Source organism: Hordeum vulgare, chromosome 7H, assembly GCF_904849725.1.
Source record: "Hordeum vulgare subsp. vulgare chromosome 7H, MorexV3_pseudomolecules_assembly, whole genome shotgun sequence".
NCBI classification, from domain to species: Eukaryota; Viridiplantae; Streptophyta; class Magnoliopsida; order Poales; family Poaceae; genus Hordeum; species Hordeum vulgare.
In genome coordinates, this window is record NC_058524.1 from 69,390,619 (window position 1) to 69,462,707 (window position 72,089).

A 72,089-nucleotide genomic window follows, 5' to 3' on the forward strand; every position below is an offset into this window, starting at 1 on the left:
TCCGAGGCGCCTACGTGGAGCACCTTTGGTCCCGGCTTGGAACTGGGCCGGGACTAAAGGTTAGGCCTTTAGTCCCGCCCCTTTGGTCCCGGTTGGTGAACCGGGACTAAAGCCCCTTACGGGCCGGGACTATAGGCCCCGTCCCCACTAGTTATGTTGATGTGCTCTTCGGCTTGCGTCAGTCTTCTAATCATGATATTGAACATATCGTGGTCTATGTCTTTGTCTTTGCATGTCAGGCGCTTTATATCATACCCTGTCAGCTCTATATATGACGGCGTGTGATGCATGATCCTGGTAGAGGCTAGGGTTCTACCAGGTCTCGGACGTAGGTTGTAGGGGTGGAAGTGCGGGCTGCGAGGTTGGGGATGCCGGCGCCGGCGGTTGGGCGCCGTCGCGGCGTGAGAGAGAGAGAGAGGCGGCTAGGGTTTGGGGCCCTCGTCTCCTGAGGGAGACGACAACAGAATATACTGTTTATTTTCTACGTAATATCGAAGGGGTACATGTGTTTATATAGGAGGACAGCCTCCACTAAACCCTAGATAACTTGGACTCTAACTTGGACACTAATATAACTTAGACTCTAATATAACTTGGACTCTAAGATAGGTAAGATAACTTGGGCTAAGCCCGTAATTAACCCTGCCCATTGGGCCTCCTCCGTTGGTATGTTGTACCGGTCATACATCTCTCCCCGCCTTCTCAAACAGCTCGTCCTCGAGCTGAACATCTGGAAACTGCTGGCGGAAATCGTCGAGCTTCTCCCAAGTCGCTTCCTCCTCTGGCAGGCCGGTCCACTGTACCAAGACATGCCAGACGCCGCGACGTTGTTGTGCCTGCAGCACCTTCGCCACCTGTGCGGAAACTGGAAGGAGGCGGCCATCCGAAGTAGGAGGAAGGGCCGACATCGCTGCAGGAGGGTCCCCGCGGTAGGCCTTCAGTAAGCCGACATGGAAGACGTCGTGGAGGCGAGAACCAACTGACAGCTCCAAGCGGTATGCAAGTGTGCCGACACGCTCCAGCACACGAAAGGGACCGGCGTAGCGAGGTCCCAATTTGCGCTTGGAGCGCGGGTCCAGAGACTGCGTGGTCCTGTGGAGGAGGCGCAGCCACACCCAATCGCCCACCGCGAACTCCGTCTCACGATGATGAGCATCGTAGTACTTCCGAGCCAGCTGCTGTGCTTGGAGAAGACGTTGGCGTGCCTCAGCCGGAATGTCGTCGCGGGTGCGGAGTAAGTCGCCAGCCGTCTCGGACCGAGCTGTCCCAGGCTCGTAAGGGAGCATCGCCGGAGGTGGGCGCCCGTAGACCACCTCGAAAGGCATGGTGCGTAGGGCGGAGTGATAGGAGGTGTTGTAGCAGTACTCCGCCCACGCCAACCAGTCCACCCAAGCTCGTGGACGATCACGAGTAACACAGCGCAGGTACATGACGATCACCTTGTTGACCACCTCGGATTGGCCGTCTGTCTGAGGGTGGAACGTCGTGCTCATGCGGAGCTTCACGCCCGCCAGTCGAAAGAGATCCCGCCAGACATGTCCCGTGAACACGGGATCACGACCGCTGACGATGGACGACGGAAAACCGTGGAGGCGGACGATGTCGACGAAGAAGGCCCGCGCCACGGAGGCGGCTGTATATGGATGACCCAGGGCGATGAAGTGCGCGTACTTGGAGAAGCGGTCAACCACCGTGAGGATGACGGACTTGCCGCCCACCTTGGGAAGGCCCTCGATGAAGTCCATGGAAATATCCGCCCACACCTGGGAGGGTACGTCCAGCGGCTGTAGTAGACCCGCGGGTCGTAGTGTCTCCGTCTTGTTCCGCTGGCACGTCACGCACGACCGCACCCAGTCGCAGACCATCACGCCATCAGCGAGGATGTAAAAATTAGCACGAAGACGATGGAGAGTCTTCTGCACGCCCTCGTGCCCTGCAGAGTGCGCCAAGGACAGGACATGGTGGCGCAGGTCGCCATGGTCGGGCACGAAGATGCGGCGGCCATGTAGGAGCAGCCCCTCGTCCAGGCGCCAGGGCGCGTCCAGCTCGCCGGCGTCAAGGCGCTGGGGCAGGCCCTGGGCGTCCACGGCCGTCGAAGTTGCCTGACGAATGTCGTCGATGAAGGCGAAAGATGGCCCGGAGCGAATGCACATGATAGTGTCAGCCATGGCGACGTCGTCCGCGACATCCTCAGTGTCGCGGCGGGACAAGGCGTTGGCGACCGTGTTGAGACGGCCGGGGCGGTACTCAACGGTGAAGTCGAAGCCAAAGAGCTTGCTGATCCACTGGTGGTGCGGAACTGTGGAGAGGCGCTGGTCCAGCAAGAACTTGAGGCTCTAGTGGTCCGTGCGCACACGGAATGACCGGCCCCAAAGATAAGGCCCCCAGTGGCGCACCGCCTGAACCAGCCCAATAAGCTCGCGCTCGTAGGCCCTGAGTTTGTGATGGCGAGCAGCGAAGGGGCGGCTGAAGAAGGCGAGCGGTCCGTCGCCCTGGTGGAGGACGACGCCGAAGCAGATGCCAAAGGCGTCGTAGTCCACCATGAACGGCATATCAAAGTCCGGCATCTGGAGGGCGGGTCCCATCGTGAACGCCCGCTGGAGAGCCTCGAATGCCGTAGTCGCCTCCTCATCCTAGGAGAAGGTGTCGCGTCGAAGGAGACGCGTCAGTGGCGCGGCGATGAGGCCGAAGTCCCGGATGTACTTCCGGTAGTAGCCGGCGAGGCCCAAGAAGCCGCGGAGCGCCCGCAGTGACCGTGGGATCGGCCACGCGACGACGGCGGCGACCTTGTCCGCGTCCATCGCTACCCCGTCCGCCGAGATGACGTGCCCCAGGTACGTGACGGAGGTCGTGCCGAACGAGCACTTCGAGCGCTTGAGGTGAAGACGATGCGCTCGAAGCTCGTTGAACATGATGGCCACGTGTTGTAGGTACTCCGCCCAAGATGCACTGTAGATGAGAATGTCATCAAAGAAAACAAGCACAAAGTGGCGCAAGTATGGGCTGAGCACGTCGTTCTTCAGGGCCTGGAAGGTCGCCGACGCGTTGGAGAGGCCGAACGGCATCACCAGGAACTCGAAGTGGCCATGGTGAGTGCGGAACGCCGTCTTCTCGATGTCGTCAGGGTGCATGCGCACCTGATGGTAGCCCGAGCGAAGGTCGGGCTTGGTGAAGAAGCGCGCTCCGTGTAGCTCGTCCAAGAGCTCATCCATGACGGGGATGGGGAACTTGTCCGTGGACGTCAGGGCATTGAGGGTGCGGTAGTCGATGCAGAAGCGCCATGTGCTGTCGGGCTTGCACACAAGGAGCACCTGGGCGGAGAACGGTGATGTCGAAATCCGGATGATGCCCTGCGCGAGAATGACCGCCACCTGACGCTCGAGCTCGTCTTTCTGCAGCTGAGGGTACCGGTACGGACGCACGGCTACAGGTGCCATGTCCGGCAGCAGGTGGATGCGGTGGTCATAGGGCCGCGCGGGAGGGAGGCCCTGTGGTTTGTCGAAGATGTCACTGTGCTGCTGCAGGAGGTCGGCCAGGAGGGGATGCGCCTCGTCCAGTGCGGACGCCATCAACTGGAGCTGTGGAGTCACGGCGTCGGAGCCGCCGATGCCTGTCCACTGAACGCGACGGCCGCCCTCGCGCCAGAATATGAGGGACAGCACATCGAGGTCCCAAAGGATGGGGCCGAGAGTGGACAAGAAGTCGATGCCGAGGATGAAGTCGTAGCAGCCCAGGTCGATGCCGGCGCAGTCGATGGAGAACGGCTCATCGCCGATGAGGACGGGAACCTGCCGCGCCACCCCCTGGCAAGCAAGGCGGTCCCCGTTGGCGATGGTGACGCTGAACTTCTCCGAGCCCGCCGGTTGGAGTGCGAGGCGGCGCATGGCGTCCCCGGACAGGAAGTTGTGCGTCGAACCCGTGTCCATGAGCGCGGTGAGACGCTCCCCGTTGATCGTCACCGGAAGCAGCATCGTCTTTGCCGTCTTGATGCCAGCCATGGCATGAAGGGAGACGATGAAGGCGGTCGCGTCGACTGGCCCGTAGGTCCTGACGCCGGCCTCGGAGACTGTGGTGGCGTCGAGCTCCGCGGTGAGGGCCTCCACCTCCGCATCGTCGACGGTCTCCAAGTAGAACAGGCGGGCGCACGTATGACCCGGTGCATACGGCTCATCGCAGTTGAAGCACAGGCCCTTGCGGCGCCGCTCGAGCTGCTCGGCCGACGTCAAGCGCCAGAAGGTGCGTGTCGGCGCGGGGGCAGCCGCAGTAGCGGCCGGTAGGGCGGGGCGTGTCGGGGTGGCGACCGCCGGGGCGGGGCGGGTCGGGGGACGCGTGCCGCAGGCTGGGAACGCCTGCTGCAGGGCGTTGGCGTGATGCTCGTACGCGCGTGCATAATACATGGTCGTCTGCAGGTCCTGGGGGTCGCGCATCTCGACGTCGATGCGGATGTGGCCGGAAGGCCGCCGACGAAGAGCTCGGCGCGTTGGCGAGCCGTGACATCAGGCGCATGGCAGGCCAACGTTTGGAAGCGGACGGCGAAGTCCTGCACCGAGGTGGTGAAGGGAAGGCGACCGAGCTCGGCCAAGCGGCTCCCACGTATGGGGGGCGAACCGGAGGAGACACAGGTCGCGAAAGCGCTCCCACGGAGGCATCCCGCCCTCGTCCTGCTCGAGGGCGTAGTACCAAGTCTGGGCGGCGCCACGGAGGTGGTAGGAGGCGATCCACGTGCGGTCAGACGCCATGGTCCGCTGCCCCCTGAAAAACTGGCCGCACTTATTGAGCCTGTTCAGGGGGTCGACGGTGCCGTCGTAGGTGGCTAACTCCAGCTTGCTGAAGCGGGGTCGCTGTTGCACGTGTGGCGAGGCCGCATAGGTGCCCTCGTGACGACCCAGCGTGGCGGAAGGAGATTGCTGCGGCACCACGGAGCTCCCGGCGTACGAATTACTGTACCCGCCAAACCCCCCGAAGGTGGGGGCGTGTGGCTGCAACACCGTCAGCTGTAGTGGCGCCGTCGTGTAGGTCGGCGTGTCAATCCACGTCGGTAGCGGGGACGGCGACGGCGGCCACCGGACCTGGGTGATCGGCAGGCCCTGGGGCGCGAAAGTGGCCGGGGACGGTGGCGCGAAGGGCGCCGCCGGCGGAGGCGGTGGTGGCGTGGTTGCGTGCGGAGCCTGGAGGAAAGTCCGGAGGTTCGAGACCGCCAGGTTGAGGTCGCGGATCGCTGAGGACATCTCCGCCGTGAGAGGACGGGGCGGGTTCGGCCGCCAGGGCCGCGGGACCGGAGGCGGCCGGACCTGAGGTGGCCGGTGGCGGCGAGTGGTGCGGCGGCGGCTGCTGCTGCGAGGTGGCGGGGAAGGCGGTGGTGACGGCGGTGGTGGTGGTGGGAAGGTCCAACAAACTCATCAAACCCAAGCTACCTGATACCAAATTGGTAGAGGCTAGGGTTTTACCAGGTCTCGGACGTAGGTTGTAGGGGTGGAAGTGCGGGCTGCGAGGTTGGGGACGCTGGCGCCGGCGGTTGGGCGCCGTCGCGGGGTGAGAGAGACAGAGAGAGAGAAGCGGCTAGGGTTTGGGGTTCTCGTCTCCTGAGGGAGACGACAACAGAATATACTGTTTATTGTCTGCTTAATATCGAAGGGTACATGTGTTTATATAGGAGGACAGCCTCCACTAAACCCTAGATAACTTGAAGTCTAACTTGAACACTAATATAACTTGGACTCTAATATAACTTGGACTCTAAGATAGGTAAGATAACTTGGGCTAAGCCCGTAATTAACCCTGCCCATTGGGCCTCCTCCGTTGGTATGTTGTACCGGTCATAACAGATCCACACTCTGCATATAAAAAAATTGAAACTTAAGATGTTAGCACAAAAAAATGCCACCAGTTACGGAAAAAGAGCACAATCTTTTCGTAGTGCATGCTTGTTCTAACCTGTAAGTGTTTCCTTCTCATTACTGTCGGACAACCACTTGTGGAAGTCGACGCATACATCACGCTGGTATTGTTAGCAATATACCACGCATTGTATGGGTCATGCACGTAGTTAGCTGTAGTGGATGTCCGAGCGTCCGATGCTGGCCAAGTCTTGCCGTGTATGGTCATGGCTGAAGAAGCGGCAGCAAAAGAGATCAGATCATCATGCATGCATGGACAGCTGCAGTTTCGTTCGTGCGGAGAGGCAGGTCCGGGTCATGTGGATCATGGGTGATCAAGTCAGCTATTAGTGCGTGAGTGCATGTAGTGGAGCAGGTCGTGTGCATAAGAGCCGGGCAGGTTGTTGCCTGGCTGTGTGCGTGCGTGTGTGAGGCTATATATAGCCATGTACGTGTGTGGTGTGTCCACCGAGGTGTGTGTAATCAGTTGAGTGGAATAGAAGCCAACATACAGGCCGTTCGGCGGCCGGGGCGTTCGTCGCCATAACCAAGTGTTTCTGTTCATCTTCTTCTACCTCCGTCGGGCGTTTTGTCGTCAGAGGGCTGCCTCGGCGTGTGTCGCCAGAGGGCAGCCCCAACATTTGGTATCATGAGCCAGTTCGTCTTGGCGTGGTTTGCCGTGCCGGAGGCGTGCCGGCGATGACAGTGTTCGCCGGCGGCTGCGCGGGGCTTCGGGCCGTATGTCGGTCTGTTGAGGTGCGCGGCGTGGTGGTTGTCATGGCGGACGCGGAGGCGGCATACCGTGGGTCCGCGTGGAGCATGGCGGACGAGAAGTCCTCGGTGGTGCAGCTTCGGAGCGCTGCCGGAGGATGTGCTGCTGTAGGTGGCGACGAAGCTCACCGCCAGGGAGGTATGGGACTCCCTGAAGGTGACGTTCGTCGGCGCCGATCGGGTGCGCGCGGCGAGGCCGTGGAGCATGGCCATGCTGTACGTGCGGGGAGCGCGGAGGCCGCGGCGGACCTGCGTGGTGGCGCAGAGGCTGCGGTGGCGCGGCGTGAGCCGAGGGCGTGCAGATCACCGGAGGAGAACACATCCAGCGGAGCGCAGGACGGCCGCGTCGATCATGTCAGTGCGTGATCGTGTGCGCGAGCCGGGGCGTGCAGGGCGTGGCGTCATCGAGGAGCTCGACGTGTGTCGCCGAGGAAGAAGGTGGTGGCTGCGACGGCGTGTGGCGCTGTCCCAAGTCAGCGGTGTCTCGGTGGCGCGTGAGTCCGTGCTCGCGTTCGTGTTCACCGAGTCGTCCCAGGTCTCACGGATGAGCAGGTGGCTCCCGTACGAGAAGATCGGATCGCCATGCGTACGTGTGCGGACGATCGTGAAGAAGCAGGCACGGTGGCGACCGGCGTCAGCGTGCCAGGTCGAGTCCGCGGCTGTGACGACGACAACGACGGGAGCTGCAACAACTTCGGCGATGGCGAGGTCGTGGTTTAGGGGGAGAGTGTTAGCAATAAACCACGCATTGTATGGGTCATGCACGTAGTTAGCTGTAGTGGATGTCCGAGCGTCCGATGCTGGCCAGGTCTTGCCGTGTATGGTCATAGCTGAAGAAGCGGCAGCAAAAGAGATCAGATCATCATGCATGCATGGACAGCTGCAGTTCCGTTCGTGCGGAGAGGCAGGTCCGGGTCATGTGGATCATGGGTGATCAAGTCAGCTATTAGTGCGTGAGTGCATGTAGTGGAGCAGGTCGTGTGCATAAGAGCCGGACAGGTTGTTGCCTGGCTGTGTGCGTGCGTGCGTGAGGCTATATATAGCCATGTACGTGTATGGTGTGTCCACCGAGGTGTGTGTAATCAGTTGAGTGGAATAGAAGCCAATATACAGGCCGTTCGACGGCCGGGGCGTTCGTCGCCATAACCAAGTGTTTCTGTTCATCTTCTTCTACCTTCGTCGGGCGTTTTGTCGCCGGAGGGCTGCCTCGGCGTGTGTCGCCGAAGGGCAGCCCCAACAGGTATTTCAACGGAGCAACCACCCTTCTCTCCGTATCAGCCCAGGAGATGATCCGGACCTTCTTCTTCACAATGGGCGAGTTACTTATATATCAAACTCAAGAGTCTTGGCGTTTAAGTTTATGCGATCTGTGAATCGAATCTCTCTATCAAACATCTATCTATACTTATACTAATTTATGGCTCTCTAAAAAATCTCACGTTAATTAGATTTTATGAACCGTTAATCTGATGGGACCGAATTATTACGGTGTAGATCGATTCTTGATCTGTTAGATAAAAAATGATTTAAATAATATCTATACTTATACTAATCATGCACTCTCAAAAAATTCCTACGTTAATCAGTAAATATGAGCCGTACATCTGATGGGACCGATTTATTACGATGTAGATTGACCCATATAATTTAAGGCTGCAATTCTGTTTAGTTCCGCAAGAAAAAAAGCCCACGGACTTTCATTGTTAGAAGATGAAATAATAGGAGCGCCTGATTTGGTGGGCCACATGAGCCTCTCAGTTTAATGATGGAAAGCTAACATCATACGGCGTCTATCAGATCTACCTTTATGTTCTTTAAACATCCTGGGTCTTTCCAACCTAACCATACTTAGATCGCCTAGGTCAACCCCATGCACTCCCGTTTCCTAGCAGCAAACGCCCTCTTCTTCCGGTATCATATGTGTTGTGCTGCTCCGTCCAATCTCCTCACTGCGAAGGTTTGACCATGATGGCTCAGTTCTCCTACCAAGCGTTGGCAATGCTCCTGACCAAGGTACTCACCACCGAGCCCCTCCATCTATCCACAGCATGCCCAGCTAATTGGTCTATGTAGACCTTCTTGTGCATTACTACCCTAGATCTGATTAACTTCTGTGCGTGTCTCCTCTGCATGCGAGGCTCCAGTCTTAGGGAAGGCTCATCTCTCACGTAGCTTTTGTTGCAAACCTAGGTAGTTAATTATAATTATTATATCTCTAAATTGGAACAGAAATTTTGTTCTTTTAGTATAACTATATTTTAATAGTTAATAAATCACAAATGTTTGCTGCAGTCTACATATGATCGAGTCTTTTAGCTTTGATCCTCACTACCATCTGTGGAATTTTTATGTGCTGGTGGTAGTCCATTTTAAGTTGTTTCTACCAACTCTGCTGCTGCTTTGCAATCACTAAACATAAATTAATGGCCCTCTTTGATCAATCTGACAGTGATTTGATTTTGTTTATCCCTAACATTTTGTTGGTACTATGGACATTCACTACTCAATGACCTTGAATTAAGAAACTCTGTTGATTAATCACGATGCTTGGATGTCAATCTGTTTATGACGCACATATTTGAATGAAATGAGAACTGATTTAAGATGTGACCATGGGGTTCAAAGTCAACGGGTCAAGCATGGTAGTCAGAATTACGCGAAGATGTCTTTCATGGAGTTACATGTGCACGTAATTAGCTCGAGTACCGTTATAAGTAATTTAAAATTTATACTTATTTTTCCACCATATAATGTGCTACCATCATTTACTCTATTCAAATTGCATGTTTTGGAGTTTACATGTAGGCTTACCTACCATGTAAAACCGTGTGGCGCTACCAACTTAAGAAACGCAATGGGTTGTTCTCTTGACTCCTGGAAGTTAGTCATCTAATCTCTAAGGTTTTTCCGTCATGCTCTGTATTGATTCCTCTTAATTGGTATTTTAACAGAGATTTAACATTTATTAATTTTTCTGCAGAAAACTATTGTTTTACAGATGGAGTACACGACAAAGATAGCGGTACATCTTGTGGGTGAGAACAGTTGTAAGATTCCATGGTCGTCAAAACTCAACAAGAGTGTGATTTATACTGCTACAATTGCTTAACCGTGCATGTAAGATATTTTAAACGTATTATTTGTGTGTTATGTGTTTCTGTAGGCTTCTTTGAATGATTAGAACCGTAAGCTTTCTAGGGCTGACAAGAGTCAGTTTGCATGCGGGCCGTACAAAACTAGGCAGTGCTATCCTTTTTGAAGCAACACGCGTTCCAGAAGTTTTGAGTTCAAATTAATCATTTTAAAGATGGGGAGTATTGGGCAAAGATAAGGGTACATTATGTTGGTCGGATCAATGATAATATGTCCATGGTCATCAACAAGAGTGTGATTTATACTACTACCAGTGCATACCTCTGTATGATAATATTAAAGGTATTATTGTTGCTTTGCCGATTTTTGTAGCCTGCTTTGGGCGATCAGAAAGGTAAGCTATCTTACACAGTTAAGCAATTGGAAGAAGTATAAATCACACTCTTACAAGATATTCTCCAAAGTATTATTTCATTACCAATTTTGTAGGCTTACTCCCAGCATTTTTCTTTACCAGGGAATTTCTCTCATGACTAAATAGGCGAAAGGTAAATTCTCCAAAAGCACGGATAGTATTAATATACAGCTTTGTAGTCCAGGTTGAGGTCTTTTTTCAGCTCGAGCAAACTTAGAGTTATGGCACAGATATATTTAATCCAAATTACATGGTTTCCATTTCATATGCATGTTTCCATACCTCTTAAAGGAAAGTGGTCAGAGGAAATTCTGGAGCAATACATGGAATTATTTGTTTTGTTAGAATTTCAGTCTCATCTGATCGCCCCTTCATGCATTGAGGGTTGATTAAGTGTTCTCAGATGCTTAGGCATTAGCATGGTTGATTGAGGCCATGCTGCCCTGATTCTTGGCGACGATCCGATTCTTCTTTGCTATCGCAGGGCCTTTCATGTTTCATCTCTTTCCCGTGCAAATAATCATCTTATTGGTCGTCTATGTTCAATTCATTTGTAGGACCGCGTTCGTCGTATGGTTGTGACTCTACTTAGGTCACCAACATGCTGGAATTCCAGTATTTGACAGAAATATGGATACATGTTGTGGTTTAGAAGAATGGTAGGTTCTTAACATGAGCGTGATTTATTCTACCATGTGTTGAACTGTGTAATATATTCTTACAAATAGAAGTATTGCGTGTTTCATGTTTTTTTGTAGCCGTACTGTTATCTTTTATTAGTTTTTTTACCATGGAGTTTTGCTCATGACTAAGCTGACAAAGGGTAAATCCTTTAAAACCACGAATAGGTTAGTTCAGTTCAAGGTTGCTAAATTACATCTTTGCTCTACCAGTCAAAACGACATTAGTAAGTCTCGAGCTATTCAAAGGATGGCTTTTCCATGCACATTCTTATTTTTGTTAAGGTTTATTTCACAACTTCATTTCCAGATACCATACTAAATGAAAACAATTATTTGATTAGATTTTTAGATGTGACCGCTATGTATAGTTGCCACTATATATGCCTATTGGTAGAGTTGCCCACTACGTAGCAATGTATGTGTACCTTCATCATCTGCATGTGGATAATGCTACAATATAGTATCTTTGATTCTTCTTCTCAAATTAATATGAATCACTAAAAAAATCTAAGTAATTCATTTTAAAAAATCTAGCCCGTGCAAATGCACGGGTTGACGACTAGTATATATCTAAAGAGAGTCGGGCGTGAGCATAGCGGTGCAGCTGTTCTAGAGGAATGAAGAAAGAGTCGGGCGTGAGCATAGCGGTACAGCTGTTCTAGAGGAAGGAAGAGATGAATAATGAAGGGACAGCGGGACGTGGAGTATCTGCTCCCGAGCTCATTTGAGCTCGGGTGAACAGTAAAATCGAAAAAATTCAAAAAATGTTCAAACAATTCTGAAATTTTTTTGAGACCAACTTTGACAAAAGTTCTAAGTGCATGCAAAAATTTGGCATGAACTAACATTTCTACAAGGCGTGAAAAAATAAACAAATAGACACTCTGAAAATGCGCATTTTCAGAGCATCCATTTTGTTTATTTTGCCACGCCTTGTAAAAATGTTAGTTCATGCCTAATTTTTGCATGCATTTAGAAATTTTGTCAAAGTTGGTCTCAAAAAAAAATTCAGAATTTTTTGAACATTTTTAGATTTTTTTTCGATTTTACTGTTCACCCGAGCTCAAATGAGCTCGGGAGCAGAAATGCACTTTCGGGGACAGCGGCGTTTGTTTATTTTATGGCAGAAGTTGGCAGCTTGGGTGAATCGATATGCATGCATTGGGTGCATCTCGGTGTCTAATTTATGCCAGATGTTGGCGGTAGCTAGTGGCATGCACCGATATGGGTGCAGCTATGTTTATTTTATGGCAAGTGTTGGCAGTAGCGAGTAACAAACGCATCTCGAGGCATTAGAAAAACTCATGCCTGGCTTTGGAGCCTTCCCCATTCTCCACTCACCAGATCCATCCGACTAAGCTTCACCAACCCGGCGCCGGTTTTGAGCCCCTATTTATAGCGCTCACTTCTGCTCTCTAGGAAACCAAGCAACGCTGCGCCAATACAACAGTCACAACAACTCACATCCCTTACACCGGTTGTGCTAGCTTGATCATCACAGCAAGCAATGGCCTCCACCAACAGCTGGACCCATGAGATTGAGTCGTCGGTCTCTGCATCGCGCCTCTTCCGTTCCGGTGTCATGGACTGGCACACCCTGGCTCCCAAGCTCGCATCACAGATCATCACCAGCGCCCATCCTGTTGAGGGAGAAGGCGGCATCGCCAGTGTCACACAGTTTAAGTTCACCTCAAGTATGCATCATATATACAACTCATATCACCTGCAGTCTGGTACACATGGTCAAAGCATAATATATAGTTGATCTGGCAGCCATGACCTTCAACCTCATGAAGGAGAGGCTAGAGTCCATGGACGTGGACAAGTGCGAGTGTAAGACGACCCTCATCACCGAGGGTGGTGGCATCGGCACGGCGATCGAGACGGCCACGTCGCAGATCAAGGTGGAGCCGGCAGCCAACGGCGGCAGCATAGTAAAGGTGGAATGGACATACAAGCTGCTCCCAGGCGTGGAGGTGAAAGATGAGATAACCAAGGCCAAGGACCCTGTCACTGCTATATTCAAGGCTGTTAAACATAAGATAGAATAGAATCCTTCTGTTATTCGGTTAGTATCTCCTGCTTATTTTGTGATCTCTTGTACCGGATGTATCTTAGCGATCTCCACAACTTGTACGCCACGAAGACAACCGCCAATGCCATCTTGTCATGCTGATTCGATGAGAGTCACACCTCCTACATTTTCACCACGAGCATGCCACGCGACACACTCGTTGTCTCATCTTTGCCACAGGTGCCGCAACTCGCTGGTGACTCATCCCATGTTCGTCACAGGCGCCGCAACTCGCCGGTGACTCGCCTCCATGTTAGCCACCGGTGCCACAACTCACCGGCGACTCACCTTCATGTTAGCCACCGGTGCCGCAACTCGCCGGTGACTCGCCTTCTTGTTAGCCACCGGTGCCGCAACTCGCCGGTGACTCGCCTTCATGTTCGCCACCGGTGCCGCAACTCGTCGGTGACTCACTTCATGTTGTCGATGATGACGCACCTTATCGACGACTCGCACATAGAACTCCTTATGGCAATGGCCTCCGATCCATGGCCACCACCTCCATGCCGCCGGTGACACAACTTACCAGGCGACATACCTTTCTCCATCACTCATGACGCCGCTCGACGATGATGAAGACACACACCAGCCGCTAGCAGCATCATGCCGCCAACGACGTCCACCTTGCGCAACCGACGTCCCCCTCACATGGAGTCCGCCGCGCCGCCACCACCATGTCCGCCATAACAGCCACACCACCGCGCACCTTCATAGGCCGACACACGGCCTGGAGCTTCGCACGGCCGCCGACGAACGCCGCCATTGCCGACACGCCTCCGACACGGCGAACCACACCCAAAACAACCAAGCTCATGATACCAAATGTTGGCGCCGCCGTCGTCGCGGCGCCACTTCTCCTTCTACTTCCCGTTGTCTCTCACAACTCTCTCTTCTCTCAAGAGCACAAGAACACACACGCACGCACACAACCAAAGAAGATGACCAAGGGCTTTGCCCAGAATACTTCCTTGGTGAACAGAAAGACTACATTGTTTCTGCTCAGCCCTCACCGACCTCTTCCATTACTCAAGTGCAAATATATATATACAAGGACGAGGCACTAATGCTATGCACTCACGCACAACAACCCACTACCAGCACTAACTAATCCACTCCATGCACGCCCCAGCGCGTGTGCAGCATGCATCCCGTAACGGCCGGCCACACGACCCTGGACAACATCCAATGCACATGATTCAACTAACATGCTAACTAATTCCTGGATTGACTCAGCTAACTAACTCAACAATTTGGCTACTATCTAAACCACTAACATGCAATGCATGTACTAATTACTCATACTACTCGGTCATACACACATGCATAGACTGGCTAGTACTCCCACAGTGAGCACACATGCATGTGCACAAGTCACGTGTCAAGATTAATTTCAATAGCGGCCACCTACGGATGGAGATACGCTTCCTCATACGGTCATCAGAGCCTCTTCCTCCTAGATCGCACATAGAGTACCCTCTCCTCCGGTACCATGAGTACCCTTGCCACCCAACCTGCATCATCATCCACTTCCGCCCCATCCACAAGCACCACTCAGGTCGTTACGCTCGGCCCTCCTCCCCAAGAGAAGCTTACCAGGAGCAATTTTCTCCCGTGGAAAGTCATGCCCTTCAACCTCATGAAAGAGAGGCTCGACTTCATTGACGTGGACAAGTGCGAGTGCAAGTCAACCCTCATCGAGGGTGGTGGCATCGGCACGACAATCGACACGGCCACGTCGCACATCAAGGTGGAGCTGGCAGCTAACGGTGGGAGCGTAATGAAGGTGGAATCGACATACAAGTTGCTGCCAGGCGTGGAGGTGAACGATGAGATCACCATGGCCAAGGACTCTGTGACAGCCATTTTCAAGGCAGTCGAGGCCTACCTTATCGCCAACCCGGATGCCTACAACTAAATCAGTTGAGAGGGATAATATATGATTATGTTTTCCCTAGTTTGAGTTTTGCGTGCTTTCTTCCTGTTCTAATAAAGCTTCTCCAACCTCCAAGTAGTGACAGCAAGAGAGCTGACCATGGTGTGGACTTGAGAAGTTTAAAGTGTTTGTATTTGTAACTACTATCAAAGGTTGTTGTTTGATGTTGCTACTTGCTTGCGCACGTTCCTCTTGATTTTGTACTAGAATAAAAGGAAGTATCTGAAACATAAACATAACTCTATATATATTTTGAATTGGAAGTTTGTGGGCTGAGAAGTTCTTATGTTTGCTCGACTGAACATAATTTCACTCGCTCTTTTCAAATAGGAAGAGCTATTTTGAATGTACAATCCATTGTGTTTTTATTTTTGGCATCACATTTGCCTCTATTAGGGTTATGCAGTTACTTCAGATGTAGCTTTTTTGACGATTCGTCCAATCTTCTCCCGTTGAGCTACTCGAAATCTCCGTCCGCAGCCACGACCCTGCTATGCATGCATCATAGCCCCAACAGCCACCCAATCCTGCCTATAACATACCCTCAACTTCCTAGAACCCACTCAACGAGCCCTCTCCCCAGAACCTGCCTTCTCACCTATTGAGACTACAAACTCTGGCGCATGTTTTTGAGATGTCACGCCTTCCCATACCTGTCATATCATCATGAAATTTTGGAGACACATAGAAAACTTTTCATCATTCGTGGATTTATATTTTTTTTTCAAAAGTTTGCTATGTTATTTTGATTGTAATCTTTGCCCATAGAAGCAGATGAGCTCTACCACTGAAACTACCTCCTTCCCTACCATCTCTTGAATAAAACTCTTAATTCCATGGGAAATGCAATTCGGCTCGCGGGAGCATGTGCTCCTGTCCATGGAAAAAAAATTGATATGTCAAGAGAATCCTAACAAAAATGTTATGTTTTCTTTGTCACATCCAAATGCTACCTGAAATTTTTTACGCCAAAAGGTTAAGTATTTTGGCCTGTGCAAAAAAAACAAATTAAGCATCAATTGTTACCCCAAAATGTCACACCCAATTTTTTTTTAACCGACGAAACACCACTGCTGCGTTTCAAATGAAAATTGTCAGGCATGCTTGAGACAGCAACACGAACATCTACAAAAAAAATCCAGAGTTTTTGAAAATATTTACTATTATTTCTTGGATTACTGTTCATTCGGGTGCAAATGCATCCAGGAGCCAAAACACCTCTGCCTCAAGTCCATGTACAATGCAAGGTACTAGTTAGTTGCTTGATAAATAAAATAAAAAAATGAAGCACCCGTTTTTGTTTTTATAGCAGACGTGCCTAAATAAACACATGTCCTATTATACAAATAAAATAAGTATCGGTGCTTAAAAAAAAACCAATTCATTTCCGCATGCATCTCTGTAATCAACCTGCATTGTACATGATCAAAGATGATAAAGCGTGATATACAATGGTTTTGCTTAAAAAAACTAACGTGTGTTTTGCCAGTACATCCGGCGAGCAAACTATGATTACAAAGGAATGCAACCCAGCATCTGAACTAGCTGATTTATGTGTAATGATAAATGTACAGGCTTATCACAGGCATTTGTTAATGGGTAATGCAGCAGGCTAATCACCAACCACTAAACAAAAGCTCAAGCTTTCACAGCCAGCAATGATAAAAGGTTAGCCGACCGACGGTGCCATCCAATTTGGAAAAACTCATGCCTGGCTTTGGAGCCTTCCCTAGTCTCCACTGACCAGTTTTTGAGGCAGTCACAACTCACATCTCTTATATCGTTTTGGAAAAACTCTAAGCTTCACCAACCCCGGCGCCGGTTTTGAGCCCCTATTTATAGCGCTCACTTCTGCTCTCCAGGAAACCAAGCAACGCTGCGCCATTACAACAGTCACAACTCACATCTCTTATATCGTTTGTGCGAGCTTGATCATCACAACAAGCAATGGCCTCCAACAACAGTTGGACCCATGAGATTGAGCCGTCGGTCTCTGCATCGCGCATCTTCCGTGCCGGTGTCATGGACTGGCACACCCTGGCCCCCAAACTGGCGCCACAGATCGTCACCAGCACCTACCCTGTTGAGGGACAAGGCGGCATCGGCAGTGTTTGGCAGTTCAACTTCACCTAAGGTATGCATCATATATACAACTCATATCACCTGCACTCTGGTACACATGGTCAAAGCATAACACATAGTTGATCTTGCAGCCATGCCTTTCAACCTCATGAAGGAGAGGCTCGAGTTCATTGACGTGGACAAGTGCGAGTGCAAGTCCACCCTCATCGAGGGTGGTGGCATCGGCACGGCGATTGACACGGCCACCTCGCAGATGAAGGTGAAGCCGACAGCCAACTGTGGGAGCGTAGTGAAGGTGAAATCGACATACAAGCTGCTGCCAGGCGTGGAGGTGAACGATGAGATCTCCAAGGCCAAGGACTCTATGACGGCCATTTTCAAGGCCGCCGAGGCCTACCTTATCGCCAACCCGGATGCCTACAACTAAATCAGTTGAGAGAGATCATATATGATTTTTGCGTGCTTTCTTCCCGATCTAATAAAGCTTCTCCAACTTCCAAGTAGTGACAGCAAGAGATCTGACCACGGTGTGGACTAGAGAAGTTTAAAATGTTTGTATTTGTAACAATTATCAATGGGTGATATTGTTTGATGATGTTGCTGCTTGCTTGCGCACGTTCCTCTTGTTTTTGTACTGGAATAAAAAGAATTATTTGAAACATATAAAGAGCTCATATATGTATTTTGAATTGGATATTTATGTTCCGAGAAGGTTTTATTCTTGCCTTCTTTTTGAAAAGCAAGATGGCCCCCACGTCTGCATCATAAGGATGCATGCAATCATATATTATTAATAATGCAAAATTCAGCAGCAACCGAACAACATCAATCGATAAATAAAGCAAAAAATAAACCCTAAGGTTGTATACCTCGCGAGAGTAGCTCACCATATAGCCACTAACCCTATGTTACAATAGACATGAGAAACGGAAAAAATACATAACTCCTAGGCTATGCCTTCAAGAAGGAATCGTCACACATGCGTCGATGATGGCCAGACCACCACAAGGTTGAACTTCGGATTCTCATCCCCAAAGCCAAGCTTCAATCCACCACCTTCAGCAATGAAACAACGCACGCATCACATAGCACGATTAGAGACCGTGTGTTTCTGCGGAGTGCATAAACTCGTCGTTGAAGTCGTCCATACCATCGCCCTTTTCCGTCTGCACACACCTCAATAGCCGGATACCTCTAGAGAAGACAATGTAAGACAAAGACGTCCCATACAATCTGCATCCCGCTACTATCGCACCACCTTCCATCCAACAGCAACAGACTAAGCATGACACCCCCGCCAGAGCCACCATGCATCACCTGCCAGTAGCATGCATGACTTGATGTCTCCGAATAAGACATCATGTGTAGCATCCAACGGTGGCTTCAACTGTCGGTAACTGGCACTACCCAACAACTCCGAAAGAGGCACATGTGTCACCTGCCGAGCCACATCAAACCCAATTTGTTGATGGAGGGGCCGTACGATACCGCCACCAGTCGCAGAAATGTTGTCACCACCTTGATATCCAGACTCCGAGTCGCCCACACGCCACAGGAGTCCGCCCTCGTTGAGAAAGAGGGGTTGTTGCCCCAATTTCGAGCACTATAGGGACCACCCATATTCGCGCCCGCCACGATCCCGCATCAGACGCCGGAGGAAGATACGTCCGTCACTCAAATATAGGAAGAGATTGTTTTAATGTATAAGCCATTTTATTTTTATCGGCACCACATTTGCCTCTCTTAGGGTAATTTGGTTTCTTCGATGGTAGCTTTGTTGACGACACGTCCTATCCTCTCCTCATGAGCTACTCGGAATCTATGGACGCGGCCACTACCCCCTGCTATGCATGCCTCACAGCCCCAACAGACGCCCGATCCCGCCTATAATATCTCATCAACTTCCTCGACCGAAGACCCCACTCCATGAGCCCTCTCTGCAAAGGCTACCCAGATTTAACCCACAACCATTGCCTATGTACCAAGCTCCGACGGGCAATGCCGGTGAGCCCGGGTAAACCCCGAACCTGCCTTCTCACCTATTGGGTCTACGCACTCTGGCACATGTTTCTTAAATCCCACGCCTGCACAGACTGTCCACGGGACGCAAGCGCGCCATAATCGGAACACCGCCTTCACCACGTCCTCCATTCCTGCGACCTAAGGACGAACCCGAGCCCATGACCTTGTGCATTGGCTTCGCCATGCCACCACATGTCTAACCAACCAATCGTGCTACCCTGCCTTCATGAAGTGATGCTTGTGAGTGTTAGTGAATTATGCTAATGCTATTCGAGGCATGTCCATCATACCCATAATTATATTTTTGTTGCAAGAGTTCATCCAAAGTGTTTCCCCAAAAAAAGTGTTAGCTAGAGGAAATAGAATAATTACTAGTTGACTACTTTGTCTAAGTTAATGATTTTTTTGTTCTTATCATCTTGTCCTAACAGGCTTGCATATTAATGAGTGTCGCCTCTACAACTATGCTAAGTTTTCGTGTGAATAAAGCGTTGGGCTATCGACACATATCGGGCATAAGTGAATCAAAATATTCTCATTATTTTGGTTTGTACAGTGAGTTCCATATGATATTGTATCTTTCTTGAGTATGATCGAGATGTAATCTTGGGAAGTAGATGAGTGTATTTTACACTCACTTTTACCCATGTTTATAGTGGACAATTTCAGACTTTCCAAAGATAGTCACTTTGACTTGCCTATTTGTGACAACAAATTGGAAAGATTGTAAATCTCTTTGTTTCCTACATAAATTAACATTTTTAGGTGATGAATCAAGTCATAAAATGGAAATAATACGCGCAAAGATTAATGCCAATCAACCAAAGGCATGTAACCTAACTCCAGAGGTGAAGACGACATTCGGCATGACCATACGCTTGTACCAATGCTCATACGATGCTCCACCGACTTCGTGATGTCAGCACTGACAACTTCCGTGAAAGCACCCTAAGGTCGATTCACATAACATATAAACGGGAGAAAAAACCCTTCAACGTGGAGAGTCGCTCCATTCATCAAGTTCATCCATTCGCCACCGTGGTAACCATTACCTTCTACAACATTCATCACCACTGCATAGACATTTCCACTGTCATAGACTCCATCTCAATTAGCCATTGTACTTGTACTCAAGAGTACATTACATTTGGTAGCTGGTTCCTCCGAAGTTTCCCTCGGGATAGCAGGAGCAAGTTACGAGCTCTATCAGGTAAAGCCATTTATTAAAGACATTAGGAACGCAACTTCCTCAATCTATTCTCAATCTTTAAACAGGTAGGACGATGTGTCTGCTTCGGCTAGCTGTACCATGGAACCGGGTGCTCGAAGTGGGCCATTTTTTGTAAGCCGAACTAACGATGAGATGAATCGGAAGCAGGATTATGGTTGCCAACTATGATATCATTGTTTGTGATTTGTTCATGATGTGTGAGTAGTCCCGTCACGCTAATGTCCAAGGCATAGCCTCACAACCACTATGTATGTGTATTAAGTGATTGTGGATTTACTTTAAGATTTAACGTTATTTCTCTGTGTTGCACAATCATGGCTTTGCAGGTACCCAAGATATCGAAGACCAGAAAAGGAGAGGTAAGGACAGAGAGGACTGGAAGGCTATGCCGAATGTTGCCGATAGTAAGATTAGTATGGTAGTTAGAACCGAGTCTCTCGGGATTTCCTTAATAATAGAGGTAACCCCATGAGATAGACATGGCTTTGATGGGCTAAGAGAAGTTCAATGCGGTGGCAGTATGTCGTCATGTTATTTGTAACTTTTTGTACATGAAATATGAATACATTTTCTATGTGCCTGCAAAGTTTCATTACCATATGACATGGGGGGAGCTCAGGACAGAAAAAAAATAAAATCTATGTTCCGAAGTAAAAAAAAAAATCTTTCTTAAAACTTTGATTTTTGTTTTTCTTGTCTAGAGCTCTCCCGGTGTCATACCGTCAAGAAATTTTGGAGATGCATTGAAAACTTGTTCATCTTTCATGGATTTATATTATTTTTAAATGTATATTATTTTTATTTTACTTTTCATCCAAAGAAGCAGATGAGCTCGAGCATTAAAACTCGCTCCTTCCCCTGATCATTTCTTGAATAAAACTCTTAAGTCCATGTAAAATGCAAGGTGCTAGTTAGTTTCTTCAAAAATAAATCAACTTTTATTAAGCACCAATTTTTGTTTTTATAGCAGACGTGCCTAAATAAACGCATGCGCTTGGCTCCCTTGTATCGCTCCCGGCTAATCCCGGGGCCCTCCGGTGATGGGGACGGCGGGGATCTAGGCTGCAGCCCCACGGTCTGGAGGGACCGGCGACACGAGATCGCCCTTCGTTCTTTGTCTTTCCCAACGGTTCGGCACTGCTCCGCTGCTTCGTGGGAAGGGCGGACCAGGAGGGGATGTGGCCATGGTTGACTGGTCGACGGTGCATTCGGCGAGATGTGATCTGGCCGGTGCTACTGGCGATGGTGGCCATCTCCTCCATTGGAGGTGGTCGGCCTAAGGCTAGATGGTCACATCTCGAGATCCGTCGTCTAGTTCCAGCTGTGAGTTGGGAAGACACAGTTGCGGATGAAAACCAAGCCGATGGCAGGCGATGACGGTGTTCTGTGTCGTTACCTTGATGAAGGCATCGTCGTGTAACTACTGTCATCCCACTCGTGCTGCTCCGGGGGAAACCTAGGATCTAGTCTTCCAGATTGGACGATGGCGGTATTGCGGTGTCGTCTTCTCTCTTGGGAGCATCGTTTGTGGAGCAAAGCTGGAAGACAGAGGCAGGAGGTGGTGCGGCTTCGTCTTGGACGAAGCTTTCGGTGGAGATGTCAAGGCATGCCTGGCCGATAGGTGATACGTACGCTCGAGGTCATACCTGGTCAGCAGGTGTTTCGCACGACAGATGTCCAGAATCTTCATGTGTGGACGGACGAGCGTGGGATGGTGGCGCCGTTGGGCTCCGTGGTGGCGTCGACGGATGGACGGACTTGCAACGATGAAGCAGATCTCTCTCCTGAAGATGGATCAACAGTTAGATGATTATGGCGGCGTCTAAAACATATGCATGTGGTGTACGCTTTATGAATGCTGCACTAGGTTCCGATATGTTATGTGGATGGATTGACAATGGCTCCTGTTTTAGATATGGGGAGTGAGAGCACTCCATATTGTCGAATTTTGTAGGTGTGAGTGATGGTTCGGATGACTTGATATATGTTTTTGTTAGAAACATGTTAAATAATAAATAAAGATGGCCGTATGCATCAATTTATGCAGAGAACGGGATTTTAACCTCCTTTTTCAAACAAAAAAAATCTCTGTAATCAGCCTTCATTGTGCATGATCAAAGTTGATAAAGCGTGATATATATACAATGGTTTTGCTTAAAAGAAACAACAACGTGTGTTTTCCAGTACATGCGGTGAGCAAAATATGATTATAAACGAATGCAACCCAGCATCTCAACTAGCTGATTTATGTGTAATGATACATGTACAAGCTCACAGACATTTGTTAATGAGTAACACAGCTGGATAATTATCAGCTACTAGTACTAGAGCAATTTCCCCACGGGGACCGTGGTGCAATTCTTCTCCTAACTAAAGATTGACAAGCTCTTAAAAACAACACTAAAGATTGACAAAAGCACGGGCTTTCAGACCCAGCAATGATAAAAGCTTAGCCGCCATCCAATTTGGAAAAGCTCTTTGGCGCCTTCACCACTCTCCACTCACCAGACCCATTCGGGCCAAGCTTCACCAACCCCGCTTTCGAGATCCTATATATAGCGCTCACTTCTGCTCTCTAGAAAACCAAGCAGCTCTGCGCCATTACAACAGTCATAGTTCACATCATTTGTTGTACTTGTACTAGCTTGATCATCATAGCAATGGCCTCCACCAACAGCTGGACCCATGAGATTGAGTCGCCGGTCGCTGTCACGCCTCTTCCGTGCCGGCGTTATGGACTGGCACACCTTGGCCCCCAAGCTCGCGCCATAGATCGTCACCAGCGCCCACCTTGTTGAGGGAGAAGGCGGCATCGGTAGTGTCAGGCAGTTCAACTTCATCTCAGGTATATATGCATCATATATACAACTCATATCACCTACTGTCTGGTACCTATGGTCAAACCATAACACATAGTTGATCTTCCAGCCATGCCCTTCAACCTCATGAAGGAGAGGCTCGAGTTCATTGACGTAGACAAGTGCGAGTGTAAGTCGACCCTCATCGAGGGTGGTGGCATCGACACGGCGATCGAGACGGCCACATCGCACATCAAGGTGGAGCCGGCAGCCAACGGTGGGAGCGTAGTGAATGTGGAATCGACATACAACCTGCTGCCGGGCGTGGAGGTGAATGATGAAATCACCAAGGCCAAGGACTCTGTGATGGCCATTTTCAAGGCCGCCGAGGCCTACCTTATCGCCAACCTGGATGCCTACAACTAAATCAGTCGAGAGGGATTATATGTGATTATGCTTTCCCTAGTTTGACTTTTGCGTGCTTTCTTCCACATCTAATAAAGCTGCTCCAACCTCCAAGTAGTGACAACAAGAGAGCTGAACATGGTGTGGACTTGAGAAGTTTAAAATGTTTGTATTTGTAACAACTATCAAAGGGTGTTCTTCCTTGATGTTGCTGCTTGCTTGCGCACGTTCCTCGTGATTTTGTACTAGAATAAAAGGAAGTATCTGAAACACAAACAGAACTCGTATATATATTTTGAATTGGAAGTTTGTGGGCTGAGAAGTTCTTATGTTTGCTCGACTGAAGATAATTTCACTCGCTCTTTTCAAATAGGAAGAGCTATTTTTAATGTACAATCCATTATGTTTTTATTTTTGGCATCACATTTGCCTCTAATAGGTTTATGCGGTTTCTTCAGATGTAGCTTTTTTGACGATTCGTCCTATCCCCTCCCGTTGAGCTACTCGGAATCTCCGTCCGCAGCCACGACCCCTGCTATGCATGCCTCATAGTCCCAACAGCCACCCAATCCTGCCAATGATATGCCCTCAACTTCCTAAAACCCACTCCATGAGCCCTCTCCGCTCAGGCTACTTGGATTTAACCCACAACTGCCGCCTATGTACCAAGCTCCGACGGCGATTCCGGTGAGCCCAGGTAAACCCAGAACCTGCCTTCTCACCTATTGAGGCTACAAACTCTGGCGCATGTTTTTGAGATGCCACGCCTTTCCATACCGTACATACACAGCCGCGAGCGCGGCATACATGAACACTGCCACGATCACCATTCCAATGAGGTAAGCACCAACCTGGGCCCGGGACCTTGTGCATTGGCTTTGCCATGCCACCGCATGTCTAACCGACCAATCGCGCTACTATGCGTTCATGAAGCGATTCTTGCGAGTGTTAGTGAATTAAATACCGTGCTCTTTGAGGCATGCCCCTCATATCCAAAATCATATTTTTATTGCAATAGTTCTTTTAAAGTGTTCCTGAGAAAAAAAACATGTTAGCTAGACAAAATAAAATAATTACTTGTTGACTACTTTGTACTAAATTATCTATGTGCCTGCAAAGTTTCATGACCATATTATGACATGGGGGAGCTCAGGACAGAAAAAAAAGTTATCATTTTTTTTGTCCCGATCTCTCTTGACGTCATATCGTCATAAAATTTTGGAGACACATAGAAAACTTTTCATCTTTATGGATTTATATATTATTTTTTCAAAATTTTCCTATGTTATTTAGATTGTACTGTTCGCCCATAGAAGCAGATGAGCTCGACCACTGAAACTACCTCCTTCCCTAACCATCTCTTGAATAAAACTCTTAATTCCATGAGAAATGCAATTCGACTCGCGGGAGCATGTGCTCCTGTCCATGGAAAATGAATTTTGATATGTCAAGGAAATCCTAACAAAAATGTTATGTTTTCTTTGTCACATCCAAATGCTACTCGGAAATTTTTAGGCCAAAAGGTCAAGTATTTTGGCATCTGCAAAATAAACAAATTAAGCATCAATTGTTACCCCAAAATATCACATTCAATTTTTTTTCCACCGACGAAACACCACTGCTTCGTTTCGGATGAAAATTGTCAGACATGCTTGAGACAGTAACACGAACATCTATAAAACACCTCTGCCTCAAATCCATGTACAATGCAAGGTGCTAGTTAGTTGCTTGAAAAATAAAATAAAATAATTAAGCACCCGTTTTTGTTTTTATAGCAGACGTGCCTAAATAAACACATGTCCTATTGTACAAATAAAATAAGCATCGGTTCTATAAAAAAGAACCAATTCATTTCCACAGGCATCTCTCTTCAGCCTGCATTGTACATGATCAAAGATGATAAAGCGTGATATACAATGGTTAACGTGTGTTTTGCCAGTACATGCGGCGAGCAAACTATGATTACAAAGGAATGTAAACAAAGATGGTTGGATGCCCATTGATGCACAGAACGAGGTTTTTAACCTTCTTTTCCAAAAAAAATTCTCTGTAATGAGCCCGTATTGTGCATGATCAAAGTTGATAAAGCGTGATATACAATGGTTTTGCTTAAAAGAAACAACAACGTGTGTTTTCCAGTACATGCGGTGAGCAAAATATGATTATAAACGAATGCAACACAGCATCTCAACTAGCTGATTTATGTGTAATGATACATGTACACGCTTATCACAGGCATTTGTTAATGGATAATGCAGCTGGCTAATCACCAACCACTAGAAGAATTTCCCCACGCGGAGAAAAGCTCAAGCTTTCACACCCAGCAATGATAAAAGGTTAGCCGACCGACGGTGCCATCCAATTTGGAAAAACTCATGCCTGGCTTTGGAGCCTTCCCCAGTCTCCACTGACCAGACGCATCCGACTAAGCTTCACCTGATAGATCCCGTGGATCTTAGGCTAGATGTGTTCGATATGAAATAGTAGATTTATTACCTTATGGTGAACTCGATGAGCTCTTTCGAGAGACCGTCGTGAGGTGGTGACGACGGTGGGGAAGCAGAGAGAGATCCGGTAGCGGCGGTGATGGACTTACCATCGCTTCAGTGCTACCCTCTGGATCGAATTAGGGTTGAGAGTGGGGAACCAGTGGCGGCGGCGAACCTCGTGTCATGTGCCATGGTCCCCACCTCCTCTATATAGCACTGCGCGATAGGGGGCCACCAGCCTTGTTTGGGATGGACGCCCCCGATCAGGGCGTGGGTCAAGGTTCCAATGGGCCGTTGGGCCATTGAAGAGAGATCAACCTAACATTCTCCCCCTCGATCTCATCATATGCTTTTAACTTTACTCGTTTCGCAACAGATCAATACATAAGGCATGTTTCATCGTCACGGCTCAATTGGCGATGGAATCAGACAACCACAATGTACCTGTCTATTTTGAGACAGATTCTTTAACCTTGGGCCCTTTATTGTCCGGAAATTTTAGACTACGCCATAAAACCCATGTCGATTGTGTGTTCTCCGAACACCCTGGGCGGTAAGCCTTTGATAAGCAGATCTGCAAACACTTGTTTGTTGCTTTTATGCTTCAAGCATTTTTCCACAATTCCGGACTTTCTCCTTCACAACACGCAACTCTTTGTCAGTGTGTTTGGCATCAACACTAGACTCGTTGTGACAGGAGAGAAAGAACTTAAAATGTTATCGTTGTTGTCAACCATTATCAACTCCGGGTACAGGTAGCCTTAACCATTTTGCCTGTCCCTCAGCCTCATATCAAGCTATAACATATCATTGCATCACATTGATGACAATCGTTTCACTCATTTGGAGATTTTCCACACAAAACTCCGAGTATGGAAGTTAGCGACGATTGTGGATTTCGCTATACATTTCACAAGTCCTGCCTTTGTACTCACAATCTTTTGAGAGCACTTATTTCTTTCAGCATGAGGCCTATATCTTTGATTCCATTCCATTAATTTATCTATGGACTGGACATTGCCAAAACAACCCGGATATATACGTGAACTGTGTCAGGGTAATATCTTGAGCTTTCAACAACTGAAGCATATGGTACCATATTCGTTTACAATCTTTTTTTATTAACTTTTGAAACACCATAGTTTCCAGTTCAATTACCCTTGACTATAAGAACAGGCGTAGGTTTTCTCGTATGCATACTTTAGAGATCTTTCCTAGCATGTCCATGCGACATTTCTAATACCCCTTTTATTCTTTTGAACTTTGAGGACAAGAACTTCTTCTCTCCTCCTACACTAGAACTGACATCACCACTAGCAAGTAGGACGTCATCCAGATGCACAGGAATTGGGAAACGAATTTCCCATTCTATAACTTTGCATGGATGCAATTGTCCTCTTATTTTCTTTGCAAAAATCTTTCGATTTAAGTCATGTTTTACACCTTTACATATTTCCTTTGGAGTCACATTTGCCTTGTAGACCCTTCATAAAGTCTATGTTAGTGAAATTCAAATGATGGAATTTCACTAACATAGACTTTATAGTAGTCACAAGTGTCTGATTTTCACATTCCTAGAGACCATCAAAATCTCAGGTACTTGCACTTCTTTCATATGGGGTTGTCGTTGCTCTGTCATTGCCAAGAGGCAAATTAATTCTATAGTCACCCATTTCCAAAAGGCAATAGGTTTTACAGGGACCTGTATCACAAGATCCCTTGTAGAGCTTACAACATGTGTTGTATAGGTCATACAACATGCTCCCCCAGATTACTCCATCTTCACTAAAGAAATGGCGTATCTTTAAACTTTCTTCTTTATGACACTTTAAGCACCATTGTTGTATTCCTTAGTCTGCTTTCAGAACTATAAAAGATCCGGAAATACAACTGTTTCTTTTCTTTAGGGGTATCATAATGACGGTATTCTAATGACTGTCGTACTCCCCTTGACAATCACATTCTTCATTAATGGATCACTTTAGATGCATAATGTGCATCACATCATCTAAAGTACAGAGGAGTAATGTGCATCACATCATCTAAAGTACAGAGGAGTCATGAAATACACTACAATGTATTTCATGTCTCTTTCTCCCCCTCGAAATGTGGCTAGAACTTTTCTGCCACAATTTCGAAACCCATTAATAGCTCTTGTGAAATGAGGAAACTTCGATTATCTAGCTCATTCATCTTATCACTTCATGTAAAATGAAGTTATAAGTTAACTAGTATGGGAGTACTTTTTCCTCATTTTATTTCAGAAACTCAACAGAGTTCTTTATAATTGTCACTTTTGCAAGTCACACTTGCATATCATTCTTGTCTTTAGGTTCCTCTGTTACTTTTATCCTTTCTGGATTTAGTGATTGCTTAATGACTGTTACACATAAGGTGTACGGTCGATACTAGGAAGGCTTAATAGCTACTCCATACTTTTCTCCCATAGTGGGACACATTAAGTGCACATGAGTCATCATAACTTTCTCCTGTCATCCAGGATAAGGCATTTGTCAAAATTTCTCCCGCCATACACGGATTGTTGACATAATACAATGTCAACTTTACCCGGTTACGCAGGCATTTTTCCCAGACTTTTCCCGCCATGCGGGTAATTCCCTGTAAGGGACATAAATGCCATAGTTGGCTCTTTTGACTGCATCAAATTCAGAAATAAATCTGAATTATCTTTGACACACATGTTTGATCCGACGTTGGTCAAATTAAACATGCATGTTGCTTGTTTCATTTCAATCATGTTGACTGAAAAAAAGGAGACTTCATCATAGAGAGTACATCAAAGACATTCGTCAACCAAGACTCTCAATGCTCTATCTCTTTTCTTTTCTTGAATTAATATCCAGGAGTTCTTTTCTTGTGAAGCCATTCTTTAGAGAAAATTTATTCCCTCAAGTTATGACCTTTCTTTTCCATCTTTCGGGTCACTAGTAGCCAAAACATTCGCTTTCATGAGTGAAAGCTTGAATAACTTTTAGTCTGAGAAAACTTAGTCAATAAACAACGGTAATGAGCATAAAAATAACCCTACGTTGGTCTGATTAAAATCATGCACATTAAACCTTTTAAAACTTTCTGGAATATTCTAAATCACCGTGGTGGCAGATTAGAATAAAACATCATCCTTCTAAATTAATTCCATATCACCGTTGGGCAGAAATGGAAATAATGCATATAACTCATAAACAATGTGATGATAGTATTCTTATTGAACAACTTTGCTAAGAAATAATCATCATCATTAACCATATTGCAGCAGAAATAGAAATATGCATTTCTCTATCTGTGCTCCAAAAATTGATCACTTTGATACAAAATTTATCAGAGATTTAAGCTTTAAACATAAGATGACTCACACAATTATAGTATTGTTATCATCAACGTTGGTCAGAAAATAACAATATCATATTTAACTTTAAAACAAACATCATTCTATTGTCATAGCGGACACTGTTTGAATCTTATTTCACCCACAAGGGAAAAACTTTGCTAATAACAGTTCTTCCAATTAAATTTTCCCGTTGGTTCCAATTTAATTGGAGGACTAAACCTTTTTACTTTGCAGCGGAAAAAAGTGAATATAAAAATTTATGTACCTTTACAGAAAAATATTCTCTTAAAATTAAAAATTCATGAACTTTATAATCCCTTTTACAAAATCCATGAACTTTTGTTTTTCTGAAAATCTTTCTTTTATTTTCAGAACCCTTTTAATTTTCTTTTCAGAAAAATCATGTTACTATTACAGAAAAATATTCTGTCATAATTAAAAATCCATGAACTTTATAATCCCTTTTATAAAATCCATGAACTTTTCTTTTTCTGAAAATCTTCTTTTATTTTCAGAATCTTTTATTTTTCTTTTCAGAAAAATCATCATTGCTTTTACAAAAATTTCGAACATCTATTTTCTACTTTCTAAACAATATTTCCGTTGAAAAAAATGCATAGAAAATCATTTTAAGTCTGCCTAAAACTAGACAGAAAAGTAAAACGTTCCTTTAATGAAAAAGAAAATAACCGGCATGGGCCGGCCTGGCTGTCGCCCACGTGTGGCCTGGGCAGTGGCCTAACTTGGGTCGAGGCTTTCCTGGCCCGACGGCTCCTGTGCCTGGTCAGGGCAGGGCTGAACCGCCACTCCCGCCACTTTGCCTCGGCCTCGCGCGGCGCCCCCTTGCGGCCCTTGGTGGCCTGGCTCCCTTCGGCCTGTGAGGCCCGCGCCGCTTAGGGTTTCGTCGTGGACCGTCGGATTAGATCCGACGGCCGGGCGCGTCTATCACTGGGATAAAAACTCTCTCCTCACCAGCGAAACCCTAACCTCTTTCATTTCTCTCCCAACCCCGCCGCTCTCTTCTCTGTGGTTTTTCCACGAGCGCGTCGCGGTAGCAGGGCCTTGCACCGGCGGGTTCCTTCCCCGATGAGGGGTTGCCTGTGGTGCCCCGACGCCGCGCCTCTCCCTCCCTTTGCGTTCCATGGTGGCCATGGCCTCCCTCGCGTCGGTGCAATGCATGCCCCGCCGAGGAGGTCCCTGAGCCCCGCGTCGCAGCTCACGCGCGGAGGCTTGTGCCCCACCGGAGGGTGTGGCGATAGGCGCCGGTCGTGGCGGCCTAAGGCCCCGCGTCGGCCTTGTCTTCCTCTCGGGCCTTTGATCCTGTGGCACTGTGGCCACCTTCTTCGCCGGTGGTGCGTTTCCCTTCGTGGAAGCGCACCGCCGTCGAATGGCGTGCTCGTGGTGCCGTTTCTTTTCATTTTCTTTAACAGGGAAAACTGCGGCATCATTCCCGTACCTTTGCCGGCGCGCGCGAGCACCTTCGCGGTGAACGCGCCACCATCAAGGGAGCGGTGTTGATGCCCTTTGCCAGCTCGTTCTTGGCCATTATCCCCTCCCCTTTGTTTTCTTTTTGTTGCCTTTTTCAGATTGGATCCGATTCACTTCTTTGTTTTCATGCTGGATCTAGATCCATACTTTGCCTCCACAGAGGTAGGGTCTTCTTCCCCACACCTCGGCATGCTGATGCGTGTGTGGATTGAGAGGAACAGGCGCGGCCTTGCGGCGGTGCTTCTTTGTCGGAGAGAACTCCGGTGAAGCTTTCTTTTCTTTGATCTTTGCCCTTCTCGGGTTCATATCGGGGAGGGGGAATCTTTACTTGTACTTCTTCATCCGAAAACACATCAAAAAGCCTCGTGGCTATGATACCATTAATAGATCCCGTGGATCTTAGGCTAGATGTGTTCGGTATGAAATAGTAGATTTATTACCTTATGGTGAACTCGATGAGCTCCCTCCAGAGACCGTCGTGAGGTGGTGACGACGGTGGGGAAGCAGAGAGAGATCCGGTAGCGGCGGTGATGGACTTCCCATCGCTTCAGTGCTACCCTCAGGATCAGATTAGGGTTGAGAGTGGGGAACCAGTGGCGGCGGCGAACCTCGTGTCATGTGCCATGGTCCCCACCTCCTCTATATAGAACTGCGCGACAGGGGCCCACCACCCTTGTTTGGGCTGAACACCCCTGAGCAGGGCGTGGGTCAAGGTTCCAATGGGCCGTTGGACCCATTGAACGAGAGATCAACCTAACATCACCAACCCCGACACCGATTACAACTCACATCCCTTATACCGGTTGTGCTAGCTTGATCATCACAGCAAGCAATGGCCTCCACCAACAGTTGGATCCATGAGATTGAGTCGTCGGTCTCTGCATCACGCCTCTTCTGTGCCGGTGTCATGGACTGGCACACCCTGTTCCCCAAGCTCGTGCCACAAATCGTCAGCGCCCTCCCTGTTGAGGGAGAAGGTGGCATCAGCAGTGTCATGCAGTTCAACTTCACCTCAGGTATGCATCGTATATACAACTCATATCACCTGCAGTCTGATACACATGGTCAAAGCATAACACATAGTTGATCTTGAGCCATGCCCTTCAACCTCATGAAGGAGAGGCTCGATTTCATTGACGTGGACAACTGCCAGTGCAAGTCCATCCTCATCGAGGGTGGTGGCATAGGCACGGCGATTGAGACGGCCACCTCACAGATCAAGGTGGAGCCGACAGCCAATGGTGGGAGCATAGTGAACGTGGAATCGACATACAAGCTACTGCCAGGCGTGGAGGTGAACGATGAGATCTCCGAGGCCAAGGACTCTGTGACGGACATTTTCAAGGCCGCCGAGGCCTACCTTATCGCCAACCCGGATGCCTACAACTGAATCAGTTGAGAGAGATCATATATGATTATACATTCCCTTGTTTGATTTTTGCGTGCTTTCTTTCCGATCTAATAAAGCTTCTCCAACTTATAAGTAGTGACAACAAGAGATCAGACCATGGTGTGGACTAGAGAAGTTTAAAATGTTTGTATTTGTAACAATTATCAATGGGTGTTGTTGTTTGATGATGTTGCTGCTTGCTTGCGCACGTTCCTCATGTTTTTGTGCTGGGATAAAAAGAATTATTTCAAACATGTAAAGAGCTCATATATGTATTTTGAATTGGATGTTTATGTTCCGAGAAGTCTTATTCCTGCTTTCTTTTTTAAAAGCAAGATGGCCCCACGTATGCATCATAACGATGCATGCAGTCATATATTATTGATAATGCAAAATTCAGCAGCAACCGAACAACATCAATCCATAAATAAAGCAAAAAATAAACCCTAAGGTTGTATACCTCGCGAGAGTAACTCACCATATAGCCACTAATCCTATGTTACAATAGACATCAGAAACGGAAAAAATACATAACTCCTAGGCTATGCCTTCAAGAAGGAATCATCACACATGCGTCGATGATGGCCAGATCACCACAAGGTTGAACTTCGGATTCCCATCCCCAAAGCCAAGCTTCCATCCACCACCTTCAGCAATGAAACGACGCACGCACACGTCACATAGCCCGATTAGAGACTGTGTGTTTCTGCGGAGTGCATAAACTCATCGTTGAAGCCGTACATACCATCGCCCTTATCCGTCTACCGACACCTCGATAGCAGGAGACCTCTAGAGAAGACAATGTAAGACAAAGACGTCCCGTACAATCTGCATCCCGCTACTATCGCACCACCTTCAATCCAACAGCAACAGACTAAACATGACACCCCCGCCAGAGCCACCGTGCATCCCCTGCCAGTAGCATGCATGACTTGATGTCTCCGAATAAGACATCATATGTAGCATCCAACGGTGGCTTCAACTGTCGGTGACCGGCACTACCCGACAACTCCGAAAGAGGCAAATGTGTCACCTGCCTAGCCACATCAAACCCAATTTCTTGATGGAGGGGCCGTCCCATACCGTAAGCAAGCCACAGAAATGTTGTCATCTCCTTGATATCCAGACTCCGAGTCTCCCACACGCCATAGGAGTCCTGTTGGGGATATTACCTGTTAATGACCCGCCCTAGTTGGGCCGGGTTACCAATCAGGCGATTCACCCAAACAATTATTTGGGCCTTGCCCTGGCCGGATCAAGGTCGTATGACAGTTTATGATTTCTGGAAGGTCTCCAAGGTTTGGAAGACGGCGACTTAGAGACCACAGGGGTCACGATTTGTAGGAAGGAAAGCACCCTTGTAAACCCTAGGGGTTCGACCTGTATATAAAGGCGAGTCCCAGGGGAGGAGAGGACAGGTTAGAAATCATCGAGTGCTAGGTTCGGCGAGTTACGCCCTCCTTGTAATCGAAACCACATCAATACAAACCAAAGAAGGGCATAGGCCTTTACCTCCTCACGAGGGGCCGAACCTGGGTAAATCGCCGTGTCTCTCCTGCCTAACCCCTTTGAGTCGCCACCAAGGTGCGATGGCTCCAGTACTAAGTCCTTTCACGAGGACATCTGCCGTGACAAAACCACGACAGTTGGCGCCCACCGTGGGGCCTACGCATGGTGGAGTTGAGTTCTCAAAGGGAACCCTACCAGGGTTTGGGAGTTACGCGACGGGGCTCATGACTCGGAGCCACCGCGGGATAACCTACATTGACAACCAGCGATGGGGACCTGAAGCGGATTCGATTGAATCTGGTTACAGGGTCCCCTTCGGCAAGATCAACATCTTCATCGGCATGATTGGATCATCCGCACCTGAGCTGGACATCTCCACCGACATCGTCGAGCCGGCCAGGTACGTCCGCCCAGTAATAACACCAAATCTGACTCACCCGGTCTTTGTGGGGTTCACGCAGGGATCGGAGGAGCCAGAGCGCTCGGCGACTCGGGAAACTACACCGGTCAACTCTGATGACGAATCATCCATGGGCGACTCAGATTCAATCCGGTCTCTGCATGGGGATTGTCTTGGGGGCTTGTCGCTGGCCATGGACCCCGAAGTCCTTGACCGAACCCGCCGCCAGATCACCATCTACATGGCAGGGGCGACTCAACCCACACAAAACCCTACTGGAGGCAATGGAACCGGCGAGACGTCCAGGAGCCCGGCCGCAGTCCTGGTGGATTTAGCAGCGGAGATCACAAGGCTAATGGCGACTCCCCTCACACCAGAAAACCAGGAGGAGATAAACACGGAACTGACGAAACTCAGAGAGGCAATGGAAAAGGCTCATCAGGATGCCGAGATAGAGTCCGCCAGGATCGAGACTCGGCAAGCTCAAATTACGGCCGAAAGGATGTGTTTAAGCTCTGACAACTGGCGGCTTGAAAGACAGCAGCGCGCATCCGACGTCGTTCATCAGCGGAGACACCAGGGTCGCCTGCCCCATGATCTCAACCCGACCTGCCTGTTCGACACTCCACGAACCCGTGGGGCGGGAGCTGCCCCGGGGGGAGGACCGGGCCGCCCGCCTAACCCGTCGGCTCAGCCAGTTGAGGATCACATTCCCCGATTCTGGACGCCTCAAGGCCACTTTTCCAACCCGGTGGATAACGTGCTTGCCGCAACTCGCCATCTGGAGTCTCTTCCGATTCACGGCAACACCCCTGCCGAGATAGAAGCAAGGAGCGCCATCGAGATGTTGAAGACGGCGGTGGTTCAAAACGCCCAGTTCTCACATAGCCTCGAGAGGTTGCATTCCACTCCCCAAGGAAGTTACACCAGGAGTCGGCCAGAGGACTAGCCCGCCGTAAACAGCGGACCACGACACATCCCACAGGACAACCCGCCTGAACCGAACCCGCCGGGCCGGGATCTCCCAAACGTCCAAAACACCCTGGCCCCCCTCGTCGGGGGCGGAGGGCGAGTAGGAGTACCATGCTTGGCCCTCGCCCTTCGTAACGAAAGGATGCCCAAAGACTTTAAGGGGCCAAGAAAGGTGCCTAATTACACCCCGGACCTTGAGCCGGCATCGTGGATCGAGAGTTATGAAATCGCCATGGACATGCTCGATGTGAACGAGGCGGTTTGCGCCAGATACTTCACGATGATGCTCGAGGGGTCAGCACGTACTTGGTTGAAAAACTTACCTCCCAACTCCATCTAGACCTGGGCCGAGTTAAAAGAGCGTTTCATCAAAAACTTCCGAGGAACTTGCAAATGTCCGATGACGATCGTCGATCTACAGCACTGCATTCAACGCCCGGATGAGTCGGCTCACCATTGGTCACGGCAGGTTGCAGAACTTATCCATTCGTCATATGGCATTACGGCGGCTGAGGCTGTGCTGATCCTCGAGCAAAATTGCCATTACGAACCCTTTGTGCAAAAATTGGGGCGACTCAAGCGAAAGGTCCAAGACATGGGAGAGCTGATGGACACCCTCACTAGGTACGCTGAGGCCGATGACACCAAAGATCCTGGTGAAGACGGTAAGGTTAATTCGCCCAAGAAGGGCGAGTCATCCAAGAATCATACCCGGTTCCAGGGACGTAACCGCCACAATCAAGGGACCAACAGCAAGCGAAGACCGCAAGAAGAGCCCTCGGATCTAGTCGCCAATACCAACGCCAACAACGGCAAGAAGAAAAACAGGGGGTTTAGCGGGAAGAGGCCGCGTAACTACGAAGGGCTACTCAAAGGCCCTTGCCCGCACCACGCCACGGTAGACGGTCCGGCGACTCACTCTTGGGAAAACTGCTTCGTAATGCGAGAGTTTCGGGCGGAGGAGATCAAGAAGAGTCAAAACGATGACCCGGACCAACGCCAGGAGCAATTCGCCGCACCCAACCAAAGACAGAACCCTTTCGGCGGTTTTCCCAAACACGGGGCTCAGGGAGGCCCACAGCCAGGCGGCGGCCAATACCCGGTGCACCACCAGTGGCGGTATAACCCGCCAGGAGCCTTCCAGCAGCCGCCCCCACAGGGGGCTCCGCAGGGTCAGGACGATAACGGGGGCTTCCGCAGCAACCCCAAACAGTTAAGTAATGGGTAGTGTCATGTTTTCACCACTAATGCTTGCAGGCATGATAAGAAGGTGAGTCACCAGGCGTACAGTGTATCTGGACCGGCGCTTCCCAAATACCTCCATTGGTCTGAGCAAACCATAACGGGGAGCAGGGAGGATCACCCGCCGAGAGTTGATAACCCGTGCGATCTGGCGTTGGTCGTGGCTCCCCAAGTTGGGGGTTACACCCTATCAAAAGTGCTAATGGATGGTGGCAGCAGCATCAATATCCTATACTTTGACACTTTCCAAAGGATGAACCTATTGGAAAAAGACCTGATGCCTTCAACCACGGTTTTCCACGGAGTCATCCCACGCAAGTCGGCTTATCCCATAGGCTGGGTCAGGCTCACAGTGGCATTTGGAATTGCGCAGAATTATAGGTCGGAGTCACTCATCTTTGAGGTGGTCAAATTGAAATGCCCCTACCATGCGCTGTTTGGGCGGCCGGCTTACCCCCGCTTCATGGCTCGCCCGTGCTATGTCTACCTCAAGCTCAAAATGCCTGGTCCTAAAGGACCCATCACGGTTGATGGAGATAGAAGGATCACAAAGGAATGTGAAGAAGGGGACGCGGCTTATGCGGAAGTCGCCTGTGCTGCGGAAGAGCTCAAACACCATCGGGCCAATGTTGACCCAGCGGACATGTCACCCCTAAAGAAGCCGACCATAGATTCTGAGTCGCCCCTCAAGTTCAAGTCAACGGACGACACTAAGACAATTGATTTCGTGCCTGGCGATTCATCCAAGCAGATCACCATCGGGACGGGTCTGGACCCCAAATAGGAAAGCGCGCTCATCGAATTCATCCGTGAGAATCGGGATATCTTCGCATGGAAACCTTCTGACATGCCTGGTGTGCCAAGAGAATTTGCTGAGCACCATCTTAATGTTGACCCAAAGTGCAAACCCATCCAGCAGTACCTTCGCAGATTTAACGAGGAGCGACGCAAAGCGATTGGGGAAGAAGTTGCCCGTCTTTTAGCCGCCGGGTTCATCGTGGAAGTTTTTCACCCCAAATGGCTGGCTAACCCGGTTTTTGTACTCAAGAAGAATGGTACTTTTCATATGTGCATTGACAAAACAGACCTCAACAGAGCTTGTCCAAAAGATCCCTTCGCTCTTCCCCGCATCGACCAGATCATTGACTCGGTGGCGGGATGCGAACGATTGTGTTTTTTGGACGCCTACTCAGGATATAACCAAATCAAGATGGCCGTGGAGGATCAAGAGAAAACAGCCTTTATAACCCCCTTCGGGGCTTTTTGTTATGTGTCCATGCCCTTTGGGCTCAAGAGTGCGGGGGCGACTTATCAACGCTGCATCCAGAATTGCCTCCGCAACCAAATCGGTCGCAACGTCCATGCCTATGTCGACGATATTGTGAGCAAAACCCGCCAGGGGGAGACGCTACTAGAGGATCTCAAGGAAACGTTCGATAATCTACGGGTATATCAGATGAAGTTAAATCCCACCAAGTGTGTTTTTGGTGTGCCTGCAGGGAAATTGCTGGGTTTCCTGGTATAGGAGCGCGGCATTGAAGCTAACCCGGACAAGATCGAAGCAGTTACATCCCTTGGAAAGCCGGCGAACATTAATCAAGTTCAACGACTGGCGGGTCGCATTGCGGCCCTAAGTCGTTTTGTGAGTCGCCTGGGGGAGAAGGCGATCCCTCTTTATCAGTTATTGAGGAAATCTGATTGGTTTGTTTGGACGAATGAGGCAGACGAGGCACTCGAAGCCCTGAAACGCCAATTGGTTAACCCGCCGGTCCTGGCCGCCCCGACTGAAAAGAGCCCATGCTTTTGTATATCGTGGCAAATTCCAAAGCAGTAAGTGTGGCAGTGGTCGTTGAGAGAAAGGAGGAAGGGAAGGAATACCCAGTGCAATGCCCGGTATATTTTATCAGCGAGGTGCTAACTCTTTCCAAGCAGCGGTACCCACACTGGCAGAAGTTGGTATATGGGGTGTTTATGGCGAGTTGAAAACTTAAGCATTATTTCCAAGAACACCCTATCACAGTGGTTAGCTCTGCCCCCCTTGGGGACATCATCCAGAATCGAGAGGCAATAGGGCGGATCGCCAAGTGGCCAATAGAACTTGGCCCCCATCACATACAGTATACCCCCGCACGGCCATCAAGTCCCAGGCCTTAGTTGATTTCGTCAACGACAGGACGGAGTTACAGGCTCCAGAAGACCGGCCTGATCTCACTTACTGGACTATTTATTTTGATGGATCTAGGTAGCTGGAAGGCTCGGGGGCTGGTGTGGTGTTGGCATCCCCTCAAGGAGAAAAATTCTGTTACGTTCTCCGACTCATGTTTCCGTGCACTAACAATGCGGCGGAGTACGAAGCTTTGCTTCACGGCTTGCGACTCGCCAAGGAGATGAATCTAACACGAGTCAGATGCTTTGGCGACTCTGATTTGGTGGCACAGCAAGTTTCAGGTACCTGGGATTCTCGGGACCCCATAATGGCGGCTTACAGACGAGCTGTGTCTGATGTGGCGGGTCATTTTCATGGTTATCAGGTGGACCATATTGATCGGCGCCTCAACGAGGCAGCTGACGCCCTCTCACGACTTGGCTCCCAGAGAAAGCCGGTTCCTCCTAATGTTTTTCTGGATATCTTGCATAAACAATCCGTGATTCTACCATCAGAGGAGGAGTTGGCAATACCAGATCCTGAGTCCCAGCTCGTGGCGGCTCTCCATGTCACTCCGGATTGGGTTCTTCCTTATCTGGCTTATCTCTCTCGGGGCGAGTTACCAGCAGATGAAGTTTTGGCTCGCCAAATCGTTCGGTGCAGCAAATCCATGGTCACAATCAATGGCGAGTTATATAAGCGGAGCGCCTCTGGAGTTTTTCAGCGATGTGTTTCCTCCGAAGAAGGATGCATAATCTTAAATGAAATTCATTCCGGAGATTGTGGGCATCATGACGGATCACGTTCTTTGGTATCAAAGGCTTTCCGTCATGGTTTCTTTTGGCTAACGGCTCATGCAGATGCGGAAGATATAGTTCGTCGGTGCGAAGGATGCCAGCATTATGGGCGGCAGGCTCATGTGTCGGCTCAAGAATTAAGAATGATCCCCATCACTTGGCCTTTGGCAGTTTGGGGGGTGGACATGGTCGGCCCTTTTAAAATGTCCTCTAACAAGAAGACCCATCTGCTGGTGGCGGTTGATAAGTTCAACAAGTGGGTTGAGGCGGAACCTATTGGAGCTTGCGATGCAGAAACAGCGGTCAAATTCTTGAAAAAGTTGATTTTCCGGTTTGGATACCCGCACAGTATCACTACTGATAATGGTACTAACTTGTCCCAAGGGGCGATGCGGGAGTTTTGTCGTCGAGAACATATCCGGCTTGATGTTTCTGCAGTCGCTCACCCGCAATCTAACGGGCACGCAGAACGGGCGAATCAGGAGGTTTTGCGAGGGATTAAGCCCCGACTCATGGTTCCCCTGGAAAAAACCCCAGGGTGTTGGGTTGAAGAATTGCCTTCAGTATTGTGGAGTATCCGGACCACCCCGAACAGGTCCACGGGTTTCACCCCTTTCTTTCTGGTCTACGGAGCAGAGGTTGTCCTTCCTACTAATATAAGGCATGATTCACCTAGAGTCGCCACATATGTAGAACAAGACAATGAGCTGGCGCGTCAAGATTCTTTGGACGCCTTAGAGGAGGCACGTGACCTGGCTACGGCCCGTTCAGCTATCTATCAACATGATCTACGGCGTTATCACAACCGCCGGGTTAAAAGTCGGACCTTTCAGGAAGGCGACTTGGTTCTTCGGTTGATACAAAGATCGTGCAGGCATGCATAAGTTGTCACCACCTTGGGAAGGACCGTTCGTCGTCAGTAAAAATCTCCGCAGTGGCTCTTATTATTTGGTGGATCTCCGGCCTAACCGGCCAACCACGCAGGCTGAGTCAATTCGCCCCTGGAATATTGCCCACCTGCGGCCTTATTACACTTGAGCTCTTAAGCTCTACATTTTGTAAGTTTTTCAGTTTCATTATAAAGCAATAAAGTTGAATATACTGCCTGACTTGGGGGCTTCTTCATTAAAAGAACAATTTTTTGTCATCCTGTTGTGACCTTATGAACCGACAGAATCAGCATTTTAGGGTGGCGTTCGAGCTTTCTGACTTGCCCCATCCTGTCGCGACCTTATGAGCCGACGAAATCATCAGCATTATAGGGTGTGTGCTCGAGCTTTCTGACTCGCCTCATCCTGTCGCGACCTTATGAGCCGACGAAACCTGCATTTTAGGGTGTGTGTTCGAGTTTTCTGACTCGCCTCATCCTGTCGCGACCTTATGAGCCGACGAAACCTGCATTTTAGGGTGTGTGTTCGAGTTTTCTGACTCGCCTCATCCTGTCGCGACCTTATGAGCCGACGAAACCTGCATTATAGGGTGTATGCTCGAGCTTTCTGACTCACCTCATCCTGTCGCGACCTTATGAGCCGACGAAACCTGCATTTTAGGGTGTGTGTTTGAGTTTTCTGACTCGCCTCATCCTGTCGCGACCTTATGGGCCGACGAAACCTGCATTATAGGGTGTGTGCTCGAGCTTTCTGACTCGCCTCATCCTGTCACGACCTTTACCGACGAAACCTGCATTATAGGGGGTGTGCTCGAGCTTTCTGACTCGCCTCATCCTGTCGCGACCTTATGAGCCGACGAAACCTGCATTATAGGGTGTGTGCTCGAGCTTTCTGACTCGCCTCATCCTGTCGCGACCTTATGAGCCGATGAAACCTGCATTCTAGGGTGTGTGCTCGAGCTTTCTGACTCGCCCCATCCTGTCGCGACCTTATGAGCCGACGAAACCATAATTTTGGGTGTGTGCTCAAGCTTTCTGACTCGCCCCATCCTGTCGCGACCTTATGAGCCGACGAAATTGCTGTTTTTATTTTTGGCATAGCCTTGAGGGTTTTAAACCTTTCTTTCTGATTCCTCTTGAAAATATTTGTTATCATTTATTTGGTTTCACATATGTTGTTTTCAAAGCTTAAGTCAGGATGATGATCAGAATTACTTCGTCCATGGCGGATTAAGCATCATAAAGGATTCTCAAATGGCAGGTCAAATATTTCAAATCGCCTTAAGGGTGATATAGAGATTCTTTCGAAGAGTATCACAAAAACAGTATCGACTTATCAAAAAGACCTATTACATGGCTCTCAGGCCAAATCGATGAGGTTTATTCTGTTGGCGCCTTAGGATCATTTTGCTGCGAGCTTTGGCCGACCTCAATTTGCAAGTCGCCCAGTAGCCAGTTGCACTTAGCCAGAGCTGCGAAGTCATCTTCATCAGTCAGGATTGATGCTAGGTCTGCTTCCAAGTCAAAAGGGTTCTTGGGTCGCCGAGGAGTTAAGCTGGTCGTCACGAAGGTTGGCGGATTGACCTTCGTGTTTTTGCTGTCATAAGCCGCTTGATACTTTGATAAATCAAGACTTGCTGCGAGTTGGGTTCCTGCCAGTCGGGAGTCCTTGGCAACACGTTGATAGTCCTCTTCAAAGAATTCTGACCCGTCGTCTTTGAGTTGAGGAAAGCCTGCCGCTACCTCTTCCGGGTTGATCTCTGGAGCATACGCCAAGCAGCGACTCAAGGCAGTCAGAACACCCTTTCGGGCGGCTGACCAAGTTAGCTCGCCAATCTGAGGGGGAAGTGTGGATAGGCAGCCAAGCACCTTCTTTATGGAAGTTATAGCACTACTAGGAAAAGGCTTGCTAATGGCGCACCATTTTTTGCTAGTAATGGCGCACTATAGGTGCGCCACTAGCATCACGCCATTAGATTTTTTTACTAATGGCGCACTACAAGTGCGCCATTAGTATCTGGTATACTAATGGCGCACCAGGTAGTGCGCCATTAGTATTGCTCACGCTGCGCCATTAGTATGCCTCCCAGGTGCGCCATTAGTATGCCTCTCAGGTGCGCCATTAGTATGCCTCCCAGGTGCGTCATTAGTATGCCTCCGAGGTGCGCCATTAGTATGCCTCCCAGGTGCGCCATTAGTATGCCTCCCAGGTGCGCCATTAGTATGCCTCCCACGTGTGCCATTAGTATAGCCCATGGTGCTCCATTAGTATCTGGTATTCTAGCATATATATGTTTTTATTCAAAACAACAAATTCAACAGCACATAAAATATATATATAATACATAATATGTGCCCAATAGTTTTACTGATCCACAACACATAACATATATGCAAAGTTGCATACCAAATTTCATGATCCATATATCAAAATTCCATAGCATCCATACATCCAAAATTCCATAGCATCCATATATACATATAGTTCCATAGCATCCATACATACATAGCTCCATAGCAAATATAATACACAGCGATACTTTGCGGGCATTAGTAAGTAATATTTGGCACTAGCAAGAGCCTTGAGCGCAGGCTTCAGGTTGGTTTGGTAGGTGGTACCAAGGATCTCAACTGGGGAGGATCCTTTTGCATTTACCTCGTACTGAAAATCAATATTGGGTTTCAACCTGCAAAATGGCACAACAGTGTTTGATAGTAAGGCAACAAGCTCTACATATATATTGACGAAACAGGATTCAAAGAATAAACAACAGAACCACAATAAAATGAGTCTGCCACTAAGCACGACAATACTTAAGAATACTGCATTACATAAAATCTTTCCCGGCGATGTTTGGCAGTTGCTACCTAGAGATTTACACAAGGGAAATTCACCATAGAGAACTCTCATGGTCATGCCTTTGGTAAGGAACTAAGGACCACATCAGTGCAGATCCAATGCCATTTATGTAGTAGCAATGAACAGCATGGACCAGTGGTTAACGGTCAGCCTTCAAAATATAGGAAACAGAAACTAACAACAAAAGATTATATACCTTTACAGAAACTAACAACAAAATATAGGAAACAGAAACTAACAACAACATGGACCAGTGGCATATGTGTTTGGAGGCAGCAATATATTTACAAGTTTAGAACAGTATATACCTTTACTGATTTGAAGAGTTAAAACGAATATTATTATCAATGTAAATAATTACACCTGATACGCTAATCTGCACAGCACAGTCCAAATTCCATCTATAAGAAATACTATCTTAAAAGAACAGAGCAGCAAATATGCAACTTAAACTAAATCTTCTCTGACTCTAAGTTGGGCTTAACAATGTAATACAGAAAGAATGTACTCCCTCCATTCCTAAATATAAGTCTTTTAAAAGTTTCTACTAAAAAACTACATACGGATGTATATAGACATACATTAGAGTGTAGATTCAATCATTTTGCTCCGTATGTAGTCCCCTAGTGGAATATCTAAAAAGACTTATATTTAGGAACGGAGGGAGTAGCTGCTGAACAACTTACACAGTTAACCATTTCTAAGAAACCAAGTAAATTCTCAAGAAAAAGTTGCTTGTGGTGCTGCCATCTTCTAAAATGCATGGCATGGGCCACTCATTTAAAGAGGCATTTGACGCCATAGAGACACTTACATGTAATAGATTTAACATGTAAATCGATGCAGGGGCGGACCCACGTTATGACCAGTGGGAGCCCAGGACCCCACTCAACTTCCTATAGTCCCACTATAAACATCGATGCCAGCCAGCAGGCCCCCGGTCAGGCTAAAGCGGGTGCCCCCACTCCATCATCCCGTCTGTAAAAGCCCATGAAAAAGAAGCAAACCAAAGTGAGAAAAATAATAAAGGAATGTAAAATAAGGGGATGTATGTGCGGCAACACACAGCGGTGAACGCGAGGAGAAGCTGGCTGCTACTTGCCACTTCGACTCTTGGGAGATCAATTAATAGGCTGAAAATCAAGTACACAAAGAAACGAATCGTCAACTCCTAAAGTGCCCATCCCCAAGCTTATTCATCTCATCCCAACTCCTAAAGTCAATCCGGCATGACATTCAATTCGTAGGTTAAATTGTACCGTTCGGGAATCATTTCAAAGAAATTTAATCTGGCAATCCATTTTATTACTAGTATTTGCGTGTTGTCCTGCTAGTCTGCCACTACTAGCACGCTTTCTATCTATTTTTACAATCAATACTTTAATTATTTGACAGGGAACAAGCAAGAAGTTGCTGGAATTAGCTAAGATTTATCTTGATGATCTCAATCACAGAGATATGGTAGTCTTGACTTGAGCATGAACTTGATCTCTTCATATATAATATACTTCATGATACAAGGTTTTCAAGATTGGACAAAATATGTGATTGGGCTAACCAGATGGTGGATACCTGGACTCTGAGTCAGGCACCAGATGAACACATCAGTGGCCTCCTTGGCAAGCTCTGCATTATCTGAACATAATTCACGAGATCAACCAGGTCCCTGCATAAGGTAGATAAAGTCTTCGTAAGACACCCAACGTTCTGAAAAGATTAAGATACAACTGTTCATGCATTTCATGAGATAAAAGAAGCTTTCTAACCTGGTTAGCAGAGTGATGATATTAATGCTTCTTGCTCATTTAGAAATCTCTCCAAGGACGGAATTAACTATGCTGATGAGTTCCTCCGGTCCGTCCTTATCAGGTGTTATACGGGAGCACCAAAGATCTGTTACCCACTCTGTGACAAGATGCCTTGTGAACTGTTCAAATGCTGCTTCAACTCGAGGCGAATTCACCTTACTCCTCCAACCAGTACTTCCACTCTTCTTGTCAGGGGAGGGTTTTCTTAGTTCAATACTTTTTTGTTTTGGCAAGTGGGCGACTGGTACCATGGTCTGTGGCAGTTGTGCTCTTTCTACGGAAGTCATAGTCAAGTGATAGGTAGCGAAACGGAACTATCAAAGATATGGCGAATGGGAAGTTGATCCAAACTGAAGAGCTTGTCACTGCAATGGAGAAAGTCAGGCATTCAGCACAGCCATGAGGGAGCAATAATATTTAAACAGAGTTAAAAAAAATTATGTGACGGCAATATAAATCTGCCTTGATATGTACAGCCTTTCGTTTTTGGCAACTTTTAGAAAGACTTGATAAAATTGCTAGTCATATTTCAATTTAACATGGAACCTACATGTCTAGCTCGTATGTTCCTAGTCTTTAGACTACACCGTGTATTCCATGGTATAATCCGGCTACAACTATCGGCAAACATACTCCACCTTATACAATTTCATCACAAACTTGAATAATCCTGAGGTAGCAGTAAAAATTACGATGCCCCGAAGAATTCACCAATCATCTAGAATGGAAAAGCAAACAACCTACTCGGAGCTAAGTCCAGTCTACAAATTCCCAATGCAACATATAAAACTCACTACAGGTTCCAGGCATCTTGAAATAGCAGTAAAATTTCCGACGACAGCCCAGAGAACTCACACCAATCATCTAGAATGGAAGCAATCAAGCTAAGTCGAGTCTACCAATTCCCAATGCAACAAATCGCAGCACCAATTGAACAAACCAATACTGCTACTCCGCGGATGCGCCTGAAATGATGCCTCCCCAAATCAGCGCTGGCGCATCACGGGCAACAACGACCGACCGACCGACCGAAATCAAGGGCGCGCGCCCCGACGTGAGGCCGAGACCGCCGGTGGGGGCGTAAGTAGCCTAGGGTTTGGGGGGTGGGGGAGGGGGCTCACGGGACATGAGGAAGGCGAGCCCGAAGGCGAAGACGAGGAGCAGCACGGCCCGCTTCTTCCCCTCCTCCGCCAGGTCGCGCACCGTGTGCGCCGCCCTCGACGCGCCGCCCGGCGTCGCCATCCTCCCGCGTGGCGGCGGGTGGGGACGAGGCGGCCCCTCCTTGGCGGGCTCGACAGGGCACCGGTCGAGGCTGCGGTGGGTGCTGGTCGAGCGGGTGGGGGAGCCGGTAGAGGGTGGGGTGGGGCGCCGGTGGAGCAGGCTCTGTTCAGGGCGCCGCTGAGATCTGGGGAGGCTGCGGGAGGGAGAGGGCAGGGGATAGCGCACGGTCGATTTGGAAAAAAAATCATTGGCGCGCGGTCGATTTGGGGAAAGCCCGCGTGATATTTCGGCTATGTCCCGCGTTTTTTTTTTTGCAAAACTACTAATGGCGCACCACCTACAAATGCGCCATTAGTAACCCTAGTTACTAATGGCGCATCACATGGTGGTGCGCCATTAGTAGTTTTGCAAAAAAAAATAGTAGTGGCGCACTGGGTTCCCCGCCGCGCCCTCCAGGATGGTGGCCCCGGGTGGCAGCATCCGCCGCAGCATCTCCTCCCAGGTCACCGTCTCCGCCTTGCTGGCCATCTCCCCCTCCCCTTCCTCCGGCGCAAAGGCGCAATCCGCCGAACACCCGCCGGGCAAGGGCGCAATCCAGCAAGACTCGGAAAAGCTCTAACCTTTGGTGGGGAATTCCTTGGCTTTGCAGTCGTGGTCGCCGCCGCCTATCCGTCCTGGCTTGCACGGACGACGGTCAAGGCCCTGCGCTCCCCGCCCCGCCAACCACCACCACACATCGCCAAGCGAGACCCTCGCCGGTCAACCGGAGACGCGGGGGAGGGAGGGGAGGAAAGAGCGAGAGAAATCCGGGGCGTGGACGAGCGGGATCTCTTCGGGGCATGGACGAGCGGGATCTCTCCGGGGCATGGACGAGCGAGGCGGTATCTCAGTTGGATTTGGGAGAGGAGAGGCAAGGGCAGATGCAGAGAGCAGTGCGGGTTAGCAATGGCGCACCCCCGAGCGGTGCGACATTAGAATTTTTTTTGATAGCAATGGCGCATCCCCATGCAGTGCGCCATTAGTAATCTTTTTTTATATAACAATGGCGCATCCCAGAGAGGTACGCCATTAGTAATCTTTTTTTTAGATAGCAATGGCGCACCCCAGAGAGGTGCGTCATTAGTAATATATATATTTTTTGGATAGCAATGGCGCTTGGGGGGGGGGAGGGAGGGGGTGGGTGGTGCGCTCGGCCGATTCTGTTCGGGGGAACCGAGCGAGGAGACAGGGGAGGGTGCGGGGGGTCGGCGGCGGCGATGGAGCGGGGGAGGGTGCGGGGGGTCGTCGGCGGCGGTGGAGCAGGGGAGGGTGCGGGAGGTCGTCGGCGGTGGTGGAGCGGGGGAGGGTGCGGGGGGTCGGCGGTGGCCGTGGAGCGGGCCGGGGAGGGTGCAGGGGGTCGGCGGCGGCGTTGGAGCGGGGAGGGTGCGGGGGGTCGGCGGTGGCGGTGGAGCGGGGGAGGGTGCGGGGGTCGGCGGCAGCGGTGGGGCGGGGAGGGTGAGGGGGGTCGGCGGTGGCGGTGGAGCGGGGGAGGGTGCGGGGGGTCGTCGGGGGCGGTGGAGCGGGTCGGGGAGGGTGCGGGGGGTCGGCGGCGGCGGTGGAGCGGGGAAGGTTGCGGTGGGTGCTCGGCGGCGGTGGAGCGGGGGAGGGTGCGGGGGGTCGGCGGTGGCGGTGGAGCGGGGGAGGGTGTGGGGGGTACTCGGCGGCGATGGAGCGGGGGAGGGTGCGGGGGGTGCTCGGCGACGAGTGTGGTGGTGCGCCATTAGTAGTTTTGCAAAAAAAAATTATAGTAGTGGCGCACCACCTACATATGCGTCATTAGTAACCCTGATTACTAATGGCGCACCTCATCTGGTGCGCCATTAGTAGTTCTGCAAAAAAAAATATAGTAGTGGCGCACCACCAACAGATGCGCCATTAGTAACACTAGTTACTAATGGCGCACTAGCTGTGGTGCGCCATTAGTAGTTTGCAAAAAAAACAAAAAAAATTTATAGTAGTGACGCACTACTAACAGATGCGCCATTAGTAAGCAGGTTACTAATGGCGCACGAGCTTCTGTTGCGCCATTAGTAGTTTTGCAAAAAAAATAAAAATAAAAAATATATAGTAGTGGCGCACCGAGAGTGTGGTGCGCCATTAGTATCCACCACACTAATGGCACACCTCACATGGTGCGCCATTACTATATAGTAGTGGCGCACTGCTTGTGTAGTGCACCATTAATATCTATATCATCTATAGCCCTTTTCCTAGTAGTGTAGGCCCTTTGGCACCCATCACAGCTTTAACAGTTAATACACTGCCGGTGTACAGTTGCTCTGTCAGTGCGTAAATCGCCTTTAGCATCAGCACACAATCTTCCTGAAGGTTGGCGGCTCTCGGACCTGAGTAAGGGGTCATGATAATAAGCGACTTACGATAAGAGTTAGTTAAAAAGAAAAAAGGGGGATAAAAGACCAAAAGTTTGAGTAAGTTTACCAAAGGCGGCTTGCGTCATGTTTGAGATATGACGCTTTAAGCCGGACAATTCTTGTTGCATAGTAGCCAGCCTCGCTTCGGCCTTCTCTGCTCTTTTTATGGCAGCATCTTGGTCAGCTTGAGTTCTTTTCAAATCAGCTTTGAGTTTTTCCAGTTCAGCCAAGACCAATTGATACTTCTCCGACTTAGCTCGGGCATCTTGCTGACCAGATAAGTTCTTTTTTAAATCGCCAAGCGCCGATTCAGTCTGAGCAAGAGTTTCCTGTTGAAAGTACAAAAAAGGGGCAAGTCTCAGAACTATTGCAAGCAATATCCCTGACACTTAGGGGCTAATGTATAATTTTTTATTTTCAGATGAAATTATACAATATCAAGACCCGGCTCATCTTTTTACTGATGACCCGGCCCTTGGGGGTTACTGGTCGCAAAGTTTTTTCTAAATTTATCAAGACCCGGCTCATCTTTTTACTGATGACCCGGCCCTTGGGGGTTACTGGTCGCAAAGTTTTTTCTAAATTTATCAAGACCCGGCTCAACTTTTTACTGATGACCCGGCCCTTGGGGGTTACTGGTCGCAAAGTTTTTCTAAATTTATCAAGACCCGGCTCATCTTTTTACTGATGACCCGGCCCTTGGGGGTTAATGGGAGTAATATAATATAACAAAACTTACCTCATGTTTGTTTTTAAATATCCGCAGCAGGCTTTTCTCCATCTCATAGCTCGCCTCCAGGCGACTTGCAAAACCAAAGCAGAGTTCCTTGAACTCCAGATTTTCATACTCAGAAAGCTTAGCCTTGGAGAGTCCAGATTCAGGAATGGCTTGAGAGGAGGATGCCACATGCCTTGACAAAACCGTTGCCGCCGGCTTAGTGAAGCCGGTACCAGTAATAACTACAGCATCCGGGTCTTCTGTTGTCATCAATGGACTTGGCGGCTTAGGGGCATCCATTGTTTCCTTGGGCGAGCCAGGAAGATCCATTTGATTTTCAGGCTCGCCTTGGTCCGGGTTGTCCTGGATCAGCACTGATTCTTTGATGGGTTCTGAAGTTGTGACAGGAGTTGATCCGCTGGTTTTCCTTTTCTTGGCATGTGCCCTAAAAAAAAGGGAGAAGCGCATTAAGGAACTGAAAGTTTATTACCCTCAGGATTCAAAGTAAGATTATCAAAAGACTTCCCCAGGAACTCGAATCATTGGTGGAAGTGTCGACATCACTGAGTCGCCAGATGTAGGAGGAGAGTTCTGCAAGAATTATACGTCAACAGTATAGGCGGGTTACAGACGTGATCCAAAGGAACATGAAGAATTGTTATTCATAAATACCTCATTTGGTTTCCTCTTGTTCGTTGCTCGTAAGCCGGACACCAGATCACCGGAATGACTTTGGGTCTTCCGATTTGAAGTATGTTGTGCTTTCTTCAGTAGGAAATTTGGGTCCAAATAAGCGTTTGGGTGTGAGAAGGGAACTTTCCCGCAAATTCGCCTAGCCGGCTTAGGTGGAGAAGGAGATGAATCGGAGGAAACAGAAATTACCTCAACAGAGTCCTCCTGGCTTTCATTGTCTTCATTCTATTCCAAGAGAGGCAGAGGTGTAAATACAAAGATTAACAGTAGTAGATGGCGAGTGAAAAGAAGATGGAATTTGACCTCCGAAAGTGCATCGCCGACTTGAGATTCATTGACTTCGGATGGCTGAGCCGCAGCAGCTTTGCCCTTGCCCTTGGTTTTCTTTGAGGGCGGCTTAACATTTTTCATGGCTGGCCTTTTGGGTTTCTTGGACCAAAATTTATCGCCTTTCTGAAATAGCATATGTTACAAAAACCACAATGCAAATGAAGCATAAGGAGTAAAGACCAAAGGCGGTTTAGATTTGTTCACCTTGGGCGTCGGGTTAATTTTGCAGAAAGGCTTGAGGACGATTTGGCTGCATTTTCCCGCAGGCTCGCCAGTCAGCTTCTTGATAATGGTGACGACGTCATTTTCTGTTAAAACCGTATGGAAATAACATTGAGGATGATCTAGGGTGCCATCAAATTCGCACATTAGACCGTCCCGGCGACTCAGAGGGAGAATACGCCATTCGACCCAGTAGCGGATTAGGTCAACCCCAGTAAGGCTGTTGTTTGTTAAGGATCTTAACTTGGAAAGTATTGGGATGAATTCTGATTCCTCCTCCTCGGTAAGCTTGTCTGGAAGCTTGAAGTTCGTTGGAAGGCGATTTTTCCTGTAGCCCAGAAGCTTGTTTTTGCCTGCAGGGGAAGTCTCTTGACAGTAGAACCAAGACTCGCACCAACTTTTGGGATGGTTGGGCATGGCGAGTGAGGGAAATGGGCTATCCCTGCGGCGCTGGACATTGACACCGCCGAGTTCCAGGCTGGGGCCATTGTGAAATTCCGTTTGGTGATTCAGATGGAAAAAGTGCCAGAATAAGGGGACGGAGGGCTCAATCCGCAGATAAGCCTCACATAACACTTGGAATTGCCATAAGTTACTTATAGAATTAGGTCCCAAATCCTGGAGGCAGACGTTCATGAAAGCCATGGCGTCTCTAAGAAACTTCGATCCGGGCGGCTTAAAACCTCGCTCCAGGTGTTCAACAAAAACGACTATTTCCCCTTCTTTGGGGTTGGGGAGATCTTCTCCGAAGCCGGTACGCCAGCCGATAACATTCTGAGGGTCCAAGTTGCCCGTTTTCACATGGTCTGCTAGTATGGTGTCATCGACCTTGGTAGGAAGCCAGTCACTTTTGAAGACGGCGCCCATGCTACAAAGAAGTAAAGTATGAATTTATACGCCTTGAACATCTACTGTAAGGGGTGAAATAAGTTCATCTAACGCGCCAAGTAATTTGTTCACGGACTGAGAGGGAAACTTGACCCGCCATATCAAGAGCCGAGTTGGGTTGTTATGGCGACTTACGAAGTCCGGCTATACTCGGGAGCTACGTTCTAAGGATGATGGAGACGTTTGTTCAAAACGTCAAAGTGTGAAGACTACAAACAGCTTTTTGCAAAACAGTAGGTAAATTATGGATCTACTGGATAGATGGAAAAACATGAGAAAAATGGCTAGACGCAACAAATTTATTACCAGGACAAGGTGACGCCCTTCGCTTGATGAAACGTTATACTAGGTTCGCAAGTAAGAGCGGATAAATGAAGATATTCGAAGCATTGGTTATCTCGTCGGCATTTATGCTAATCAGTTCAGGAAAGGCAACACATGCTCGCGAAGAACATCCAGAACATGGCAGTGCTGGAGCTTCAAACGAAGATTGGATCTATTCTTAAATGGGCGGTGGCCTAACCTGATGCTCTCAGTCAAAGAAGGCCGACGGCGACGAAGGTCGTTGGAGAAGCACGGAGGTCTCGTCGAGCGAAGAGATCTTCGACGGCGGTGGAGTTCGTGGCGAACGGCGAGATGGTCGACGATGATGCGGTGGTCAATGGCGGCGGACGGATCGGCCGCAGTGCGAAGCTTGACGACGGCGAAGGCCTATGGGCGGCACCGAAGCTTCTCGAGCAAAGACGGAAAGTACGGTCGGCGGCGGAGCCCTCGGGAGGCGATGAGATTTCCTCGCTGTGATAATGGGGAGGAGGTTGACGAGACTTGTAGGTGGGAAGCACCAGTCCTGTCCCCCCCCCCCCCCCCCCGTCTATTTATCAGGGAGGGCGCTGGAATCGAGGCGCCGTGAGCGGGAACCTCCGGGGAATAAAAAGATTCGCTATAAAGGTGTTCCGAAGATTTTGGGATAACGATGCACTAAGATCCGTTGGGATTATGTCAGTCTTCTCGAAAATCGAGGGATAAGAAGAGGCCAACAAGAAATGGTTTGGCGACTTAAAGAGTTTTAGGTGCCACATGGCGGGTTACAATTTCTGACGTATGAAGAAAAATGAGGAATGAATCGCCTTCAACTAAGCGGAAGTATTGGCGTGAAAAAGAAGTTCAAGTCAATCTGGGGCCTAATGTTGGGGATATTACGTGTTAATGACCCGCCCTAGTTGGGCCGTGTTACCAATCAGGCAATTCACCCAAACAATTATTTGGGCCTTGCCCTGGTCGGATCAAGGTCGTATGACGGTTTATGATTTCTGGAAGGTCTCCAAGCTTTGGAAGACGGCGACTTAGAGACCACAGGGGTCACGATTTGTAGGAAGGAAAGCACCCTTGTAAACCCTAGGGGTTCGACTTGTATATAAAGGCGAGTCCCAGGGGAGGAGAGGGCAAGTTAGAAATCATCGAGTGCTAGGTTCGGCGAGTTACGCCCTCCTTGTAATCGAAACCACATCAATACAAACCAAAGCAGGACGTAGCCCTTTACCTCCTCACGAGGGGCCGAACCTTGGTAAATTGCCGTGTCTCTCCCGCCTAACCCCTTTGAGTTGCCACCAAGGTGCGATGGCTCCAGTACTAAGTCCTTTCACGAGGACATCTGTCGTGACAAAACCACGACAAGTCCACCGTCGTTGAGGAAGTAGGGTTGTTGCCCCAATTTCGGGCACTATAGGGACCACCCATTTTCGTGCCCACCACGATCCCGCATCAAACATCGGAGGAAGATCCGTCCGCCACTCAAATATAGGAACAGATTGTTTTAATGGTTAAGCCATTTTATTTTTATCGGCACCACATTTGCCTCTCTTAGGGTACTTTGGTTTCTTCAATTGTAGCTTTGTTGATGACACGTCCTATCCTCTCTCCTCATGAGCTACTCGGAATCTCTGGACGCGGCCACTACCCCTGCTATGAATGCCTCATATCCCAAAAAGACACCCGACCCCGCCTATAATATCCCATCAACTTCCTAGACCGAAGACCCCACTCCATGAGCCCTTTCTGCAAAGGCTACCACTAGTAGAAAACATGGCTATCGTTCGGCCCTAGCCAGCCCATTAGTCCCGGTTCTTCAAGAACCGGGACCAATGGAGGGTATTAGACCCGGTTCGTGAGCCCAGGGGGCCGGCCGGGGCCTCGTGGGCATTGGTCCCAGTTCGTGTGGAACCAGTTGTCCCGGTTCGAGCCACGAACAGGGACCAATGGTCCTCGCTGTCGGCCCACAACCGTTGGTCCCGGCTTGTGGCATGAACCGGGACAGAAGGGGTGGCTTTAGTCCCGGTTCATGCCACGAACCGGGACAAATAACTTGCCTATATATACCCACCTCCGCGGCAGAGCACTCCATAGTGCTTTGTTTTTTCAATCCGGTGAGGTTTCTAGTTCACCTCCTATGCACATGAGGTGTTCGATGAAATGCCCGAGCCACACTACACTAGTAGAAAAAGGGCCTTTTGTCCCGGTTTGTAAGGGCCTTCTGTCCTGGTTTTGGAACCGGGACTAAAAGGTCGTTACTAATGCCCTCGGACTTTAGTCCCGGTTCTTACACCAACCGGGACAGATGGGCCTCCACGTGGCCTCTGCGGCCAGGCCAGGCAGGGGGTCTTTAGTCCCGGTTGGTGACACCAACCGGGACCAAAAGGCATCCACGCGTCAGCACCTGGCTGAAGCTGAGTTTTTTTGAAAGGGCTCGTTTAGGGGTTAATTTAGGTTGTTATATACACCAACCAAGGAGCATCCATGAGCAAGCACAAAAAGAAATAATTTTATCTTTATCAATGAGCATCCATGAGCATGCACAAAATTTCATCAAGCACACCACCATCATACTTAAAAGTGTAGTAGTAGTTCAACACTATCGTACTTAAAAGGTTTCACTATAAAGATTAAAGCTCCATTAGGTTCTTAAGATCTTCACTCCTGCTTCTTCACCTGCTCCTTCATCATCCTGATGCGCTTAGAGCGACGAAGCCCCAGGCCAGGCTGTGGGATGTACTCCTCTACCAGAATTGGCATGGCCCTGTTGCCCAGTTGTGGGATCACCATCGCGAGGCCATCGTCGCTGCTACTTTTGCTGTAGCCAGAGTCGCTGCTACTTTTGCTATAGCCAAAGTCGCTGCTCCCGTAGACACAACACCTGTCGCAGTACTCGCTGCTCCTGCTCCCATTGCCTTGCCAAATGCAAAAAAGTTTTTTTTTAAATGGGTGTGAGACATAGCCTAATGGATAGGAAGAAGAGACAGAGCGTACTGGCATCGTCGTCGTCCTGGTAGCGCCTCCGACACATAGTCGTGTCGAACACCTTCACGACGAACGTGGCGTTGTCGTCGTACCTGAAGACAAGGAAGTACCCATGCCGCAGGTCGTAGGCACGGACGAACTGCTTCCAGCCACGATCTAGGTACATGTTTCCATCGGTGTCGAACGCCACCTCAACGTCCCACAGCTTGCAAAGCCCGTTGCCGGCCTGCCTCAGCTTCATGTTCTGTGGCCGATGACCGTCCAACATCTTCACAAAATTTTCCGGCAGCACCTGCCTGCTGGAGGATTTCTCAAGTATAATCGTGAAGAACTCCATCTCTGAAAAGCAGCAGAAGAGACCAATTACTACCTTTACAACATTGTCAGTACTCGCTGCTCCTGCTCCCATTGCCTTGCCAAATGCAAAAAAGTTTTTTTAAAAATGGGTGTGAGACATAGCCTAATGGAGAGGAAGAAGAGACAGAGCATACTGGCATCGTCGTCGTCCTGGTAGGGCCTCCGACACATAGTCGTGTCGAACACCTTCACGGCGAACGTGGCGTTGCCGTCGTACGTGAAGACAAGGAAGTACCCATGCCGCAGGTCGTAGGCACGGTCGAAGTGCTTCCAGCCACGATCGAGGTACATGCTTCCATCGGTGTCGAACACCACCTCCACGTCCCACAGCTTGCGAAGCTCGTTGCCGGCCTGCCTGAGCTTCATGTTCTGTGGCCGATGGCCGTCCAGCATCTTCACAAAATTGTCCGGCAGCACCTGCCTGTTTAAGGTAAAATAACATTTACAGCAACATGATCATCAGTATTAGGTAGGACCTAATTAAATACCCTCTTTAAGGTAAAATAACATAAAACAATATAGACCCTGACTCGAGGTCGGAGGGGGGCTGGTGACGGGGACGACGACGTGGATGATGGAGGGGGCTCCTAGATTTCTGCATAGTGCTCTCCAATATTAGCATTCAAAGTAGGAGTACTTTTCCAATTTAAGCATTCAATAAGCAAAACCAAATCGTAAAATAAAGTAGTATTCAAATTAGCATGCATTCAATTATAAGCAAAACTACATCATCTCTTGTCATACATATAGCATCACTAATACAGCTAGAACCGTAGCGCCCGACGGGTATCGTCGCGGGCGGTGGACACCCAAAGAGAAGGAACCATCACAGGATCATAGCTCCAGTGAGATCCCTGAAGAACCTAGCAGGTATTGTCGAACCTGCCCTCCAATGCAACCTTGTAGCGACGGACGTGCTCGTCCTCCTCGCTGACACGGTGACGTACCACCTCTGCGGTGTCCGGAAGCCTCGGCACCGTCACTGGCCCACGCGACCGCCACCAAACAAGTATCGGGTCAACAACGGGCTGCCTCCTCACCAACCTACGCTCCCCGGAAGGTAGCACCTCCCAATACCAGCCGGACGGAGCCCTGTCCCGGACATGGCTCCTCTGATCAAGCAGGTGTCCTCCGCTGAGTCAACGATGAGGATGCGGGATACGCATCGTAAAATGAACTAAAAAATAAACTAGTTCTATTAATTTTCTTGCTAAAAATAAACTACTTCTATATATAGTAAAATAAAGTAGTTTTATTAAATCAACTAGTTCAACTACTAAGCACTTACTATAAATAAATAAAACCAAAGCTATATTCACTATGGTGGTAATACTAGTTGTTATATTCTAAAAGGATAAAGAAATAAGTTCACATGCACATGACTAAATAAAGGAAATAAAACACAAGTTCGTGCTAACTAGATGTTAACTTCTAAGACAAGTTCATGCTAACCAGATGGTAACTTATTGGCTATTCCTTTTTATTTTTGATTAAATTGATGATCAAATCAAATGGACATGCCTTATAAATCAGAAATTATATAGTATTGTTGTAATCACTTAAATAGTCGGCTGCTAGCACAGATAATTAAATATTGTAGTCAGGTTCATTTTTTACTTTTGTATGGTCAAAAATATTGTTATTCACCTTCCTTAATTGGTCATCCCCTTTAATTTCACAGAAAAACACGTTGCCATACTGTCCACAAAATTTAATTATCTGTCTCATATTGCACTACAACTAACAATCTAATGAACAAGAATTAATATATGCCATCTTTTGGTTGGTAACAACATTAGATTAATTCAACTACCATAAGTTTTGCCAAAGTGGCAGAAATGTTTATTCTAGTGAGCAAAAAATGCATATCTAATCCCATTGCTCATGCAGGACAACATAGGATAAGCATTTCAAAGGAAATGATGTTCCTAGAGTATCCGAAATGCACAAGTATTCGAAATGCACAAGTATTCGATATGTAGGACTACCAAAATAGGTCGAGATGCACAAGTATCAGATCCATAGGACTACCAAAATAATGCTATATGTTTCTTCTACGTTCGTGCCTACAATAATTATTTTTATCCTATAATTGTCACTTCTTTTTCAACAGTAGGCCTTATTCCATGGAATTTCTAACATAAGTACTTGTACCTGTTATGGAAAAATGCCAATATCTCCTTCCTTGATCTTAATCAACTAATACGCGAATTTATTTTCTTTAGTTATTACCATGCATACTATCTAGATAACATCTTGCAAACTAGAACACAAACATATGGTACAAGAAATTAAAAACATTGTTAGTTTAATTTAAAAAATAAGAAAGGTTTCGAACAAAGATCTGGATGACTACAAATTTAGAAATTACAAGATATTATTGTTGTGTATTAGTTATGAATAAAAATCCGAGCTCGTTTGTTCTAATCCTAACCAACAGAAGAAATCGGAGTGAAAAAGAGATATGTAGGACCGGCCCTGCCGGCGAGGGGAGAGGATGGGGGCGCTGAGCGAGGTGTGGGGAGAGGAGGGGCGCCAGCCGACGGGAGGAGGCCGGAGCTAGAGGAGGAGAGGGAGGAGTGGCGGCGGATCTCACTGTCGGAAGCAGAGGAGGGCCGGGCTGCTCGTCGGCGGGCAGATGGAGGAGGCGCAGGCGGCCGGCGTAGGTGGCGGCGACGACGAGGACGGCTTCGCGGGCGGCAGCGTTGGCATCGGCGTCGGCGTCGGCGGGGGGCAGGGGCGGCATCGGCGTCGGGATCGAATGGAGAGAGGGGGAGAGATCAAAATTTCTAAACTGCCGCTTATATAGCCCCACCTTTAGTCCCGGTTTGTGGCACCAACCAGGACCAAAGGTCTCTTTTCAGCAGCCCGACGGTCGGGAAGGGGGGCATTGGTACCGGTTGGTGTCAGCAACCGGGACCAAAGGTCTCTTTTCAACAGCCCAACGGGCGGGAAGCAGAGGCATTGGTACCGGTTGATGGCACAAACTAGGACTAAAGGTCTCTTTTCAGCAGCCCGAAGGGCGGGAAGCACAGGCCTTTAGTCCCGGTTGGTGCCACCAACCGGTAACAATACCTCCCTTTAGTCCCGGTTGGTGCCACCAACCGGGACCAAAGGCCTTGCGTGGTGCGGTGCTATGTTTAGTCCCACCTCGCTAGCCGAGAGGGGCTCGGAGTAGTTTATAAGTCGTGTCGAACCAACCACTTCGAGCTCCTCTCTACTGCAGGCTTACGGGCCTAAAATCACTCTCTGTGTTTGTGGGCCTATTGGGCCTACTGCGGGCCTGCATCATGGCCCTAGTAATGGGTTTCTAGTCGTATGCAGGTCGTGGTGGCCCTATAGGTGGCACTTTTAAAAAAATCATGTTTTTTGCTTTCTTTTTTGTTTCTAATTACTTATTTATTTTCTTTTACGATAATTCTTTTTGCTATTAAAGTTTGTAACAAAATTCTAATTACTTATTTATTTTATTTTATGATAATTCTTTTTTGCTTTTAATGTTTTGAACAAAATTCTGATTACTTATTTATTTTCTTTTATGATAATTCTTTTTGCTATTAAAGTTTGTAACAAAATTCTATATAATTTTAGTTTCAATAATACTAGAGGTTTATAAAAGCTTTTTAGTTGATTCCTTTCTTTTAATTTTTTCCCAGTTTTTTTGCTTTCCTTTTTGTTTCTAATTACTTATTTATTTTCTTTTGCGATAATTCTTTTTGCTATTAAAGTTTGTTACCAAATTCTAATTACTTATTTATTTTCTTTTATGATAATTCTTTTTGCTTTTAATGTTTTGAACAAAATTCTAATTAGTTATTTATTTTATTTTATGATAATTCTTTTTGCTATTAAAGTTTGTAACAAAATTCTATATAATTTTAGTTTCAACAATAATAGAGGTTTATAAAAGCTTTTTAGTTGACTCCTTTAGTACTAGTTCTAAGCCTGTTACAAAGGCATTTTATTTGGTACAGGTTTTAAGGCTGGGCCCCACGAGCACCTTTTAGTACCGGTTCGTGTCCTTAGGTACACATCAATGTCGTTGCTGGGTTGCTTAGGGCCTTGGATGAGAACTGACATCATAATGAACTTCCGCTTCATGCACATCCAAGAAGGAAGGTTATACATACATAGAGTCACGGGCCAGGTGCTGTGATTGCTGCTCTGCTCCCCGAAAGGATTAATGCCATCCGCACTTAAACCAAACCATACGTTCCTTCGGTCACGTGCAAACTCAGCCTAGTACTCTCTCTCGATTTTTCTCCGCTGCGACCCGTCAGCGGGTGCTCTCAACTTCCCGTCTTTCTTACGGTCCTCACTGTGCCATCGCATCAACTTGGCATGCTCTTTGTTTCTGAACAGTCGTTTCAACCGTGGTATTATAGGAGCATACCACATCACCTTCGCATGAACTCTCTTCCTCCTGGGCTCGCCGTCAACATCACTAGGGTCATCTCGTCTGATCTTATACCGCAATGCACCGCATACCGGGCATGCGTTCAAATCCTGGTACGCACCGCATACCGGGAATGCGTACGAGGATTTGAACGCATGCCCGGTATGCGGTACATTGCGGTATAAGATCAGACGAGATGACCCTGGTGTTGTTGACGGCGAGCCCCGCAGGAAGAGAGTTCCTGGGAAGGTGATGTGGTATGCTCCTATAATACCACGGTTGAAACGACTGTTCAGAAACAAAGAGGATGCCAAGTTGATGCGATGGCACAGTGAGGACCGTAAGAAAGACGGGAAGTTGAGAGCACCCGCTGACGGGTCGCAGTGGAGAAAAATCGAGAGAGAGTACTGGGCTGAGTTTGCACGTGACCCAAGGAACATATGGTTTGGTTTAAGCGCGGATGGCATTAATCCTTTCGGGGAGAAGAGGAGCAATCACAACACCTGGCCCATGACTCTATGTATGTATAACCTTCCTCCTTGGATGTGCATGAAGCAGAAGTTCATTATGATGCCAGTTCTCATCCAAGGCCCTAAGCAACACGGCAACGACATTGATGTGTACCTAAGGCCATTAGTTGAAGAACATTTACAGTTGTGGAATGGAAACAGTGTACGTGCGTGGGATGAGCACAAACAGGAGGAATTTAACCTGCACGCGTTGCTGTTTGTAACCATCAACGATTGGCCCGCTCTCAGTAACCTTTCAGGACAGACAAACAAGGGATACCACGCATGCACGCACTGTTTAGCTGACACCGAAAGTATATACCTGGGAAGCTGCAGGAAGAATGTGTACCTCGGCCATCGTCGATTTCTTCCGACCAACCATCAATGTCGAAAGAAAGGCAAGCATTTCAAAGGCCAGGAAGATCACCGGAAGAAGCCCGCCATGCGTACCGGTGATCACGTACTTGCTATGGTCAATGATTTACACGTAATCTTTGGAAAGGGTCCCGGCAGACTAGCTGTTTCGAGTGATGCTGGGGGACATGCACCCATGTGGAAGAAGAAATCTATATTTTGGGACCTACCCTACAAGAAATACCTAGAGGACCGCTCTTCGATAGACGTGATGCCCGTGACGAAGAACCTTTGCGTCAACCTGCTAGGCCTCTTGGGCGTGTATGGGAAGACAAAAGATACAGCTGAGGCACGGGAGGACCTACAACGTTTGCACGAAAAAGACGGCATGCCTCCAAAGCAGTATGAAGGTCCTGCCAGCTACGCTCTTACCAAAGAAGAGAAGGAAATCTTCTCTGAATGCCTGCTTAGTATGAAGGTCCCGACTAGCTTCTCGTCGAATATAAAGGGAATAATAAATATGGCAGAGAAAAAGTTTCAGAACCTAAAGTCTCATGACTGCCACGTGATTATGACGCAACTGCTTCCGGTTGCATTGAGGGGGCTTCTACGGGAAAACGTCCGATTAGCCATTGTGAAGCTATGTGCATTCCTCAATACAATCTCTCAGAAGGTGATCGATCCAGAAATCATACCAAGGCTAAGGAGTGATGTGGTGCAATGTCTTGTCAGTTTCGAGCTGGTGTTCCCACCATCCTTCTTCAATATCATGACGCATGTCCTAGTTCATCTAGTTGACGAGATTGTCATTCTAAGCCCCATATTTCTTCAAAATATGTACCCCTTTGAGAGGTTCATGGGAGTCCTAAAGAAATATGTTCATAACCGTGCTAGGCCAGAAGGAAGCATCTCCATGGGCCATCAAACAGAGGATGTCATTGGGTTTTGTGTTGACTTCATTCCTGACCTTAAGAAGATAGGTCTCCCTAAATCGCGGTATGAGGGGAGACTCACTGGAAAAGGCACGCTTGGAGGGGTGACAATAATATGCAGGGACGGATATTCTTGGTCTCAAGCACACTGCACAGTTCTACAGAACTCTACCTTGGTGACCCCTTATGTCGATGAACACAAGAACAGTCTGCGCTCCAAACACCCGGAGCAGTGCGACGACTGGATTACATGTGAACACATTAGGACTTTCAGCAGTTGGTTGGAAACACGTCTCGGAGATGAAAACACTGTTTCTGATGAGCTGTACTCGTTGTCCGGGGGCAATCTTCGACTGTTACGATTTGGAAAGGATACAAGATAAATGAAAATACATTTTACACGATCGCCCAAGATCAAAAGAGCACCAACCAAAACAGCGGTGTTCTCTTTGATGCAGCCACCGAGAGGGGAAAGGACACATATTATGGCTACATAGTTGACATATGGGAACTTGACTACGGAGTAGATTTTAAGGTCCCTTTGTTTAAGTGTAAATGGGTCAATCTGTCAGGAGGCGGGGTACAGGTAGACCCACAGTACGGAATGACAACAGTGGATCTGAACAATCTTGGGTACACTGACGAACCGTTCGTCCTAGCCGATGATGTGGCACAGGTTATCTATGTGAAGGACATGTCTACCAAACCGAGAAAAAGAAAAAATAAGAAAGCGAATACATCATACGATGAGCCAAAGCGCCACATAGTTCTTTCAGGAAAAAGGGACATCGTGGGAGTGGAGGGCAAGACAGACAGGTCCGGAGATTATGAAAAGTTTCATGAAATTCCTCCCTTCAAAGTCAAGGCTGACCCAAGCATCCTGATAAATGATGAAGATTATCCATGGTTACGACGCAATAAGGAAAGGACACAAGCAATGAAAAAGTGAAGACTTCCTCCACAACTATTATGATGATACCATGCCAACTTTCAAACTTTTTGTAGTTCATTTGAAATGTATGTTGTAACAAACAAGTTTCCGTATGAAATCCTGATACTTTGAAAGAGATTGTCCATTTTGTACACGAAGTGCATCCAGTTTTTGCCGTAACCCTCTCAACTTTCTTGCATATGCTATGTGGATGAAATTATTATACCATGCCAAAATAAAAGAGACGCGCAATGCTCACCTGCACGTTGCTTAGCTTCATGCCAACGTGCAGGTGAGCACTGCGCTTCTCCCTTCATCGTCTCTACACTCAGGGCTTATAAACCGCTGCGAGTGCCTCTCGCTTGGCGAGGTGGGACTAAAAAACAGCTGCAGAAAGAATCAACTAAAAAACTCTTTTACCGGTTCATGCCACGAATCGGTACTAAAAGGTGCTCGTGGGGCCTCAGCCTTAAAACTTGTACCAAATAAAATGCCTTTGTAACAGCCTTAGAACTGATACTAAAGGAATCAACTAAAAAGCTTTTATAAACCTCTAGTATTATTGGAACTAAAATTATATAGAATTTTGTTACAAACTTTAATAGAAAAAACAATTATCATAAAAGAAAATAAATAAGTAATTAGAAATTTGTTCAAAACATTAAAAGCAAAAAAGAATTATCATAAAAGAAAATAAATAAGTAATTAGGATTTTGTTACAAACTTTAATAGCAAAAAATAATTATCGTAAAAGAAAATAAATAAGTAATTAGAAACAAAAAAGAAAGCAAAAAAACTGGGAAAAAATTAAAATAAAGGAATCAACCAAAAAGCTTTTATAAACCTCTAGTATTATTGAAACTAAAATTATATAGAATTTTGTTACAAACTTTAATAGCAAAAATAATTATCATAAAAGAAAATAAATAAGTAATTAGAATTTTGTTCAAAACTTTAAAAGCAAAAGGAATTATCATAAAAGAAAATAAATAAGTATTTATAATTTTGTTACAAACTTTAATAGCAAAAATAATTATCGTAAAATAAAATAAATAAGTAGTTAGAAACAAAAAAGAAAGCAAAAAACAGGATTTTTTTTTAAAAAAAAGTGCCACCTACAAGGCCACCACGGCCTGCATACGACTAGAAACCCATTACTAGGGCCAGGATGCAGGCCCGCAGTAGGCCCAATAGGCCCACAAGCACAGAGAGTAATTTTAGGTCCGTAAGCCTGCAGTAGAGAGGAGCTCGAAGTGGTTGATTCGGCACGGCTTATAAACCACTCCGAGCCCCTCTCGGCTAGCGAGGTGGGACTAAACATAGCACCGCACCTCGCAAGGCCTTTGGTCCCGGTTGGTGGCACCAACCGGGACTAAAGGGGGGCATTGGTATCGGTTGATGCAACCAACCGGGACCAAAGGCCTCTGCTTCCCGCCCTTCGGGCTGCTGAAAAGAGACCTTTAGTCCCGGTCTGTGCCACCAACCGGTACCAATGCCTCTGCTTCCTGCCCGTTGGGCTGCTGAAAAGAGACCTTTGGTCCCGGTTGGTGCCACCAACCAGGACTAAAGGTGGGGCTATATAAGCGGCAATTTAGAAATTTTGATCTCTCCCCCTCTCTTCATTCGATCCCGACGCCGACGCAGCCGCTGCCCCCGAGCTGCCAGGCTGTGGGAGTCACTGCCGCCCCCGAAGCCGTCCTCGTCGTCGCCGCCACCTACGCCGGCCGTCTGCGCCTCCTCCATCTGCCTGCCGACGAGCAACCCGGCCCTCCTCTGCTGCCCAAGGTGAGATCCGCCGCGCCACTCCTCCCTCTCCTCCTCTAGCTCCGACCTCCTCCCGTCGGCACGCGCCCTCCTCTCCCCACGCCGCGGTCCGGCGCCCCCATCCTCTCCCCTTGCCGACAGGGTCGGTCCTATGATTTCGGGGGCCCGGGGCGAAACTGACTTGTGTTCTTAGGATTATATGTGTGTAGCTATTATTGGTTCTAGTAGTACTTGCTCACTTCAAGAAATTTTATCCTCGGAGCAGTCTGCATTTGGATGTTGCTCCTTGAAAAAATTGCATTTTTGTGTTCTAGGAAAGGATAGTACCTGCCAGGCATGATACTTTCTATTTTACTAGTACTATATACTCATTTTTGTGTTCTATGCATTTCTTTTAGACACGTTAATAATTAGCTGGCTCCTTGTTTCAAAATAGTATATACAATGTCACCACTAGAAGGTGAATTACATGTGATGCCAATGCAATCAAACTGGACATATATTCAAAAAAAAGCCATTGCATATTGACCAACTATTACGAGGTGTATCCAACGCTTCTAAAAATGTAAGTTCGACTATTAAATGTAAAATATGCTGATTTTTTTAGATTTAAAGGGGGGACTATGCTATAAATATAGAACATTTAGGTATAATGACGTTGTAAAACAGTTCATGAGACATTTTTGCATAACACCATAAAAATATGAGAGTGTGTAAGCAAGTTCATGGCTAAATACAAACAAAGATGAAATATTTTTAATTTTGTAATAATTTGACTAAATCCAAAATTTTCAATGGGCACAAAACATGTTCTTTATTGGGAAATAATTTATATTCTCATATGGTGCTTTCCTTGTTCTTAATTAGTACACGGAAAGAAAATTATAGAGCAATCAAATCATTATTGTCCTTCTATTGTTTTAGACTACTTTTATATGCTATGCCGAAGAGAATAAGCGCTGAAAGCATGCTTGCGTTGAACTAGTTTATTTTACTATATATAGAAGTAGTTTATTTTTAGCAAGAAAATTAATAGAACTAGTTTACTTTTTTAGTTCATTTTACGATGCCTATCTCGCATCCTCGTCGTCGACTCGGCGGAGGACACCTGCTTGATCACAGGGGCCATGTCCGGGACTGGGCTCCGCCCGGCTGGTATTGGGAGATGCTACCTTCTGCGGGGCGTAGGTTGGTGAGGAGCCGGCCCGTTGTTGACCCGATCCTTGTTTGGTGACGGTCGCGTGGGCCAGTGACGGTGTCGAGGCTTCCGGACACCGCGGAGGTGGTACGTCACCGTGTCAGCGAGGAGGACGAGCACGTCCGTCGCTACATGGTTGCGTTGGAGGGCAGCTTCGACAATACCTGGCAGGTTCTTCAGGGATCTCACTGGAGCTATGATCCTGTGATGGTTCCTTCTCTTTGGGTGTCCACCGCCCGCGACGATACCCGTCGGGCGCTATGGTTCTAGCTGTATTAGTGATGCTATATGTATGACAAGAGATGATGTAGTTTTGCTTATAATTGAATGCATGCTAATTTGAATACTACTTTATTTTACGATTTGGTTATGCTTATTGAATGCTCAAATTGGAAAAGTACTCCTACTTTGAATGCTAAAATTAGAGAGCACTATGCAGAAATCTAGGAGCCCCCTCCATCATCCACGTCGTCGTCCCCGTCACCAACCCCCCTTCTACCTCGAGTCAGGGTCTATATTGTTTTATGCTATTTTACCTTAAAGAGGGTATTTAATTAGGTCCTACCTAATACTGTGTTGTAATTATGCCCTAGAGGCAATAATAAATATGGTTATTATTATAATTTCTGTATCAAGATAATAGTTTATTATCCATGCTATAATTGTATTGAATGAAGACTCATTTACATGTGTGCATACATAGACAAAATACCGTCCCTAGCATGCCTCTAGTTGGCTAGCCAGTTGATCGATGATAGTCAGTGTCTTCTGATTATGAACAAGGTGTTGTTACTTGATAACTGGATCACGTCATTGGGACAATCACGTGATGGACTAGACCCAAACTAATAGACGTAGCATGTTGATCGTGTCATTTTGTTGCTACTGTTTTCTGCGTGTCAAGTATTTATTCCTATGACCATGAGATCATATAACTCACTGACACCGGAGGAATGCTTTGTGTGTATCAAACGTCGCAACGTAACTGGGTGACTATAAAGATGCTCTACAGGTATCTCCGAAGGTGTTAGTTGAGTTAGTATGGATCAAGACTGGGATTTGTCACTCCGTGTGACGAAGAGGTATCTCGGGGCCCACTCGGTAATACAACATCACACACAAGCCTTGCAAGCAATGTAAATTAGTGTAAGTTGCGGGATCTTGTATTACGGAACGAGTAAAGAGACTTGCCGGTAAACGAGATTGAAATAGGTATGCGGATACTGACGATCGAATCTCGGGCAAGTAACATACCGAAGGACAAAGCGAATGACATACGGGATTATACAAATCCTTGGCACTGAGGTTCAAACGATAAGATCTTCGTAGAATATGTAGGATCCAATATGGGCATCCAGGCCCTGCTATTGGATATTGACCGAGGAGTCTCTCAGGTCATGTCTACATAGTTCTCGAACCCGCAGGGTCTGCACACTTAAGGTTCGACGTTGTTTTATGTGTATTTGAGTTATATGGTTGGTTACCGAATGTTGTTCGGAGTCCCGGATGAGATCACGGACGTCACGAGGGTTTTCGGAATGGTCCAGAAACGAAGATTGATATATAGGATGACCTCATTTGATTACCGGAAGGTTTTCGGAATTACCGGGAATGACGAAGGGGTTCCGGGAGTTCACCGGGGGGGGCAACCCACCCCGGGGAAGCCCATAGGCCTTTGGGGAGACACACCAGCCCTTAGTGGGCTGGTGGGACAGCCCACAAGTGCCCTATGCGCCAAGGAGAATAAAATCAAGAGAGAAAAAAAAAGGAGGAGGTGGGAAGGAAGGGGGACTCCCTCCCACCAAACCTAGTCCAACTCGGTTTGGGGGGGAGAGTCCTCCCCCTTGGCTCGGCCGACCCCCTTGAGGGTCCTTGGACCCCAAGGCAAGGCCCCCTCCCTCCCACCTATATATACGGAGGTTTTAGGGCTGATTTGAGACGACTTTTCCACGGCAGCCCGACCACATACCTCCACGGTTTTTCCTCTAGATCGCGTTTCTGCGGAGCTCGGGCGGAGCCCTGCTGAGACAAGGTCATCACCAACCTCCGGAGCGCCATCACGCTGCCGGAGAACTCTTCTACCTCTCCGTCTCTCTTGCTGGATCAAGAAGGCCGAGATCATCGTCGAGCTGTACGTGTGCTAAACGCGGAGGTGCTGTCCGTTCGGTACTAGATCGTGGGACTGATCGCGGGATTGTTCGCGGGGCGGATCGAGGGACGTGAGGACGTTCCACTACATCAACCGCGTTCTCTAACGCTTCTGCTGTACGGTCTACAAGGGTATGTAGATCACTCATCCCCTCTCGTAGATGGACATCACCATGATAGGTCTTCGTGCGCGTAGGAATTTTTTTGTTTCCCATGCGACTTTCCCCAACAGTGGCATCATGAGCTAGGTTCATGCGTAGGTGTCTTCTCGAGTAGAACACAAAAGGTTTTGTGGGCGGTGATGTGCGTTTTGCTGCCCTCCTTAGTCTTTTCTTGATTCCGCGGTATTGTTGGATTGAAGCGGCTTGGACCGACATTACTTGTACGCTTACGAGAGACTGGTTTCATCGTTACGAGTAACCCCCTTTGCTCAAAGATGACTAGCAAGTGACGGTTTCTCCAACTTTAGTTGAATCGGATTTGACCGAGGAGGTCCTTGGATGAGGTTAAATAGCAACTCATATATCTCCGTTGTGGTGTTTGCGTAAGTAAGATGCGATCCTACTAGATACCCTTGGTCACCACGTAAAACATGCAACAACAAAATTAGAGGACGTCTAACTTGTTTTTGCAGGGTATGATTGTGATGTGATATGGCCAACGATGTGATGTGATATATTGGATGTATGAGATGATCATGTTGTAATAGAAATATCGACTTGCACGTCGATGGTTCGGCAACCGGCAGGAGCCATAGGGTTGTCTTTATACTAACATTTGTGCTTGCAGATGCGTTTACTATTTTGCTAGGATGTAGCTTTAGTAGTAATAGCATAAGTAGCACGACAACCCCGATGGCAACACGTTGATGGATGATCATGGTGTGGCGCCGGTGACAAGAAGATCGTGCCGGTGCTTTGGTGATGGAGATCAAGAAGCACGTGATGATGGCCATATCATGTCACTTATGAATTGCATGTGATGTTAATCCTTTTATGCACCTTATTTTGCTTAGAACGACGGTAGCATTATGAGGTGATCTCTCACTAAAATTTCAAGACGAAATTGTGTTCTCCCCGATTGTACACCGTTGCTACAGTTCGTCGTTTCGAGACACCACGTGATGATCGGGTGTGATAGACTCAACGTTCACATACAACGGGTGCAAAACAGTTGCGAACGTGGAACACTCGGGTTAAGCTTGACGAGCCTAGCATGTGCAGACATGGCCTCGGAACACATGAGACCGAAAGGTCGATCATGAATCATATAGTTGATATGATTAGCATAGGGATGCTTACCACTGAAACTATACTCAACTCACGTGATGATCGGACTTGGGATAGTGTAAGTGGATCATGAACCACTCAAATGACTAGAGAGATGTACTTTTTGAGTGGGAGTTTAGCATATAATTTGATTAAGTTGAACTCTAATTATATTGAACATAGTCTAAGTCCACTTTGAATATATTTGTGTTGTAGATCATGGCTCACGCGACAGTCATCCTGAATTTTAATACGTTCCTGGAGAAAGCTAAGTTGAAAGATGATGGAAGCAACTTTGTAGACTAGGCTCGTAATCTTAAGCTAATCTTACAAGCTGGGAAGAAGGATTATGTCCTTAATGCTGCGCTAGGAGATGAACCACCCGCTACGGCTGATCAGGATGTTAAGAACGCTTGGTTAGCACGTAAGGAGGACTACTCAATAGTTCAATGTGCAGTCTTGTATGGCTTAGAACCGGGACTTCAACGTCGCTTTGAGCGTCATGGAGCATTTGAGATGTTCCAGGAGTTGGAGTTTATCTTTCAGAAGAACGCCCGGATCGAGAGGTATGAGACCTCCGATAAATTCTATGCTTGCAAGATGGAGGAAAACTCGTCTGTCAGTAAACATGTGCTCAAAATGTCTGGGTACTCAAACCGTCTAGCTGAGCTGGGGATTGAACTCCCGCAAGAAGTTATCACTGACAGAATCCTTCAATCACTGCCGCCAAGCTATAAAGGCTTTGTGTTGAACTACAACATGCAAGGGATGAACAAGTCTCCCGGCGAGTTGTTTGCGATGCTGAAAGTCGCAGAGTGTGAACTCCGTAAAGAGCATCAAGTGTTGATGGTGAGCAAGACCACTAGTTTCAAGAGATACAGCAAAGGCAAGAAGGGCAATTCGAAGAAGAACAGCAAGCCTGTTGCCAATCCGCCGAAGAAACCCAAGGCTGGACCTAAGCCTGAAACAGAGTGCTTCTATTGCAAGGGTATGGGTCACTGGAAGCGCAATTGCCCCAAGTATCTGGCAGATAAGAAGGCGGGCAAAGAAAAATCAGGTATATTTGATATACATGTTATTGATGTGTACTTAACCGGCTCTCGTAGTAGTGCCTGGGTATCCGATACCGGTTCTGTTGCTCATATTTGCAACTCGAAGCAGGAACTGCGGAATAGACGAAGGCTGGCGAAAGACGAAGTGACGATGCGCGTAGGAAATGGTTCCAAGGTTGATGCAATCGCCGTCGGCACAGTGTCACTTCAGCTACCATCGGGATTAGTGATGAACTTAAATCATTGTTATTTAGTGCCTGCGTTGAGCATGAACATTATATCTGGATCTTGTTTATTGCGAGACGGTTACTCTTTTAAGTCTGAGAATAATGGTTGTTCTATTTCTATGAGTAACATCTTTTATGGTCATGCACCGAATGTGAGAGGATTGTTCATATTGAATCTTGATAGCGATACGCATATACATAACATTGAGACCAAAAGAGTTAGAGTAAATAATGATAGCGCCATATTTTTGTGGCACTGTAGCTTGGGTCATATTGGTGTAAAGCGCATGAAGAAACTCCATGCTGATGGACTTTTGGAGTCACTTGACACGTGCGAACCATGCCTCATGGGCAAGATGACTAAGACTCCGTTCTCCGGAACAATGGAGCGTGCAAGTGACTTATTGGAAATCATACATACCGATGTGTGTGGTCCAATGAGCGTGGAAGCACGCGGCGGATATCATTATTTTCTCACCTTCACTGACGATTTAAGTAGGTATGGTTATGTCTACTTGATGAAGCACAAGTCTGAAACATTTGAAAAGTTCAAGCAATTTCAGAGTGAAGTGGAAAATCATCGTAACAAGAAGATCAAGTACCTACGGTCTGATCGTGGGGGTGAATATCTGAGTTTCGAGTTTGGTGATCACTTAAGAAAATGTGGAATTGTTTCACAGTTGACACCGCCTGGAACACCACAGCGTAATGGTGTGTCCGAACGTCGTAATCGTACTTTGTTAGAGATGGTGCGATCTATGATGTCTCTTACTGATTTGCCGTTATCATTTTGGGGTTATGCATTAGAAACAGCTGCATTCACTTTAAATAGGGCACCATCAAAATCCGTTGAGACGACACCATACGAACTGTGGTATGGCAAAAGGCCAAAGTTGTCGTTTCTTAAAGTTTGGGGATGTGATGCTTATGTCAAAAAGCTTCAGCCTGAAAAGCTGGAACCCAAAGCGGAAAAATGCGTCTTCATAGGTTATCCAAAAGAGACAGTTGGGTACACCTTCTATCTCAAATCCGAGGGCAAAGTGTTTGTTGCTAAGAACGGAGCTTTTCTCGAGAAGGAGTTTCTCTCGAGAGAATTGAGTGGGAGGAAGATAGAACTTGATGAGGTTGTCGAACCTCTCATCCCTCTGGATGGTGGCGCAGGGCAAGGGGAAACCTCTGTCGTTGCGACGCCGGTTGAGGAGGAAGTTAATGATGATGATCATGAAACTCCAATTTAAGTTTCTGTTGAACCACGCAGGTCGACGAGATCACGCGCTGCTCCAGAGTGGTACGGGAATCCCGTCTTATCAATCATGTTGTTAGACAATAATGAACCTGCAAATTATGAAGAAGCAATGGTGGGCCCAGATTCCAACAAATGGCTAGAAGCCATGAAATCCGAGATTGGATCCATGTATGAGAACAAAGTGTGGACTTTGGAGATACTACCTGAGGGCCGCAAGGCTATTCAGAACAAATGGATCTTTAAGAAGAAGACGGACGCTGACGGTAATGTGACCGTTTATAAAGCTCGACTTGTGGCAAAGGGTTTTTCACAAGTTCCAGGAGTTGACTACGATGAGACTTTCTCACCCGTAGCGATGCTTAAGTCCGTCAGAATCATGTTAGCAATAGCTGCATTTTTCGATTATGAAATCTGGCAGATGGATGTCAAAACGGCGTTCCTTAACAGTTTCCTTAAGGAAGAGTTGTATATGATGCAACCCGAAGGTTTTGTCGATCCTAAAAATGCTGACAAGGTGTGCAAGCTCCAGCGATCCATTTATGGACTGGTGCAAGCATCTCGGAGTTGGAACAAACGCTTTGATGAGGTGATCAAAGCATTTGGGTTTATACAAGTGGTTGGAGAATCTTGTATTTACAAGAAAGTGAGTGGGAGCTCTGTGGCGTTTCTAATATTATATGTGGATGACATATTACTGATTGGAAATAACGTAGAGCTTTTGGAGAGCATAAAAGGTTACTTGAATAAAAGTTTCTCTATGAAGGACCTAGGAGAAGCTGCTTACATTCTAGGCATTAAGATCTATAGGGATAGATCAAAACGCCTGATAGGACTTTCACAAAGCACATACCTTGATAAAGTTTTGAAGAGGTTCAAAATGGAACAGTCCAAGAAAGGGTTCTTGCCAGTTTTACAAGGTACGAGATTGAGTAAGACTCAGTGCCCAGCAACTGATGAAGATAGAGAGCATATGCGCTCCGTCCCCTATGCTTCAGCCATAGGTTCTATCATGTATGCGATGATGTGCACTAGACCGGATGTTAGCCTGGCCATAAGTATGGCAGGTAGGTTCCAGAGTAATCCAGGAGTGGATCACTGGACGGCGGTCAAGAATATCCTGAAGTACCTGAAAAGGACTAAGGAGATGTTTCTCGTGTATGGAGGTGACGAAGAGCTCGCCGTAAAAGGTTACGTCGATGCAAGCTTTG

The 72,089-nt window shown here is 47.7% G+C and overlaps 3 protein-coding genes and 2 pseudogenes across 3 annotated transcripts; all 5 read left to right on the forward strand.

Moving 5' to 3' along the window:
- Window positions 1–6,824: 6,824 nt before the first annotated feature.
- Window positions 6,825–7,707, forward strand: LOC123413113. The gene has a single exon (XM_045106061.1). The coding sequence runs from the start codon at window positions 6,853–6,855 to the stop codon at window positions 7,414–7,416; it is 564 nt and encodes a 187-aa protein (XP_044961996.1). The 5' UTR covers window positions 6,825–6,852; the 3' UTR covers window positions 7,417–7,707.
- A 4,592-nt stretch (window positions 7,708–12,299) lies between these two features.
- Window positions 12,300–14,827, forward strand: LOC123412573 (pathogenesis-related protein 1-like). Its single transcript, XM_045105523.1, has 2 exons — window positions 12,300–12,532; window positions 14,532–14,827. The coding sequence occupies exons 1-2, from the start codon at window positions 12,346–12,348 to the stop codon at window positions 14,825–14,827; spliced, it is 483 nt and encodes a 160-aa protein (XP_044961458.1). The 5' UTR covers window positions 12,300–12,345.
- Window positions 14,828–16,766: 1,939 nt separating this feature from the next.
- Window positions 16,767–17,378, forward strand: LOC123411677 (annotated as a pseudogene).
- Window positions 17,379–22,774: 5,396 nt separating this feature from the next.
- Window positions 22,775–23,575, forward strand: LOC123412765 (annotated as a pseudogene).
- Window positions 23,576–31,541: 7,966 nt separating this feature from the next.
- LOC123413047 (pathogenesis-related protein 1-like) lies at window positions 31,542–32,179 on the forward strand. Its single transcript, XM_045105991.1, has 2 exons — window positions 31,542–31,725; window positions 31,804–32,179. Exons 1-2 carry the CDS (start codon window positions 31,542–31,544, stop codon window positions 32,097–32,099), a joined length of 480 nt encoding a protein of 159 aa, XP_044961926.1. The 3' UTR covers window positions 32,100–32,179.
- The last annotated feature ends 39,910 nt before the right edge of the window (window positions 32,180–72,089 follow it).

Bases quoted from the DNA above. Each gene is read 5' to 3' on its own strand.
- LOC123413113 (XM_045106061.1), top strand. From the start codon at position 6,853: ATGGCCATGCTGTACGTGCGGGGAGCGCGGAGGCCGCGGCGGACCTGC.
- LOC123412573 (XM_045105523.1), top strand. From the start codon at position 12,346: ATGGCCTCCACCAACAGCTGGACCCATGAGATTGAGTCGTCGGTCTCT. The intron at 12,533-14,531 runs GTATGCATCATA...TCCCGTGGAAAG, and splicing joins ACAGTTTAAGTTCACCTCAA to TCATGCCCTTCAACCTCATG.
- LOC123413047 (XM_045105991.1), top strand. From the start codon at position 31,542: ATGGCCTCCACCAACAGTTGGATCCATGAGATTGAGTCGTCGGTCTCT. The intron at 31,726-31,803 runs GTATGCATCGTA...GTTGATCTTGAG, and splicing joins GCAGTTCAACTTCACCTCAG to CCATGCCCTTCAACCTCATG.